This window comes from Linepithema humile, chromosome 6 (genome assembly GCF_040581485.1).
Source record: "Linepithema humile isolate Giens D197 chromosome 6, Lhum_UNIL_v1.0, whole genome shotgun sequence".
NCBI classification, from domain to species: domain Eukaryota; kingdom Metazoa; phylum Arthropoda; class Insecta; order Hymenoptera; family Formicidae; genus Linepithema; species Linepithema humile.
The window spans coordinates 10,366,779-10,423,585 of record NC_090133.1 but is presented as its reverse complement, the minus strand read 5'-3'; the positions used below and the strand labels follow the sequence as shown (position 1 = coordinate 10,423,585).

General features: G+C 37.1%; 4 protein-coding genes across 8 annotated transcripts; 2 read left to right on the top strand and 2 right to left on the bottom strand.

Moving 5' to 3' along the window:
- Positions 1 to 15,242: 15,242 nt before the first annotated feature.
- LOC105667556 (uncharacterized) lies at positions 15,243 to 25,650 on the top strand. Of its 3 annotated transcripts, XM_067357511.1 has the most exons (8): positions 15,244 to 15,455; positions 16,026 to 16,198; positions 20,923 to 20,966; positions 21,031 to 21,262; positions 22,135 to 22,304; positions 22,423 to 22,698; positions 23,487 to 23,760; positions 24,817 to 25,650. In XM_067357511.1, exons 4-8 carry the CDS (start codon positions 21,055 to 21,057, stop codon positions 25,173 to 25,175), a joined length of 1,287 nt encoding a protein of 428 aa, XP_067213612.1. In that variant the 5' UTR covers positions 15,244 to 15,455; positions 16,026 to 16,198; positions 20,923 to 20,966; positions 21,031 to 21,054; the 3' UTR covers positions 25,176 to 25,650. The 3 variants fall into 3 exon arrangements, with proteins under 3 accessions (XP_067213613.1, XP_067213612.1, XP_012214820.1); XM_067357512.1 differs by lacking the exon at positions 16,026 to 16,198 and having other exon boundaries at positions 15,243 to 15,455; XM_012359397.2 differs by having other exon boundaries at positions 15,244 to 16,198.
- Positions 25,604 to 28,682, bottom strand: thoc6 (THO complex 6). Of its 2 annotated transcripts, none has more exons than XM_012359399.2 (6): positions 28,542 to 28,682; positions 28,090 to 28,408; positions 27,709 to 27,933; positions 26,966 to 27,133; positions 26,705 to 26,867; positions 25,604 to 26,139 (listed from the first exon to the last, which is right to left on the bottom strand). In XM_012359399.2, the coding sequence occupies exons 2-6, from the start codon at positions 28,203 to 28,205 to the stop codon at positions 25,819 to 25,821; spliced, it is 993 nt and encodes a 330-aa protein (XP_012214822.1). In that variant the 5' UTR covers positions 28,206 to 28,408; positions 28,542 to 28,682; the 3' UTR covers positions 25,604 to 25,818. The 2 variants fall into 2 exon arrangements, with proteins under 2 accessions (XP_012214822.1, XP_067213619.1); XM_067357518.1 differs by having other exon boundaries at positions 28,538 to 28,669.
- Positions 28,683 to 28,689: 7 nt separating this feature from the next.
- Positions 28,690 to 35,982, top strand: Got2 (glutamate oxaloacetate transaminase 2). The gene is made up of 8 exons (XM_012359398.2): positions 28,690 to 28,830; positions 29,708 to 29,864; positions 30,007 to 30,135; positions 30,196 to 30,417; positions 30,735 to 30,891; positions 31,142 to 31,240; positions 31,432 to 31,748; positions 32,096 to 35,982. The coding sequence occupies exons 1-8, from the start codon at positions 28,739 to 28,741 to the stop codon at positions 32,216 to 32,218; spliced, it is 1,296 nt and encodes a 431-aa protein (XP_012214821.1). The 5' UTR covers positions 28,690 to 28,738; the 3' UTR covers positions 32,219 to 35,982.
- A 332-nt stretch (positions 35,983 to 36,314) lies between these two features.
- Positions 36,315 to 51,944, bottom strand: Dsp1 (Dorsal switch protein 1). Of its 2 annotated transcripts, XM_012359395.2 has the most exons (7): positions 50,498 to 51,944; positions 49,085 to 50,329; positions 44,242 to 44,289; positions 42,717 to 42,935; positions 41,832 to 41,995; positions 40,840 to 41,014; positions 36,315 to 40,630 (listed from the first exon to the last, which is right to left on the bottom strand). In XM_012359395.2, exons 2-7 carry the CDS (start codon positions 49,784 to 49,786, stop codon positions 40,511 to 40,513), a joined length of 1,428 nt encoding a protein of 475 aa, XP_012214818.1. In that variant the 5' UTR covers positions 49,787 to 50,329; positions 50,498 to 51,944; the 3' UTR covers positions 36,315 to 40,510. The 2 variants fall into 2 exon arrangements, with proteins under 2 accessions (XP_012214818.1, XP_012214819.1); XM_012359396.2 differs by lacking the exons at positions 44,242 to 44,289; positions 50,498 to 51,944 and having other exon boundaries at positions 49,085 to 50,491.
- Between the last annotated feature and the right edge of the window lie 4,863 nt (positions 51,945 to 56,807).

Genomic DNA, 56,807 nt, shown 5'->3' with positions numbered 1-56,807 from the left:
ATGTGGCCGAGTAAATATATGACACAAATAAGTGATTTCAAAGTAAAATGTAAAGAATGTAATGAAAATTTTAGTGTCTCGATAGAGAAATATTTGGATACGCATATAAAAAGTAAACATCCGGAAAAATTAAAAAATGAACAAGATGATAAAAAACAAAAAGAACGAGATATAATATGGAATCATTATAAAAAGTTGCCCGATTTTAGGGTAACTTGTAAATATTGTGAAAAAAATTACAATTACGTGACGTTAACAAACGTAAAAACGCATTTAAAATCATGCGATCCAAACATTTATAAATATGAAACAAACAAAAAAATAGATAAATTTATAAAATTATATTTTAAATATTTCGATAATACATTTGTACAATTATTTATTATTTATTATTTATTATGTAACGATGCAGCATGCATCGTCACGGCTACGGACCGAACATCGTCCGTAGCCAAAAAGGGCGCATCGCGCGCCGATAAACTTTTCACATAAACACCGACGGTCAATCGCCGGACGGCCCCCCACACCCGACCGTTTTCGAAATTTACCAGGTGGGGGTCCGCCGGCTAAACCGCCGATGCTTGCCGATCCTTCGCCAGTCGGGCGGCAGCCGGGTATAAAAGAGGCCCGGCTGTACGCTTTTCCACCAGATCCCGTTCACTGCTCGCCAGTGAACGTCCTGTTGCGAGAGCACTCGTAATCCTTCGAGAATACTCGAAGTCTATGTCCAGCAGCCTCACGAGCACGAGCATACTCGTGCACCAACCGAGCATACTCGGCCCCAGGAACCGCTTCCACGTTACGGGCACACCCGTATCCTCGCCGAGCATACTCGGCTCTAGACCACGATACGAGAATACTCGTATTCCTGCCGAGCATACTCGGCCGCCAGGAACCGTCCTCCGTTCCTTCGTGCGAGCATACTCGCACGTTACCGAGAATACTCGGTTTCGTTTCCTCGCGTACGAGCATACTCGTATATTACCGAGCACACTCGGTTTCGTTTCCTTGCATACGAGCGCACTCGTATTATAACCGAGCATACTCGGTCTCGTTACCTAAATACGAGCCCACTCGTATATTACCGAGCGCACTCGGCTTCATTCTTACATACGGGCCTACCCGTATACCACCGGGAATACTCGGCTCCACGTTAAAACACCAGCCATTTCGAGACGCGGGCAATACGCGCGTCTTCGCTCCCGTCTTCATCCTTTTAAAATCGGGTCCTCAAATCCGGCAGGCAATCGCGAACTAATCGAATCAACAGCGAACATCGAAATCACCACGCACGCGCCCGAGCATATCGATCAGTCGATCGACCGTCGACGCCGCTCGAACATATCGATCCACGCGCTCGCAGTCGCCTAGAGACAATTGCGGCACCCGCGCTTGCGCCGACACTTGCTCGTCACCGCACGACCACCGTTACACATTGTTCGACACCACCGAGATAAAATTATAACCCGCGTTCAAACAAAGATATTAAACGCTTTGTATCCACGCGGATTTGTATATAGCAGCCCCTTCATCAGTTGAGAAATAAATCTTATTTTATTTTATTCTTTCGCTTTACTCATTTCATCCGAGCATTCTTTTACGTGCCCCCAACCGACCGAACTCCTGACTCCGACGAGTTATTCCGCGTAAAACACCGTACCGTTTCATGGCGCCCGAACAGGGACCAGATAAAGGGGCACGCCAAAAGGATCCACTCGCAATGACCGCGTGGATACAGCAATTAGCGCGCTCCGAAATATCGCGACTCTTGCAAAGCCGCAACGTCGATTGCACCGGCACTTTAGATGACCTCCGACGCCGGTTACGCGAATACGTCCGCGCAAATCCGGGGGATATCGCACCCCCGAAACCCGAGGCATCCGACACCGAGGGCCCCGCGCCCGCCCGCGAAGCTTTAAATATTCCGTCGCTACGGCTCCCCGCCAATTCTTACGACGACGACGATCGAGCGAGTTTCTACTCGACCTCCAACCCCCCGGTCCCCATAGCCAGTCCATTTGATCCGGCAAAAACCATGGACCAGATCCGCAAGTGGGGATGCCATTTTGATGGCAGGGATCCGGCCGCGTTCCTCGAACGACTCGAAGAGCTAAGGGAGGGGTACCACTTCTCCGGGGCCCATCTCCTCCTCGGGTTGCCCGAGATTCTAAAAGGCGAGCCGTTACTATGGTTTCGAAACCGCCGCCACGCGTGGAAAAACGGGGGATTTCCTAGGGGAATTTCGCGGGCATTTTTTACCGCGCCGTTACCAGGCCCGCCTACGACGGGAAGCCACTAGCCGCCGCCAGCTACCGGGCGAAACTTTTAAAAAGTTTTCAACCGCACTGCTCACAATCGCGCGCCGCGCTGGGGGGTTCTCAGAAGCCGAAACGATCGATCTATTAATTGAAAATATGGACCCCGAATACCGTCTCTATATTCGACCGCACGACGCGATCGATTATTACGAGTTATCCGACCGGGCGGAAGAATACGAAGAGCTGATGGAGCAGCGCCGCCAGCGGGACCGAAAGATACCGGAGGACCGGAACGTGGCCGCCGCCGAGTATAGTCGAGAAGACTGTTGCTGGCGATGCAAGCAGCGGGGCCACACCCGGCTGGACTGCAAGCGACCGCCACGCAAATTTTGTTCCCGATGCGGGAAAGACGGCGTTTTTACCCGTGACTGCCATCCGCCGGCGGGAAACGCCACACGGGCCGGGGCAACGGCGGCCGCCGACCGGTCCAATTAGAAATCATTTACCGGCCGCGACCGCACTTAGAGATCTCGTGCTGCGGAAAGATCGTATTGGCCCTCCTCGACTCGGGCTCCGACCGATCGTTTATTAACGACACGCTCGCCGGGTATATCTCCGAGAAGGGCTATCGCTCTCGCTCAATACTCGAACACGTTACGGTAGCTGACGGCGGATCTGCCCCTATCACCAAAAGCTACGAACTGGAAATAGGCCTGGGAGGGAGAAAATTCTCCCACGAGTTCCAGGTCCTACCAGCGCTCGGGAGCGACATGTTGATAGGGGTGGATTTGTGGGCCCACCTGGGAATCGTGCTTCCGCCCCCACCACTACCGACACTCGCACCGATATCCGGCCGTACCGGCACCATTTCAAACGGCCTAACCCCGCGCACCGATTCCGAGACGCGGCAATTACGCGTTTTCCTAGAGCGGGAGCTTGCACTCTTTCAAAACGTCACCGGACCCACCAATCGCGTAGAGCATCACCTCCGACTAACGGACCCGCGGCCAATCAAACAGCGTTACCGCCCCCGCAATCCGGCCATGCAAGGAATCATCAATGAGGCCGTGGAAGAAATGGAACGAGAGGGGGTGATCGAGCCGTCGCAGAGTGCCTGGAGTTCACCGGTCGTAATTGTGAAAAAGAAGGACGGCAAGCCCCGCTTCTGCATAGATTTTCGGAAAGTCAACGCCGTAACCGAACGCGACGCGTACCCTCTCCCTCACATTACGGCCACACTCGACAAATTAAGAGGCGCGAAGTACCTGTCAACACTCGACCTCAGGAGCGGGTACTGGCAAGTGCCACTAACGGCCGTAAGCCGGCCAATCACCGCTTTCACCGTACCCGGGAAGGGGTTGATGCAGTTCCGAGTAATGCCGTTCGGACTGCATTCCGCCCCAGCGACCTTCCAGCGGTTGCTCGACACCGTATTGGGCCCCGCGTTGGAGCCCAACGTGTTCGTCTATCTCGACGACATCATTGTTGCCAGCGCTACATTTAGCGAACACCTACAACATTTAGCTGAAGTATTCCGCCGCCTTCGAGAAGCCAGACTGCGGTTAAATCCAGATAAATGCCACTTCTGCCGGACCGAACTCACATATCTCGGACATGTCATTTCGCGGGAAGGCATTCACACCGATCCCGCAAAGATAAGCGCCGTATCTCAATGGCCGGCTCCTACCACGATTAGAAAGGTACGCCAGTTCCTCGGCATGGCCTCGTGGTACCGCCGGTTCATTAAAGACTTCTCCGCCGTATCCGCACCACTTACAAAGCTAACGCGGAAAAATGCGCGCTGGCAATGGGGACCAGAGGAGGAAAGCGCCTTCAACGCACTTAAAAACGCGCTCATAACCGCGCCCGTGCTCGCTTGCCCCGACTTCCGGCTACCGTTCGTATTACAAACAGACGCAAGCGCGTACGGACTCGGGGCCGTTCTAACGCAAGATTTCGCCGAGGGCGAACGGGTAATAGCGTACGCAAGCCGCACTTTAAATCCGGCCGAGAAGAATTACAGCGCGACAGAATTGGAATGCCTCGCGGTCGTCTGGGGGATCCGCCGGATGCGGGACTACTTGGAAGGATATTCCTTCACGGTGATCACCGACCACCAATCGCTCCGCTGGCTAAAGAGCCTAGAAACCCCCACCGGCCGCCTCGGACGCTGGCTTTTCGAGCTGCAGCAATACAGCTTCGACATCCGGTACCGGCGCGGAACGTTAAATAAAGTTGCCGACGCGCTTTCCCGGGAACCGGAAACCTGCGCCGCCCAGACGGCGAGATGCGCATGGTATGACAACCTCCTGAAGAGGGTAAGAAGGGAGCCTGCGAGCTACCCCGAGTACACCATCCAAGGGGGGAAACTTTACCGCCATCTCCGACACGATTTAGAGTTTCGCGAACACACCGAGCAAGAGCAATGGAAACGCTGTCTCTCTCGCCCCGAACGGGAAGGGGTCATGCGTCGATTCCACGACGAACCGACCGCGGGACATTTAGGCGTAGCAAAAACAATTCACCGCGTGACCAGGCGATACTACTGGCCCGGAATGTTCCGCGATATCGCCCGCTACGTGCGAAATTGCGAAAACTGTCTCGCCCATAAAGCGTACCAAGGTAAGCCTGCCGGACGCGCCCACGCGCACAATGTCACCGCGCCGTGGCAGCAAGTCACGATCGACTTAGTGGGGCCGCTACCACGCTCCACGAACGGCCACTCGTGGCTTTTCGTCTTACAAGACCGGTTCACCAAGTGGGTTGAATTGCAACCCTTGCGCAAGGCCACGAGCGAGGCAATATGTAAAACAGTAGCGGAGCGAATCATATACCGGCACGGTTGCCCCGAACTTATCGTCTCGGACAACGGCCGGCAATTCATATCCCGCCAGTTTAAAGACTTATTAAAGTCATTCGGGATAGCGCACCGCACCACGCCGATCTATACATCGCAATGCAATCCAGTCGAGCGGACCAATAAAACGATAAAGACCATGATCGGACAATTCGTCGGACGCGACCACCGCCAATGGGATCGACACATCCTCGCGCTCCAATACGCATATAACAGCGCATGTCACGACGCGACCGGACTCACGCCCGCGTTCGCCAATTACGGGCGCGAACTGTCACCACCGCATCCCGAAGATCGAACACACCCGCCTGTACCGATTCCGACGACAGCCTGGCGGCGCCACCTGGACGAGGCCCGGGAGCTAATTACTGTCAATCTCGCCAGAGCTTTTCAGAGGCAAGAGCCGTATTACAATATGCGGCGACGGGATTGGCGGCCGAAGATCGGCGCGACAGTGTGGCGCAGAGAACACCCTCTGTCAAACAAGGCCGCAGGCGTGAACGCCAAACTCGCGCCAAAATACGCCGGTCCGTACGTAATAGGCCGAATCGTCACCCCCGTTATCTACGATTTAAAAGATAAGAGGGGACGATGGCTTAAGCACATACATGTGCAGGACCTGAAGCCAGGGAATGGGGAAAATGCCCCTACCAAATAGGCTGACCAGACCACCGTGACGGGGATGCTAGAATATAAGGAGCGTTTCTGAGAATCTCGGCCTAGAAATCTAGAACTCGTTCACGATGGCTAACTCGTGGAACATCCTCGATGAGATCGAGATCTTGCTGGCCGACGAGCCAGCACCGAAACCAGCGCCGAAGCCTGCTCCGAAGCCGTCACCACCGGCACGCGTGATCCCCAAGGTGGGGACCACGATCCAGCGATCCGACCGGCAGCAGCAGAGGAAGGCTGCTTTCTTGGCCTCGCCACCGCCGCCACCACCCAAGGGGCGGAAACGAGGGCCACCAGACCCCGCGTGCACCATCACGCACACGGCGCCGCAGGAACGTAGGCCGACCAGACCGGCGGCCATGCCGACCACCGCACCGCCGGGACCAGCCGTTACCAGCAGACGGCCATCTTGGGCCGTTGAAACTCGGCCGTCAACGGCCGCCGCCGCACCGCCGACATCACCAGCCGCCGCACCATCAGCAGGAAGGGCACCGGATCCGCCACCTTTCATGGTGGAATTCGCGCCAAAGGAATTCGCGGCGATTCCTTACTGGTCCGTTGTAGTCTCGCGTGGCTACAAGTTGCGAACAGCGGACGGACGGCGCTACAAGCTCCGCTTCTCGCGAGACGGGCGGCTTATCAAGAGCCGTCCACAGCCGCCGCAGGCACCCACCCCCGAAAACCGGGGGGTGATGTAACAATGCAGCATGCATCGTCACGGCTACGGACCGAACATCGTCCGTAGCCAAAAAGGGCGCATCGCGCGCCGATAAACTTTTCACATAAACACCGACGGTCAATCGCCGGACGGCCCCCCACACCCGACCGTTTTCGAAATTTACCAGGTGGGGGTCCGCCGGCTAAACCGCCGATGCTTGCCGATCCTTCGCCAGTCGGGCGGCAGCCGGGTATAAAAGAGGCCCGGCTGTACGCTTTTCCACCAGATCCCGTTCACTGCTCGCCAGTGAACGTCCTGTTGCGAGAGCACTCGTAATCCTTCGAGAATACTCGAAGTCTATGTCCAGCAGCCTCACGAGCACGAGCATACTCGTGCACCAACCGAGCATACTCGGCCCCAGGAACCGCTTCCACGTTACGGGCACACCCGTATCCTCGCCGAGCATACTCGGCTCTAGACCACGATACGAGAATACTCGTATTCCTGCCGAGCATACTCGGCCGCCAGGAACCGTCCTCCGTTCCTTCGTGCGAGCATACTCGCACGTTACCGAGAATACTCGGTTTCGTTTCCTCGCGTACGAGCATACTCGTATATTACAGAGCACACTCGGTTTCGTTTCCTTGCATACTAGCGCACTCGTATTATAACCGAGCATACTCGGTCTCGTTAGCTAAATACGAGCCCACGTATATACCGAGCGCACTCGGAACGGGCCTACCCGTATCGGGAATACTCGGCTCCCGTTAAAACACCAGCCATTTCGAGACGCGGGCAATACGCGCGTCTTCGCTCCCGTCTTCATCCTTTTAAAATCGGGTCCTCAAATCCGCAGGCAATCGCGAACTAATCGAATCAACAGCGCATCGAAATCACCACGCACGCGCCCGAGCATATCGATCAGTCGATCGACCGTCGACGCCGCTCGAACATATCGATCCACGCGCTCGCAGTCGCCTAGAGACAATTGCGGCACCCGCGCTTGCGCCGACACTTGCTCGTCACCGCACGACCACCGTTACACATTGTTCGACACCACCGAGATAAAATTATAACCCGCGTTCAAACAAAGATATTAAACGCTTTGTATCCACGCGGATTTGTATATAGCAGCCCCTTCATCAGTTGAGAAATAAATCTTATTTTATTTTATTCTTTCGCTTTACTCATTTCATCCGAGCATTCTTTTACGTGCCCCCAACCGACCGAACTCCTGACTCCGACGAGTTATTCCGCGTAAAACACCGTACCGTTTCAATTATTTGTTTATTATTTATTATTATTTATTTATTATTTATTAAAATCAAAATTATTAAAAAGGAGCGTAAAGAGCCAAAAAGCAAGATGATCGTGCAATAATTTGTTACTTAATTTACATAATCATAAACGTTTCGGTTTGTCATCAAGCCCTTATCAATATAAATAATAAAAATAACAAAAAGGCGCAACGCATTAATTATAAAGAAGTGAGAACATGTTACAGTTTATCAAAAAATGAAGAAAGACGCATCATATTGCTTGTGTAGATTCAAAATTAAAATGATATAAGGCTCATAAGATTTTCAAAATCAAAATTATTAAAAAGGAGTTTATGATTATGTAAATTAAGTAATAAATTATTGCACGATCATCTTGCTTTTTGGCTCTTTACGCTCCTTTTTAATAATTTTGATTTTGAAAATCTTATGAGCCTTATATCATTTTAATTTATTATTTATTATTTATCATTTGCGATGCTAAAATTCTCTCTATTGAAACCAAAAACCATTTGAGTTCGCATTCCACGAAACAACGGAATAATTATAAGTACAAAGAGTGGTCCCGAAAGTATTGGACACAAAAAGATGATTTTAAGGTCAAATGCGACATTTGGGATAAAAATATAAGTGTTTCACTAGAAACTCGTTTAAAAGATCATATCAATAAAAAACATGCGCCATTGGAAGATTTTTAATCTCCAAGATAAATAGATCTTAAACTATGGTAAGTTTAGACGAGTCATTAAGAAACGTTTTAAATATATCAACTCATTTTGGCGTGAAATGCATTATTTGTAATAAAAACGTTTGATTTTTATCTAAAAGTGTAGAAGGCTACTTACGCTAACATTTTAAAAAACATACATTTTAGAGTTTGACTATATAGAAACAAACCAAGAGTCATGATTTTGAAGTACAGTGTAATATTTGTCACAAAAGCATATCTGTTACTGTTTCAGAATTCATTTCAACGAACATATTGAAGATTATTTGGGCAAGTCAACTAAGCTGGATAAAAAAATAACAATAAATTTTATTGTTATTGGTATGTATAATTAATTTTTCATTTTTTTAAATCGCGTTTAATTTATTAAAAATATACAATATAATGACACCAAAAACCAGACAATTTATTTTTTGTTTTTATATGAATATTATAATTGTTTATATAGATTTATCTTCTCCCAAACACTGACAACGGGAATGATGGTAACGGTAGCAGCATCAGTATCCAGCATTATAATCAGCAATAATACCAGCCTTTATTTGGACGATTTTAATCCACTAAAAGATATATACAAAAAAAGTGATATATATAGCCCTGACGTATAATTATTTGTTATAATTAAATGTTTTATGTTTATAAAATTACAAATATGATTATACATCTATGTTTTATAGAAAACAAGTTACATTTTTTAAATTTATTAACTATAATTATAAATTTTATCATGTACTGTTTTAAATTTATAAACTATATTCTTAATTTTATTTACTGAAACAATTTAATGAAATAATCATTGACTTCTCTGTAAAAAGAAAAATATCGACAATTTATACTATAATTTTATTTCAAATATTTAATTTTTACATAATTTTTTTCTATATTTTTACATATGTTTGTATTTTTTTCTAATACAAATTCGTCCGTCACGTCCATCACGTTATCACTCATACTTAATTTGCCATCTTTATTTGCCATGCATTTTAATGAAAATTTTCGACAGATCAAAAAGTTTATACTTTACTCTAATTTTCCTTTTAGCGATCTCATTTTTGCATCTAATTCAATACATGTAACATTGTTACTTTCATTTGACAGCAATGATTTTGTCAATAGATTCACATAATGATGTACAAAATATAAATATATTTTGGATATGAAATAGATTTAAGATTACGCTTTATTTCATATTCTTTTCGACTGACAAAATCCTAAACTACTTTATAACAATCCTCTTTGCCTAATTGTTTAAAATAACTAACTATAATGATGGTTAAGGAGGACACCACTGAAACAGCCCGAAAGGTATAGATATTTTTGGGAATATTTGACAAAGAAAGTATACAATAGATCTTTTTTAAACTTTGACGATATTTTACTGAACATTTTAGAAAATAGAAAAATTTTTTTTAATTAGTAAATCTATGTTTATAAATATAAATAAAAAATTCTATATTTATTTAATTAATTTTATTACTTATTTTAACGAAAGCAAATTGTTTCGTAGAATTGATTACGTATGTGCAACACTTCACCTGCTAATTACAGTAATATTGTAAAACAACTTTATAATTAGATATATTTTATAATTTATGGAGCATAAACAGTACAGTAATTTATATTTTCCTAAAATAATAATCATGTATATTCCTAGTAATAACGTATTTGAAACGTTTTTTGCTGTATCAATGAAATACTACTTGTGGAATAAAAGATTTATTTGTTACTGTAGGGTATCCCATGGAAAGTTGCTGAAACTAATTAGCTATCATTTTTAAAAGCGCGCAGGGAGCAAGAGAAATAAAATATCTTCTAACAAAGAACATTTTGCAGCATTATTTACATATAAACTAAAACCAATATTTTTATTTAAATAAACGTTTATTAAAATATGCCAAATATCGCTAATTTTAATGATATATATTTTCAAAGTGCGCACCGTTAGAATTATAACAAAAATTAAGTCGTTTTCGGAAACTATAACTGTAACTGTAATTTTTGTTGTATAAAGTTTTTTACAGTTTTAAAAAGTGACTTAAATTTCTTTATTATAATTCTAACGGTGCGCACTTCGAAAATATATTAAAATTACGATTAAAATTAGCGATATTTGGCATATTTTAATAAATGTTTATTTAATGTTAAAAATATTGTCTTTAGTTTATATGTAAATAAAACTGCAAAATGTCCTCTGTTAGAAGATTCTTTATTTTCCTAGCTATTTATGTGCGTTTAAAAAGTCAACCAATTAGTTTCAGCAACTTCCCTTGGAACACCCTGTATATTAAGTATAAAATTAATAACGCGCACACTTAGAGTGCTAATTGCGCCTCTCATTATAAGCTGCTAATTTGTGGCACATTGTGACAGAGGAATTCTAATAGTCCAAGGCACATATCAACGTCACTCTCCTTTTTATCCAATGAGACTGTGACTTGTCAGTAGGAATTTCCATTGCTAGAACGAAGTTCGTGCAATGTCCCGTTGTGCTCAGCCATTGAGTTCTATAACATACTGGAGCGAGCCTTTCAGGAGTGGGGATGTCTCCATCGGTCGAAAAAGACAGATAGATTACGTGAGGCTAGTCTTCCTTGTCAGCGTATGTTTTCAGCATAAGCAATAGAACGTAAAAAGAGACAGAAATCCTCACATTGCTATATGTGTCCTTTTCTAAATCGCGGACGCAGTTTTCTTTGTTCGGGATAGGAAGGCTCGCTCCAGTATGTTATAGAACTCAATGTGCTCAGCGTTCTAGTGCGCTCAATAGTTTTATATAAAGGACATATGTAAATTCCATAAGGTAGAATTGCATGGTCAACTTCCGGTAATAGGAAAATCGGTGACATCTCTAAAATAAACAACATTACCTGTCTTATAAATGTAAATAAACTGCAGAACAACTGCACAAAATTGTAATTTGCTTAATGAGCTTTAAAGTGTAGTTTTTTGAAGCATATTTTAGAAATTTTATACTTTAAAATTTAATCTAAAATTAGCAATAATATAATTAGAAACTTATTAATACTTAACGGGTGAATAATTGTTTTGGAAAAGATTCAACGACATATTTTCCGTCCCACCGACAGCCCTCCAGAAAAAGATCATAAATGACACAACCATTCGATGGTTTCTGCATTGGTTTAGAAGATAAAACCTATGATATACAGCACATTTTACATGACATTCACATAGAATTATTCTTATCATTTATCAATTTTCAAACGTAAAATAATTAAAAATTGCTGCAAATCAGCGTACAATGATTTAATAATAATCTAATTAATAATTATTGATTCCACACATTTGCAGATATTTTTTATCAAAGTTATAAAATAGAATTTGCATATAAAGTTTTATTTAATTAATATATTTGATTATTATTTATGTTTAATAAAACTCAAATAGCTGAAAATGTTTTGAAAATCCATTAGTCTTCTCTAATTTAATCCTTCCTATTGTTGTGGGTCCAAAGAACCACAACCAATTATTAATAATAAAATATATATATATTAATAAAATATAAGAAAATATCTATTGCATATCAGATTAAGATATCTAATATTCAGTTTCCGGCTCATGCGAGACACCGGATAAATCGCGCAGCGAAAATTAAAACCTAATTCACTTTTTACGCGACAATGCTGACGAACGATCGAATTTCGTCAGCAAGTTAGATCGTTAAAACTGCAATCAAGTGCAGTTTCACATATATAAAATCGCCGTCGCGAGATCACGACGGCGGGTCTAAAACTATCAGTCACAAGAAACGGACGTATGTCCGTTGGGACCACAAATCTAGAAGAACGCGAATTATAACAATTCGTTAAAAGTGAATAAGAGTAACTTGGGGCTCCGTGATACTACACTAAGGCAAGGATTCCTGACGGAACCTAGATTACATAGAAGTAAGGGAATTTGTAATGAATCAAGAGATCAATAAATATGTGGAAGACTGTTTTTTATTAAAAAAACGTCAAAGGATTATTCCCGGATTCCCGGCCTAACTCCTTGGCAGATCCCGAACCCGTGCCCTATCACCAAGGGCACAACACTATAATTATCGTATGTTGCAGATCAACCACATTGAACTATTAATCGATTAATTAAAGATATAATTGACAGTATACCTTGTAGCTAAAATCGATTGTATCAATGGATACTATGTGTACTATATGTTTGCGTGCAAAGTTTTGCAACGTGCCAGTTAGGAGGGCTTGAGGAAAGTAAAAACCGGGCATCTAAAATGCTGATAGTATATCTTGATCTCACCAATCACTTATAAATTTAATTCTTTTCTTTAAATCGTAGAACCATGCGGCTAAAATAATTAAAAAATTTTAATTGTAATTGACTTTAAATAAAATCTATAAAATCGCTAAAAAAATAAGTATACTGTTAAAAATTTGTGATTTAGATTTTTCTACACATATCCAAAGATTTTAGAGAAGGATAACTCTTGCTTTGCCAATTTGCGGGTATTTTATTGTTAAAAAGACTAATAATCCAATTTTTACCCAATGGCGAATATTTTCATTTCAATAGAAATTTTGACTGTATAAAATTAAGTCACATTCACCAGGTAAACAGTGTTAAGTCGCATTAAAATCATTCCGTAATCACACAACTTTATTTTCTGAAACATATTAAAGTTTGATATTATATCTGTGAATACAAAAAAATTTGCAAAACATTATAAGTATTTTACTGACAATGAGAGAATATCAAAAGCGTAAAGTCTTTTTAGAGCCTTCTCCTGAAAAATTATGTTTATGTGACTTAACACAGTTCACCTCTGAGGCGCTCATATGTTATATATATTTAATATGTTTAATATTCACATTATACATATATATATATATATATATATATATATATATATATATATTACATAAGCATAGTTTCTATAAAATTTTATACAAGATTGTCATCAAAAGTGTATCGTAATGTATAAAAACTATTTGAATAAACTCTAATATCGTCGAATTCGTTATTATTCCTACTTACGTTTTTGGTGTAAAATATCCTTCAATTTTTGTCCTTATAAAAATTTTAAAATTTGTAAAAATAATAACAAGGGGTTGGGTAAATAAAAAAAATGTGATATTTTGTTTTATTCATAAATAGTACATAATTATAAAGTATAAAATATCGTAAAACTATTATCTGAAACATTTTTTATATATGCAACCTTAGACATGTGATTGAGCATGTATAAAAAAAATGTCTTCTACTTTTAGCTACATTATAACATATTTAAAGTCCATCAAAATCAGAGAGGGACACCTGGGTGCGTTTCCTATTAAAAAAAGAGCAGTACTCTAGTACACACACGCACGCGTGCACATAACAGGGTGATTCTAATAACGGGATTGGATTATAGTTTTTTCTTTTTTCTTTTTTTAAGCAAGATAGAAAAAATATACACATACGTACACGCACACATATGTGCATATATATGCACAAATTTTTTTCTATCTCCATTAAAATACTATTCTTTCTATTACTTTCTTATTTATTAATTAGGAGTCTACACACACACACGCACACACACACACACACACACACACACACACACACAGAGAGATTGACTCTCTCGACGTTCGATTACTTCTCACAATGAATTAATTCGCAATCGGCCAGAGTCTGTCGGATCCGTCGATGGTTATTGCACCGACAGTGGCATAATCGCCGTACGAGTATTTCGACCGGGTGGATCTCGGTCAGATTCTCGAGCCTTCTCGGCTGCACGGCCCTTGGGCTCTTCATGGTTCCCAGGAGGGTCAGAGGTCGCTGGGCCCTCCTCCGCCTCGATTCCTTGCCCCACCGCGTCTCTTGGACTCGCCACTTACGAACCGCCCAGTTTCTCCATTCCTCTCTTTCTCGCGAGAAAGTTATTCCTTCGTTCTCGGGCATGACAAGAGACGTCAGGATGAACCTTGTATAAAACTTGCGAAATTATAAATTATACTGAAATAAATCGACGAGAAGTACAAAATGTGTTGTAAATGCAAAAGAAAATATAATAAAAATATATTTATTTTACAACTAGGTAAAAAGGTCAAGTTTTTTTTGATAATCATTAAAATTACAATACCACAAGAAATATAGTATAATATTAATATGATAAAACGTAATAATAATTATAAATATAAAATTGTTTAAAGGGATAATTACAAAAGAAAAATGGAGAATATATAAAAAGCATAATATCTTTATCAATATATTTTATGTCATATTTCTGAAGAAAAATTTTAAAGAAAAATTTATGTAATAAAACTTGATTATATCAATCATATCTATATTATGTTACATTACAAATAATAACTTTTTAATTAAATTATATCATGCTTTAAATGTATATTAAGTTTAACAAAATAAGACTTTTTTTTATTTAAAATTATAATCTCTTAAACAGCTGACTGATTGTAAATATTTGTTTCATAGATTTAGATCTTTAGGTCTTCAGCATTTCTAGATCTCGTTGCAACTTATACGAGGACAATCCCTTTGTTGATCGATTTTTTAGCGACGACGATTAACGGTATATTTTTTTTCCAGGGAGAGACGTGTCGAGGGAGAACGCATGTTCGTCGGGTGAACACTGGTCAAAAGGGCGGCTTCGTGGGACTTGGAGCCCAGTCAAGATCGTTTTTGCGAAGCCTGATAGCCGACAATTACGCGGTCACGGCGATTGGTCGAGCTGTTTTCGCGGGAAACATGGACCAATCGAGACACCAGGTATTATCTTTTCTCTCTCTTTCTCTTCAACCGACTTTCTCTCTTCGGATGTCTGTTCTCCTAGAGTACGGCGCGCTGCAACGAGCACACTTTAGTCTAGTCAGAGCTGCACCTGTGAGTAAATCTGTAGCGCACCTGTAATCTCTCGCCAGCTGTGTAATCAACGAAAAAACACAAGGAAAAGTGACCTTATCTTTTATTTTTTTAATTTATTATTATTTCCTGGATTTTTACTTCTTTCCGCAAAGAAGATGATGTCTAGTCAAGTGTGAGTGAAAAATCATCATTGTTGAAAAACAGTTTGAAATAGAACCTTGAGAAGACAAAGAAGTTGAAGCGCGACGAAATCAAAAAGTTAAAGAGTAAAAAGAGCTTATTGTTTAATAATAAAATAATTGGTTGTATAAAACGACATGAAAATATCGACCGATGTGAAAATTTGCGATATTGGAGCTTGGAAATATGAAATGTATTAAATTTGACGTGAAAGCGTTTAATCAAGAATTTCAACGAGATGTTCTGAATATCTCTTTAATATCTTTCTACAAAATAATAATATAACAATAATAATGAAAACTTTGAATAGAAAAAAATTCTCGATATAATTTCTATAAACGCGATTGTGATTGATCACAATAAGTTTGATTTAAATTTTCTAATACTTTTCAAGGATTTCAGTAATAATTCGATAATAATAATTCTCTCGATAACATTCACAAAATATTAAATGACAAAAAGAAACAAACGTAAATATTTATATAAAAATGAAAAGTAATGATATCAAGGTGAACGATATAATAAGCTACGTGATGCAATACACGAGACATCTTCTTGACAGTGTAATTCCTGATCGTGCTGAGCGACGGCAGCAACATCGATAACATCGACGGCAAAGTACCGCACGATCTGGACGATAATCGCGTTTAATCTCGCGATGATTAGCGGCTAAATGTTAATGAGTTTTCGCGATCATCGACAAGTCAAAGAAGCGGAAACCGCCCTATAGCGCAGGTAATTTCTCGTTCCTCTCACTCGATAGCTTTTTTCACGGTCGATATACAGGAATCACCTGTCAAACGACGTTCGTGAGAGACGCGAAGAGTTGTGTTCGTATATCTTGTCACATCGAAAATAAAAGCTTGCTGGATATCGACCGACTTGAGGATGAAAACAGCGAATTATATGAACCGTACGTCGTATTTAAGAAAACTTATTACGAATAACGACAGCAATACCAGATAATTTTTCCATCTGCAATCTCAAGATAAAACGATTTGAAAAAATGCATTGTGCTTTAAAGTTTAACGGCGAACCTGTTTAATGTCAATTTTATTTGGCACACATACACACAAAATACAATATTGGAATCCTAGACATCTATATTGTAACTAAACTGCCAACTCGGTCAAATACATGATTCCAAAATTTTTGTACAAAATTCATACGCATACGTGATATTGGATAAAATAGTCATTTCATTGGTCGATTTTAAATTATATTCAAGGCTGGACAAAATACATCATTAAGTATTTGAAATACAAATACAAAATACTGTCAATCTTAGTTAGGGCTAGGCCAAATACATCATTAAGTATTTGAAATATAAAATATTATCAATCTTCTATCAAATACAAAATATAAAATATTATCAATCTTTTATCAAAATACTAAAATTGACAGTATTTTGTATTTTGTATTTCAAATACTTTTTGCCCAGCCCTGATTATATTGTATATATATGTACACACGCCGCGTGCGTGCGTGCGGTGTATGTGTGTGTGTGTGTGTATAGTACTATTGCATGCATTTTTCGTTTTTCATATTAGTTAATGCATTGCTATTTATGCGCAAATGCTTTCTTATTATATGTAATGCATAATTTTTGGAACCACTTTTATATACGAGAACAAAGAGGGTTAGCAATTTAGTTGTAGTATAAATGTCTGTGATTGGAATCCAATATCAAAACAAGATATTTCTGCTTATGAACTCGTTTGCAATTATGCTCGATCGCAAATTCGACCGACGTAATCGATACTCGGGTCGCGATCGCGGCATCGATAAATCTTTCCAGCATATTCGCAATCGTTGGCTCGCTTTTCATGGAAGAAAGAACCCTGTTGCATCGCCGCGGTATTCCACCGCGTATATGAGTAAATGAGCAAATTCGTAGGTTCAGGTCCCTCCTATTGGCCCTGCTACGCTACGGCTGATCGAATCCCATAAGTCACGGGACTCGAATACTGTGTTTAAGCCGCGATCTTATTCTCTCGTTCATCATCCCGGTGCGTGCAAGACTCCGAAATATTTTCGAAAATTTATACTCACGAAGAAAGTACGAAGTTCAAGCACGCAAATCGCATCACGTGTAATAATTCTCATGCATGATTGAAAATTGTAAATCGATTCAAGAAACACTTTATATAATCTTTTATGTTTTTATTAAAACATATGTTATTCGAATTATCTATTATATTTTATATAATTTCTTTTATATCATTTTATTATGCAATGTACAAATTAAAGTATACTTTTTTATATAATACTTTATAAATTTATGTGTTACACAATATTTTAATAATAATGCATTTTAATCTTTTTTATTTATTATATTTTGTAAACATAAATGTTTTCAATGTTTGTTCAGCTTTTTGAGATAGAAAGATGCGATTTGTCGCACCTTTACACTGTTAAAATAACGCGTCATGCAAGTTCGCTGAACGAACGACATTCCGCATGAGAATAAATTAGCGGGGCGATCAAGCATCGCAGAAAAAGAAAAAAATGGTCACTTTTGTAAAAAAAAATAAATAGTAGTAACAAGAGACAGGTTGATGTTAAGTGACCAATAGCAATAATTTTAATTAAATGTCGCATTCCATCGAATCGATTTCGGCATTAATGCGCACTAATTGACACGATATCTCTATCTTGACGAACAATTATATTAGAATTAGAATCGAAAAGGTGAAAGGGGCGACTGTCAAAAAGAATTGCAACAATAAATATAGATTTTGAGAGGAAGAAAACATCGCGCGAAAATGCTAAAAACACAACTACAAGCCACGATGAGAATCACGCGTATTCTGACATTTTAAATGAAATAGTGTCTTTTGGTTACCGCGGAAAATTGAGAGAATCTCTCACGAAGAAGATAAAAGTAATGGCATGCACGATAATTCGAGAGTTAAGACCTTATAATTAACGGCATGGCGGAGATGAAGGAGGGGCGGTGAGAAGATGAGGCAGAGAAGATGAGGGAAGGAAGAGCAAGTAAAGATCGATGAAGAATGGGTGGGAGGGGGACAAAAAGGGAACGAAAGGGAGATAAAGACTGAGAACTCTCGGATGTTTCGGTAAGACGATTGGCACGTAAAAGGGAGAGAGGGGGCAAGGACGCACTGGGGGTCAACGGGGTTAAATATTCTGCGGAGAGATACCTCACCGCTTCACGGAACATCGAAAGAAAAAGAGAAGGGGAGGGGGAGCAGAACGTAGAAACATATGAGTTTTATATAAAACCTAGGCATACCACGTAATATTCTTATGTTCGAACACACTACAGATAGATATTGTAAAAAAATTATCGCATCGCAGTAAATTGACTCATATTGATACTATACGATCTTGTTTATTATCAACACATTTTGTCTTTTGATTAATTTTAATCGAGTTTTAATCTTTTTATTTTGTAACACGCAAAACTTTCATTATTACTACATTTAACTGAGAATTTTTTAATTGATTGATCTAATTGCTCACATTAGAAACTAGTTCCATCGATCACCCGATTTTGTCGTGAAATGCGTTTTAATCTAAACGTTTTTCTTATCGGCAAAATGGTACCAGCTGGTCGTTAGGCACCGTTAAGTGCGTACACAGCGTAAAAGTCTCCTGCATGATTCAGGCAGCTTGATCGAAAGACAAACCGGCAAGAACCGTTCGAAAGTGCGTATGCAATCCGATCAATGATTTAATTGCACCGCCATGCTACGCTTCGAGTAACAAATATATAAATATGTATAAGGTTTATATAATTTTATTTCATTTTTTTATATACTAATTTATTTTATATACTATTTTTTATACTAAAATCTATTTACTTTGTGCACTTTACGGATTTGTTATCTACTTATTTTTATTTTTAAGTCTTTTTATTTCTTTACAAATATTTATAAGATATAACAATATCTCTGTGTTACTAATATATCCTGTTGCATCTCATTCTTACTGCGATGAAACGTATAAGACCGTACACAGTGCAAATTTTTATGACGGCGAAGCAAGCTATTCGTAAATGTCGCGCCACAGTCATTTATTTATCCAAGAAGGAGCAATGACCATAAATTTTGCGGCGCGACAAAGCGCAAGCCAAGGACTTCCGCCGAATAATTCATTACTCGCCACACGAATTAATTGAACATCCATGAGATACATTAATAATTCACTTTGTGAATTACGCAAACAGAGAGGTGGTTCTCATGGCTTCTTTAAATCCGATGAAGAGGATTGAGAAACTGGCCTTAGATCAGCAAGATCTCAATTATATTATTTTGATTAATTATCGATTGGTTTTTAAAAAAATCGGTAAGTCCAGAGTTATTGTATGCGTCTGCATAAATATCTATATGTATACATATTGCATATATTTTTCTTTTTCTATCACATGTATTTGTATAGCGGACAGTCCATGTTGTATTTATTAATAAGAATATATATGTATGTATGTCAAATAGAAAAATCGTGGAGAAGCTGTAACTCCAGATTTACTCTATGATGCAGAAAGCAATATAATTTTTAAATTTTTGATAAAATTTATAATAAGTGGACAATTTATAAATATTGTACTTATATCGTACAATAATTTTCAATTATTGACCAATAAATGGATCTAAAATCTCAATTATCAATGATTAAGTCTATTAGTCTCATATGTGGACATATCTCAAGCAATTATTGCCTAATAGCATAAAGAAATTATTATACTTCTTATGTTATAACATTTTGAAAGATAAAAAGGCAATTCTACATCAATTATAAACCCTTTTGACCTAAAAAAAACTATTTGACTATATTTTTATTCTGTAAATGCTCAATTCTATTGGATTTGTGAACTTGATTATGCAACTGTGCATCATTCATGAAACAGTGCTTGTAACTCGGACCGCATTCTTAAAATTTATTGATAAAAGTATATTTAAAAACAAGATTCCAAAATATTATCCCTTTTGTCAATTATAATACGACAAATATAAAAAAAGGAAAGTAAATTTTCCCCAAACTTGTCCCAAAATTGAGATATGTATTCATATCTTATATTACATTGATTCATTGTAGAGATATAATTGATTCAATAATTTCAAATGTAAAAATCAGTTGACACAAAACTGGACAGTTAAGAAAATTTATTTCTGAGTTCGAATTGGTCTAAAATCACTCTATTTTGCGGACATTTTTCAATTATATAAATCACTTCTGAAAGAATTCCAAAGATATTTTGCTGTCTGGATGTATTAAACGTATTAATAAACTTATTCGATGCAACTTTGCGCTGTGTTCCGGTTCAATTAATATTCATTATTCACGGGATGCACGCGTAATACGATATAACGTCGAGCAACATTTCTTTATTGATATCGCGTTGCATCCTTGTATTTGTAGAGTACAGTTAATCGCTCGGAATGAAGCTGAAGCAGGAAGCTCAGACGCATCTTTTAAATGTTTGTATTTTTTAGGATGAGACAGATGATCTTGCGGAATTGCTATTACGAAATATCTGGTATGATACTCTTATTTCTTTTTACGATTTGTGACTGTGGGACTGAAGATGAATCTTTTTTCAGAAACATGGCCATTCGGTGCAGACGATGGACCTGGTGGCGGACAGTCTGTTACAGATTGTGACAGATAGTTCAAGGTCACTGTTATTCTCCAGATTGCTGACGTCCTCGACATCTACCGCATTCACGACGAGTATGGGACAACGGCCAAGCATTTTATTGCGCCCCAAGATCTCGTTGACTTGGGTCTTACGCAGCCAACAGCAACCCGGACCTAATCATGCTTATTCGACCAGTAAAAAATTCTCTTTATTACATCTTTTTAATCTCATTTTTTGTTCTGTAAGTTTATTTTAAGCTCCCTTTCGAGACGGGAGCTGTCTAACAAAGTAACTTGTACAAGATCTTGTTTTCTAAACATTTTTAAGGTCCCTGAATTTAATTGTGGTCTTAAAATTCCAAAATTCAAACTAACAGACGTCTAATATGGCAGACGAAATTTCAAAAAGTTAGTCCAATTATCGTGAAACTCGATTTTAATTTTAAAATCGTTAAATTCAAGTGCCATCTCAAAATTTCATAATTCTAAGGTTATATTCTGTAACCTCAAAAACCCTCTAAAATAAAATTTCGAGATAATCTGATTATTTTTATTGAATTGTGACCGTATTGGATCCGTCATTTTAAATTTTGTATTTTTAACCTCAAATTTTAATAAAGCATCAACAAATACCATTGCAGATCAAGTTTCATGAAAATCGAGTAAAAAGCGATTTCAAAAACCATTTAAAATCGAGTTTTACGATAATCAGATTAATTTTTTGAAATTTGATTCTGCTATATTAAATGTCCGCTATTTTGAATTTTAGAATTTTAAAACCACAATTAAATTCAGGGACCCTAAAAATTTTTCAAAAATAAAAGATGTTCTCTAAAGGACCCTCGTTCGGAAAGAATTAAAAGATATTATCAAAATAGATGTGAAGAATGTGTTTGGCAATTGTAGATTGTTACGCATTAAAATTATTGTAATAATATAATATTGATTTTTATACTAATAAGAATGTTAGAGAATACAAAAGTTTTACTTTTCCAAAAATAAAATCCTATATAATATTGTATTATTTCGTATATGTTAAAAAATTATGAAAATTTCTCTTCGTGAAGGTGCGAATGGCGATCAAGATGCTTTATCACATAGTGGCAAGAAAAGATTGTCCAAGAGGAGCATCAAGGAAAAAGATCCTGCTCAAAAGGATATTGAGAATAAGGAGAGCATCGAGAAATGCGAGAAGAGTATCCTGCACAGGCTCGAAAAAATTGAAGGGAACGAAAAGGTAATCACATATATCATTTCAAGTAATCGGAGTAACCTTTTTTTTTAAATAAACTGCCTGTGTTCTCACAGAAAATTGCATTTTATTCTTTTTATTTCTTTTAAATGTGCTTCCGAAGATTATCGTCGAAGAAACAATCGGCCAAGAGAGGCGACTGCTAGATAGTCCACTGGAGAAGCATTCCGATAAAGAATTTGCTGGTTTAAAAGATACGAAAGAAAAAGAGAAGGTAAAAAGAGCGATTTCTGAGCCTTCCCTGATCTCCCGAGAATCAATGTTGACACCCAGTGGACGAGAAAAGCATCGGCATAGGCGGACCAAACGTCCGCACAAGCCTAGGCTACCCAACAGATTTGGCTACGAGATCGCTGATCTTGACGCGTTTTTAACCAAGGTGCCTTCTTTTATCTTTTATCTCAACTCTAATTTTTTGTCCCTTATGAAAATTCATATATTCAGCACATGGAAAAAAATAATAATTAATAATACATTCAGTATCGCAATATATTTCATATCATTAAATTTCAGCGAAAAAAATAAAGTCGAAATTTTCTTACACAAATTTGATTTATTAATTAATTTATCATTTGACATTTTTCTAATTTTCAATCTTTTATATTCTGAAAATAGATGTCAGTATAAAATTCGCATAAAATTAAAATAAAGAATAAATTTCTACAGCCTATTTCTACATTTTCAATTACCAATACATATATATATATATATATGTACTAGTATATACATATAAAATATATATTAATAAAATATAAAATAACGAGTTTCAACGCGCATGCGCGCGTTGTATGTGTATTAAGTATATACAGTGCATAAATGCTCAAGATTGGCTTGTCGATTTTTCATGCATGTTTCTATTCTGCAAATATTATTGTAAATATAATTAGATAATGTTTAACTAAACTTAACGCTAAATCGAGCATTTTGCACGCTATGTATAACAACAAAATACGATCACCAGAGGAAATATTATTAACAAAAAAATGTTTGAATGTGCTCTACATTCCCTTAAAATTTATTGAATTAATTTTCCAACACTTTTTCCATAATATCTTTTCCATTTTATTTCAATGAGACGTTGGATTAAATAGACAAAATAATTCATTATCCTTCGCGGAGGATATCTTTGGTTACTTCTATAGTTTCTTGTTACAATTATAATCTTAGGCATCTTTAGAGAAACCAGCAAACATCCCAGTGGTCTTGTCTTTCCCGTCGGTATTGTATCAAACTCAGGGCGGCACTCAGGACGAGATGGCTCTTCCTCTGGGCACAGTAGTAAATGCCGTTTTCAAGAACCAAACCTGGTTATACGTGCAAACGCCTCATGGCCAAGAAGGCTACGTCGGCTACGCCGCCTGTTTGCCTTTGGGAATTTTACCTCAACCCACGCGAGGACCTTGCTGGGAAGATTCCACTGATGTCTTTCCTCGACCTCTTGGTGAATGAAATTTTCCCTCGTAATTCTCACAGAAAAACGGCAATTTTAGAAAATAAAATGGAAAATGACTTATTTATTGCAATTATACAGAGTGTCCCACTTCAACTTTCACACTGTGATAACTCGAAAACATGGCGTTTCGGTAAAAAATGTTTCAAATAAAAGTTGTAGGGTTTGGAAGGGGAAAAAAGATGTAGCTGAAAAAAATATGTAGCTGAAATGATATCATATCATATTTTTTCTTAAAGATAACTATGTGTTTTTTTTACACCAATTGATTTCTCTCGTTATTTTGTGCATAAAAGTATTGAGGTAAGATAATTGAAAAATGATAATTTAACGAGATATTGTAACGAGTTTATGTAAAATTATGTCAAATTAAAGTATAAAACATCTCGTAAACTATTCAATTTTTGGCAATCCTAAACTTATAACTTTTTACGACGAATATTGCGAGGAATCGGTTTATATAAAAAAATTAGGGTAGTTCCATTTTTAAAAAATGAAGATGACCTTCAAATCTCCGAAGCACTTCCATCCAAGGTCAAACTAATATTTCTATCTTTTTTCCCCCTCCAAACCCTACAACTTTTATTTGAAACATTTTTTACCAAAACATTGTGTTTTTGAGTTATTACGGTGTGAAAGTTAAAGTGGGACACCCTGTATAGATATGCAGTGCCAAATTTTGCATATTTTGTTTTAAAACACTTTATATTAGTGTTTTAATAGAATTTATCTTTAAGAACAAATTTATTAAAGCCGTAAAAAAACTAATTATTTTTTTAATTATATTTATTCAAAATTTACTTATAATTATCTAATGATTATTTGTCAAATCTTTTTTCAATTAAGAAATATTGTACTGAGTATTTGTTCATCAGTAATTTTTATCATACCTTTGTCGACTATATTTGAATTAAATAAAATTGAACGTAATACACACACATATGTGCCAGTGTATTCCTGAAAAGATTAAATGTAAATTTTCGAAATTTACAATCTTTTATTCGTCAATCTGTCAACTTCCCTAATTCATTTCTCTATTCTCTTCAGGGAACATGACGGACACGGAGAAACTGCGAGACACCAGATCGGAGTGTGGAGCGAGTCGCGGTCGTGGTAGCAGGATCAGACGGGGTCCGAGAGATGCGGTGTCGGCATGCGGCGAGCGCAGCGTCGATCGGTTATACTTAAGGGCAGCGACAAACGCGCGCATCAAGGGTTTGAGGTACACGCTCCTAGTGATTCGAAACGACTACGAGGCGCACGCTGCAAATGCTCTGACTGTCTCCAAGGGTGACGTGGTCGCTCTACTAAGCGATCACGTAAACGACGACTGGTTTTGGGTACGTTCGAAGGACGGTAAAGAGGGATTTATTCCTGCAGCCATCGCTGGTCACGGTTTTCTCTGACCTCTTCTTGTCAGAAATAAGTTATTTGGCAATGGCTCTCGCTAATAAAATTTGCAAAAAAAATAATATCGCATCATTCTCGGAATATCTTTGTAATTACTAAATTATTAAATAGATCTAGATCACTCATTAACTTTATTATTATAATACACAGCTAATTTTATAATTAGTGAGAAATTATTTACAGTGTCGGATTTTCTTTTATTTTTATTTTAGCTGCATTTTTTGTATTTGTTTACACTTTATACGTTCAAAAAAGATCGAAATGAAATAATGTTCACTCAAATTGGAGAAGAACCTACTCAAGAAGCAAGCAGGAAAAAAAGGAGTAAATATAAAGAATGTAATCAAACAAGTAATACACTTATTTATCTGCGTATTTCGTTGCAAAAATTGCGTTTGTATATTTGTACAAAAGAAGAATCATATCATATAAAAAATGTACTTTAATAATAAATATATTTATTAAAAAGTTCATATCTCTTTTTTTCTCTTGTGTCAAACATATCCATTCTCTATCCACCTTTTGCTTAAAATTAAAACTTTTATTGGAAGTGAAATGTGTGTGTGTGTGTGTACATGCCGTATGTGTGTAAATGCAATAAAATATCGTGAAATGATCGTTAAATATTTCTAATAAATATTACGCAAATTTGAGCGTCATCTCGCGATAATTAAAATTTGTACTGATGTCAATACCGTTTGAAGAACCGGCCGCGCTGAGCACTTTGTGTGGTGAATTTTGGTGCACTATGCTATATACAGTAAGACTGGAAGTTGGTACTTTGGCCAGGATTTCACCCTGATAGGTCGTGTGATGAACATGAGCCGACGCACCGCCGGCAATAATACGTTCCTCATAGATTTCTGCTACATGAATCCCCTGATCGGCCAGATCAAAGATTGTCGCTGCCTCCATCGTCCGCATATGCCACAACGACAAACTAGGCCCACCGCCGCACAGCTGAAATTATGAAGTTATTAAATTTTAATATCGAAATGATTTACAGGGTATCTGGGAGAGATTAGAAAACCTCTCTTAAACGAGTAGAGCGCAATAAACTGACAATAATTAAAAAGGATAATAATTAAAAAAGATTGGCAAATGAGCGCGCGTTTCACGCGGCTAGAATGGATGTACTAGATGAGATGTACGTGATAGGTCATTTGCCAATCCTTTTCAATTAATATTGCGAAAATCGCAAAACGATAAAAGACTTTCTTATTCAGTTCATTGCGTTCTACCAGCTTACGAGAGATTTCGAAATCTCTCTAAGACACCCTGTATACGAAGTGTCAAAATAATATATTAGTGACAATTATTTATTTCAAATTTAATATGTTTCTTTTCTGAATTTAATCCTTCGTTAATTCCTTAATTTCCAGTACAAGTCTTTTTCGTAATTCAAGTTTGCTACGGGTTATAAATTTCCATAATAAAACACCAAATAAATCTTTTCGTGTTTTGCAAAAAGATACCGAAAATTACAAATATATTTATTGATATTACTATCACACCAACAACGTACCAGCCAATCCTCTGTGAAATCAACGGCACCGATCCACTTTCCAAATCGCGGTCGAGCAACTTTATCCACTAAATGTGGTGTTAATATATTAGTATTCTCCCTTTTGCGCAAATCCCATAATCTTACAGAACCATCTTCGCTACACGATGCGAGCTGATTATCCCTAAAATTAATTCACGGAGTTTCAATTTTATATAAAAGTTTTAATATAAAAAATTAATTTTTTTTTTTACATTTTACTTGACATAGATAGATAATTACATTATGGCAAGGCCATGTATATAATCGGTGTGACCTGGCATAGTTCTCAGAATCTTTCCATCCTCCAAATTTATGATGTATATGTTATTATCTCCACAGCCAGCATACAGTAAATGGTTCGTTGTTGAGTACACCATACAATTTATATCTGGCTTGTCATAATTGTCTCTGAAAAGAAATATACACATGCTAATAATTGAAAAAATAATTATTAATTTTATAAATTGTATGTAACATTCTAATTACACACACACACATAAATTATAATCCCAATTCTAACAAATTATATTCAAATATAACATAACATACATTCAAGAGAGACATATCTCAAGTATAAAAAATAATATCAATTATAGCTAGATTTTAAACAATATAAACCGATCATGTATTAAGATAGAAAATGGCTTTATAATGGTGTATCATATAAAAACAATTATATATTTATACTTAATGTAAAAAAATTACAGAAAAAAACAAAAACACACTTAACTTTAGCATAAAAAATATTGTGTTTACTTAACATAATTAACAAAAATATAATTTTGTTATTTTATGTAATTAATTATACAGTAATTTTACTATATAGCAATTTAATATATAATTTATCCTTAATCTAACAAAAAAAAAACAGTAATGTATATAATTTCATAATTTAGAATTCTCTCAAAAATGGTTATAAATTATGATTAGTTAGCAGTATATAAATGTTTTACTTTCAGTTTTATTTTCTTACTTCTACTCACTTATTAGCAGGAATTTGAATGTTCCAAGAAATCTTATTCTTGGCTTTACTGGAAGTAATTGTTTTCCAATCCCATCCTGATATTTCACCACGTGTTCCTGTCACAAGGAAGTGCTCCGTAGAAAGCATACATGCGACTTCTTGATCAGGATGCGCAGCAAAGCGATAATTAGGCCCTTGTAATTCATTTTCTTCTACTTTGCTGGGTCCCAAGACCTTGGATAAACTATTCAAAAATTCAATTGTTATAAATTTAAAAATTAAATTTTCTTTATTTAATTTGATAAAATTAACGCTACACATAATAATAATGTATTAATAACACTATTATAAAATTAATATTTTTAAATCAAATGTTATACATTGTAAAACAATTGCTTACTCAAATATTGATACATCTCCATAAATATTGCCGGCCAGAAGATAATTTCCATCAGGAGAAAATGTTTGCGACAGTATAGTATTATAGAATAACTTTTTGTCAGTGGTTTCTATCATCTTTTCGATAAAGTTATCAACTGGCTAATTACACGAAGCGAGGTTATCAAGCGCAAAATCAATCAATTTACAACTAATAAAAATCTTTTCAAGTTGCAAAAATGCAATTTACACTAAAATGCATTAAAGAATGTTTTACAATCTTTGGAAAACATAATTGTGAATGAAAAAGTAGTATATAGAAGTCAGAGGGACGATATAACCTAAAAATTAAAAACTCATTCACTCATCTAAATCTTATCATACACAATGTCGTACGATATAAACAAAGCCAACCGATTTCAATGTACTTCATACGAAAGAAAGAAAATATTCAAAAGTAAAAAAAATACCAACGTAATCACGTTGATAACGCGATTGTGATAACCTTGATGCGCTGTTCAGGCACCAATCATATGACATCTAACGGCCGAGTTGACTCGACACGTCGTTCTTTTGCGTAGACGTTCCGGTCCAGTTGGAATCTGTTGGAATTCGACATTGAGGTTAACTCACGTTCAGAGCAAAAGAATTGCAAAAAAAACACATTCTAAATGGCACACACTACGAGACTGCTCGCAACAACTGCCAATTTCCTAAAGAGTACTTCTAATTATCCCTTATTGATGGCTGTGAGACCTTCTAGGTGAGTTTCCAGCATTCAGCAGACAAATGTTTTGACCTCTTTTGACCTTTGTAAAATTATCCACTTCTTGAAATACTCTAGATTTACAATCGCTTTCGTCCATTTACTAATAGCATTTTCCTGATTGAGCTCTTGATTATTAACAATAATTTTGACAATAATATTGAAAATGAGATTTACTCATAAAATTAACATGAAGATATTCGTTTCATTTAGGGCCGGTTATTCCAACTTCTTGGTAGGTTTATCCGTCAGTTATTTATTAATAAATATCAGTAGTCCTTACTCGATAGTTGGAATATCAAATATAATTACATCTTGATAATAATGATAGAGGTAATTTTACTTTTTATTCCAACCACTGAGTAAGGATTACTAATATTTATTAATAGGTAATTGGGTAAACCTACCAAGAAGTAGGAAAAATCAGTCCTTACTTGAGTAACATCTGAGATCACTGTTTATCTGCAAATTGGAGATAGTATTTTGGATGCATATTTGCATTGTGCTTACTCTTAGAAACCAAATTAACTAAAGTTTATGCAGATACTCACTTTTTAAACTTGTATTGTGAATTACATTATAATATACTCATATAGTTATAAATATTGAAAAAATTAAATAATTATGTATAATTAACACAGTATATTGCATTGGATGGATTAAAAATATTTGATAAAGCTTAGAAATATTTAATTTAACATATGTTCAATACTAGTTTTTTATATTTGCAAGTTTTTGTCATAATTAGCTGTATCTATTATTTATTGTACTTGCTTTTTTGTAAACGTCTTATCTTTTTCTTTATATAAATGCAAAAATAATTACAGTTTATTTAAAGAGAGTAGATCATAACTTATGATTCTACATATTACAGTTCATGGTGGTCTCATGTAGAGATGGGACCACCAGATGCCATTCTTGGAGTCACTGAAGCATATAAGAGAGATCAAAATTCGAAGAAAATTAATTTAGGCGCCGGTGCTTATAGGGATGACAATGGCAAACCATACGTTCTTCCCAGTGTTCGTAAGGTTAGTTTATAAATAAAATATCAATTTCATACAAATATGTGTGTGTGGTCTCTGCGATTTATATTATATGAATAAAATTTATATTACAATATGTACAATGACATAAAAGTACAATGTTATTATAATGTATTGCTTGTGACAGGCAGAAGAAAAGATTCGAATTAAAGAAATGGACAAGGAATACTCAGCCATCTCTGGTAATGCTGAGTTTTGCCAGCACAGTATTAATCTTGCTCTTGGAGATAACAATGAAGTCGTTTCAAATGGACTGGTGAGTATTACAATAAAAAGTAACATAAAAGTATTTCTTACCAAAGATATTTCTTTTCAGAACGCAACAGTTCAAGGAATCTCTGGCACTGGTTCCCTGTTTATTGGAGCACAATTTTTGTCTCATCACTTTCCAGGCAACAAGGAAATTTATCTGCCAACTCCTTCGTGGGGAAATCATAATCCTCTGTTCAGGCTTGCTGGGCTTACAGTCAAGTCGTACCGCTATTATGATCCAAACACTTGTGGCTTGGACTTCAAAGGAGTAGTTGAAGACATATCTGTTAGTATGAAAAAAAGCTTTTAAGAGAAAAATAACTGTTGTTATAACGCTTGCATTGACAGAGAATGGTTCGAAAAATGAATATCAGATAGAAGAACTTTACGTTGTATTAAATAAGAAAGGTGGTAATAACTAACATTTATATGCTAATAAGAAAACACGTTATCTAAATTTTAAAACATGTATTTTAATAAAAGAATAACAATTTAAGATAGAAAACTTGCAAGAAATATTGCTCGTATCAAGTTCCATGTCAAATTGATTAATGTTATAATATTTGCAAGGAATTTCACCATGTATGATGTGTCTATTGACAGAATATTCCCGAGAGATCGATTATCCTTCTGCATGCATGTGCTCACAATCCCACCGGTGTTGATCCTAAGCCAGAGCAGTGGGCAGAGCTGTCTGCCTTAATCAAGAAAAAGAACCTGTTTCCGTACTTTGATATGGCGTATCAAGGTTTTGCCTCAGGTACCCTGAAATGAAAACTTACTAACTGTTCTTTTTTCATCAGCCACTTTCTAAATGTATGAATTTAAACCAGAACACTTTTCTAATTATTTTCTATATATAATACATATATAGACATATATTGCTAATTTAATGCAGATGTTTTTTATAGAATTTACTACAAAATTTATTTTTCAAGTTTTTTATATTAAAATATTTTGATACTTATTTTATTGTAATTTGTTATTCATATTTTTTATTTGTTCTACAGGAGATCTTACGAGAGACGCTTTTGCGGTCAGACTGTTCATTAAAGAAGGTCATAAGATTGCCTTAGCTCAATCCTATGCAAAAAATATGGGCCTCTATGGTGCGTACACACAAATGAAAATATATAAAATCAAGTACAAATAATGTAAGAACCAAGAATCTGATAAATTTCAATAATTGCTTATTTTTAGAATTTAATTGATATAGAAAATATTGATGAGAGACAATCATAAGTGATTCACTTTACACAGGTAAAGTAAATGTTTGCTAAATTCTCTTCAATTTTTTCAGGCGAACGTGTCGGAGCGTTCACGTTGGTGGCGTCGAGCAAGGAAGAGGCTGCACGCACCTTGTCGCAGCTGAAGATCCTGATTAGGCCGATGTACTCGAATCCACCAATCTACGGAGCTCGCATAGTTAATGAGATTCTTAATGATCCAGTGTTGCGAAAGGAATGGCTGGGTGATGTGAAGGGTATGGCTGACCGTATCATCTCGGTTCGTACAAAGCTACGCGATAATCTAAAGAAAAATGGTAGCGCCCGCAATTGGTCTCACATCACCGATCAAATCGGAATGTTCTGTTACACCGGCCTGAAGCCGAATGAGGTGATTTCTCTTTTTGCCATGAAAGTAGCTTATATTTATAACTAAATATATATTAAAATTGCAAAAAATATTCATTAAATATAAAAAATGTAAATTGAGCTTTTAATCAATTTTATCATAATTAAAGTCAAATTGAATTACGAACTAAATTAACAATTATTGCAACACAGTTAAATTTATGATGTCTCTACTATCAGGAAAAAACCAGAAAATCCTGAAATTCTCAGAAAGTTTTTTTTTTCAAAGATTTGAAATTAATATTAATATAAAAAAATATTTTATAATTATTAAGAATATTATTATTAATTATTTAACGGCTTTCCTTATTTTAACTGTTATTGATTCAGGTAGAAAAACTCACAAAGGACTTCAGCATTTATTTGACCAAAGACGGTCGTATCTCCATGGCCGGCGTGACGTCGAAGAACGTGGAATACTTGGCGCACGCGATACATGAAGTTACAAAGTAATCTCCGTCCTCCCGCCGCAAACCCAACGATTGAACATTGTTTTATCGTTCACTCAAAGCCTTGCAAAACTCGATGGTAATTGCAACAGTATATCTATTCTATAGTTCGTGCGCATAATGCAATTGGATTGAACGGTTGAGTGTAGCGTTTAATTGAGATTATTCGCAATATATCAATAAATGAAACCACGCAGCACGGATATAAAAGAAATATTTAAAGGTTTGGAACATTACTGTCTAAACTAAGAAAATAAGAAATATAGGCTTGTAGACCAAAGCTGTAATACGTGTTTATTTCTATTTATCTTTTGTCTTTTTCCGTATACGTTTACATCTCGTCGTTCAGACACACAATTTTGTAATACAAGTGTACTGAAGAGAATCAAAAGAACGACCGAAACGTATATGGAAAAAGACAACAGATAAATACAAGTGAGCACGTACAATAGCTTTGGTCTACAAGCTCATTTCTTTTATTTTCTTGATTTTCAAATAATTTAGGTCTCGTTATTCCTAACATATTAATGTTTAATACGTTGAATAGAGACCTAATTCGCTCATCTCTCCGTCTATGCCGAAGTGAAATTCCATTCTTTGACATATGCGATTCTATTTGAGTTTATTAAATTCAAAATAAAAATATTTACTCATTATTTTAAATCACTACTTCGATATTAATTATATTCGCAGAATTATGTGTTAAAAATGTTATTGTATACGAATTTTATATATTTTGGAATTTGGTAGCGCCGGTTTCCAGCGCTGCTGAAAGTTAAAGTATTGATCACGTGACTGGCACGGCACTCAACGTATTAAGTTGCTCAATATAAATAATTTGGGCCGCGTAATACTTATACGACTCATTTGTCTCTTCATGATATTGCTTCAATACATCTTCAAAGATATTGCAGACACAGTTACATACAAATATGTCAGAAATTATGAGTATTGACACAACTCAAAAAATAACGTATAAATATTCCTGGACATTACACATCTTAAATTTCTATAACAATTTTTAATTGTATGTGAATAGCAATCGTTTTATTTGCTATTATATAAAGTAATATCTTATACGACACAAATACACACTTTAATTCAGAAGATACGTCATGAAAGATGATGGCCAGGTTAATCTTAACTCATTAATATCGAATTATTGAAAAATCAACAACAATAATTTATACTAATTCACATATTGTATGTCTCCTTGAAGCATTGTTATGTGTGGTTGACTATAGTTACATTTTTCGAACATTATTTAAGTATTTCAATTCAATTCAATTAAGAGATCCAGCCATCATCAGCATTAATTATATTATGGCATAGCGAGAAGAGTCAGAAAAATGTTTTAAAATACTATTATTTTATAATATAATGTATTTTAATTGTATAATGATAGATATATTTTGATATACATATTTTCAAAAGAAAATATATTTCTCATATTATATATCTGTGCTGTATGGGGACAGAAACAATTATGTTTTATAGCTTGAATTAGCGCAAGTGAATAGCTTAAGTTGCCAGTCATCATCAAACATTTGTTATGACTACAATAGAAAACGCTTTGATTTGTAATAGAACTTTTTTGTATCTAGGATTTACTCTTATTGTACTCAATGCATAATATTCTCATTATTTGTAGGCAGCTTTATATGGAGGTATACACAGACTTCAATTACAATCAATAAAATCGAATTTATAGGGTAAAGGGAAGAGGGAAAGAATTTCAAAATATATAAATCGTCATAATAATTTTTATCCAAATAAGTAGAGACACTCAGATCGTTTCACAAACCATCATCTTTTTTAATGGAATCATAGTTTCCTAACACATTATTTTCCAAGATTAAGAACTTGAAATGATCGTCAGACGATTATTTCAATTCTTTTATATAAATACAATCATTAGAATTGTGATGTAAAAAATGGTGCTATACTCTTAATTTTTTTGAATTTGTTGTTATTAAAGGAGCTATAAATGTAGATATGTGATTCGAATTCTGTAGATACGTAAAGAAATTGTAAAATATTGAGAGGTAAAAAAATGTCGTATTTATATAATTTATTTTCGAAGAAATTTTGTTATAATCGAACAACAGATACATTTCGCACAGCCGCAAGAAAAGTGACACAAGTCGAAATTTTTCGAATTTGTTTTATACGCAGATTGTGTTCTAAATACGGCCTTCAATCAAGAAAAATGATAGAAGTTGAATTTAAATACTTTCCGCGTGTTTAATACTGTCGTAAATAATTAATTTTTAAATTATTATTTAACCAAGCGTAGACGTGTGAAATTATTTTCCGTAAAATCAAGTTTGCTTCAGACGATTTGCGACAGAATTTGGGATGAAAATCAATTTATAATATTATTCTACAATTCCTTCCTTCAAACAATTTGATATTTTTGACTTGCGTCACTTTTCTTGCGGGTGTGCGATATGTACAGTGTTCCGCAATGAAATCAACAAACTTTGCCAGCGTGTTTACCAGATTATCAAGCTAGTTGCATTTAATGTTTAAATTGTCTATCGTATCTATTTAATTGTCAATTTTATATTGCACGCGTGTCTGGTTTGAATGGTATACATGAAAGTAATATCAATGTATAATGTAAAACTTACAATTAAACAGATATTAAATGTAAATCGGATAATTTAAATATGCCTGAGCATTTGTAGCTTATATCAATCAACTTTCCATATCTTTTTTTTTTGCATAGAATAACCTCTCGAACACACGAAGTTTGTCAGTTTCATTACGGAACATCTTGTATATTCATATCATCGATTTTTCATAAAGTATTTTAAAAGAGCGCAGTGTATATGCGCGCGCACAAATGCAGACCGTGCTGTTAGGGAAGGATCACTTTAAAATCTTCAAAACAAATTTTTTAACAAAATTTGAACTTTCTAAAATATTTTCCCACAAGTCGCTTGTCGAAATTCGAAAAACAAACCGAGTTATGACATTTTGTCACACGAGATGATTCTAACCGTGTTATGTTAATATTATCATTACAACTTTAATCGCGTTTTTCTCGAAATGAAATTTATCGAAATTTATGCAGTATATCTAAGACAGTTTTACTTAGCAAGTCTAATTAATTTGAAGCTTTTACTAAATATTAGTATGCTCTACCGTCGTATGTACGATTTTTATTTTACAACAATTCGTTTTTGAGAAAAAAAGAACGAAAAATGTATTTTTCTTAAAATTAAAATCTTTTTTTAAAATATGCGTAATTTTTTTATATTTTCCAAATATTCCATATGTACGACGATATGTACGACAATTTTCTTCTTTAAGATTCTTGTTTATTTTTATGTTTTAAACAAATAATTTTTACATACCATTTTGCACACACTAGTGCTATGTTTTGAGAAATATAGATTTTTGAAGCAGCCATATTTAGGTGCAAACACTTATACTTATTTATTATTTGACAATATTAAAATATATATTTTCAAAATATGGTAAGAGAAAAATTTGTATTCAAGTTTATTTTAAAAAAGGTGCCGAAGATATCTCTCCTGTTTGCCCGGTCAAAGTGGTCTCCCCCCTTTAAATACTTTATGAGAAATCGATGTGTATGTGCGCGCGCGCAGGTCGCATACATATTTTTTGCTCATTTTCCTCTTCCTCTGTTTCCAATTAATAACGTAAGATTTAAGAAAAGGTAAAAAATATATGCTGAAACAAAGAGTTTCGAAAAAAACTGTATTGCAATAAATATAATAAATTAATTAATAACTTGTACTCTATTGATTTATTCTTGCAGCCTGTACTACGATTCTTCGAACCAAGTGCAGCAGCAGTATTTCAGTGAGACTAAAAGATTAGCCTAACTCAATATCAAGTTGTGCTACTCGTAAAGATCACAAGACTGCACATGCCGTCAGTATTTAATTGCGTAACATGACGTGTCACCGCGTGACACTGTTTGCTGTTCCTGCTGTTCTGCCAAAAAACCGTTATTCTTCCCATCTTCATTTTTTCACTGCCAGATTATAAACATTTTGCAAACAAAAAATCGTTTATGAATAATATTAATTGGTATTAGAAATAATAAGAGCCAAGGTCAAAAGATATATTTTTTGAAAAGTTTATTTATCCCTAAGAGATATACAAAACAAACATTTCTTCTCGTGTAACTATCATAATTCCCCTAGTAGTAGTATAACACAGGAAATTCATGTCATGATCTTTTTCGAATATTCCATTTCTTCCTTTTTTTTCTTTCTTTATTCAACTGTCCATCGAACGGATACCGTGTCTCACACAATATCAGTATCAGTTACAATTCGCTCTTTCTTTTTTTTTTATAATCAGCTATATGTTAAAATTATGCACATCTGCAAATCAGTAAGTATTAAAATATTACAATTTGATATTTTACAATCGTTTGTTATCCGCGTCCCTAAGTCCCTCTAGAAAACAAGTTCCTTTTCATACGTTTTGCTCATCGCGATCGATCGTTAGAATCGTTTTTTTCTTTTTCTTTCATGTCGACAATGTGAGACGATGCTCCGGAAAAGGAAAGGAAAGAGAACGGGAGGATGAGATAGACGAAGAGATTGAACGCATTAAGAGAAGCGATGGTGATTTTTAAACCGCTGAGAGCCAAATATCTCCAAATACACACGAGTGTCAGTCTGATCATAATAAAGCTTCGAAAAAATTGACATGAATATATAGAGATAAATAAATATAAACATATGACATTCCATATATTTATATATATTTATCCGTTTATTCACAGGACAGACAATGATGAAGAACGCAGTGTGATCCTATTTTTTTTTTTTTTCCTTTTCTTTTCTTTTTCTTTCTTTTATCTTGTTTCCTACCACTTCGGCACATTACTACTCATTGTCAGAGCTCCTCTCGGTTTCCCTCTCTCTAATCCGAACTGTGATTAGAATCTGCTGTACACGCTACATAGGATCTAGGAATGTTAATATTACAAGAAACCACAATAATTTATTATAATACAACCTGCTGTACACCAGATGGCTCGAGGCAGTACAAGACAGAGAGAAACGCCCTTCTTCTTGGAGAGCTTATTTCCTATTTAATTCGACTCTCAATAACATGATTCAACGAAGTCAAACGGTGATTATATTATATTATTCGCGTGGGTCTTGAGACGAGAGATTCAAACGTATTTTACTACTTTTTTTTGTCTTCTTTAGTGAATTAAAAACGAATGTGGAAGGAAGAATGGCGATGGCAAGGGGTAGGGACCATTTTAACATCGGACTTGAAAAAAAACAGGGAAAGAAAAAGAGAGAAAGAGAGAGGGAAAGAGAGAGAGAGTCGATAGAGAACAAAGTACAAAACGTCGTTCTTTGCGATGCATTAAAGCGACATTAAAGCGAAAAAAAAAAAAAAAAAAAAAAGAAAGAAACAAACGTGATTTTGCTGTCCAAGTCAAGTTCGTAAAAAAACTAATTTTGTGCACATCAATAAAATGAACAGTAAGACGCTTAGTACGTTCGCGTTATGACCGATTTGTAGAAACATTTTAACAGAAATAAAGTTACAAGATTGTTCAAAAATGATATAAGACTGTGGGGACGAACTGCCGACAGTACGAGTGTTTACGGTGAAAATGGAATCTCAATTACATGAGTATAACAATCGTCGTTTTGTAAGTAAGCACTCGGCGCGATACTTGCTGTTTCATGACGCTGGAATATCGTGCTACTAATTTTGATTCAATATTTTAGGCCCTTGCATATGAAATGTCGATTTTGCATAAATAATTTCCAAACAGTTTCCGGAGAAACGAAATATATATCGTATAATTTCTCTCCACCGGGTTGTGTAATAAAGTGTATTGTTTTTTACGCCCAATGAAAAAAAATCATAATACGGGCGAAATGCGATAACTTCGATAAGCGAATATTTAATCTTCATTTTTAATAAAATTGCGTTTTGCTTAACAAAAAGAAGTAGACAAATTGATTTAAAAAAGTGTAAAATTACTTATTACACAACCCAGTACGTATCGTCAAAATAAAATTGCGACTAATCTTCTCAAAATAAAAAGCTATGATCGTTTCAATGAACTATAAAAACTTCAAAAAATATTAAATCCTTTGTATTATATCAACCTCTCGCTCCAATTGTCAGTATTGCTGGCGTAATGCTTAAAGACGTTCTGCTCCGGCGGCAAGCAACCGATAACATTGTTTTCAAATCACTGATAAAAATGAATTAATGAGATAATACCGTATTATAATTTACCTAACATCATCTAGAAGTTTCCGACGTTATTTCTAACAGGCGCAAAAAGTACGCGAACTGCAAAGGATTAATTCCCCTCCGTGTTACTACGCGACTCTTTCAAAGTGTAGAATTTCTACCGCAAATTGATTTGTACAACTAATTTTATATTTAACTTCTCTTCGCAAAATTTGGGCCGACAGTTGTGCAAATTGATGGTCAATTGACATACTGATTAGACATATCGTAATTGGAATCGTATCCCATTGTCCTACGAGGAGCTGTGGAGATGTTGGAAAGGATGCATACTAATGATAATTTCATTACGATAATTTCAAAGATGAGTGACAAATATTATTGTATTATATAATAGAATTAAATAATTAATCGTAATAATTAATATTAATATAATATCCAAGTTTAAAACCAAAAAAATAAACGTATTAAATTTTTTTTTGCCCTAAAAAATTTTCTTTTATAAATTGAGGAAAGCGCAAACGCTCCGCAAAAACTAAAGCATACTTTCGTAAAAGGATCAACACGATACATGATACTTGATTATTAAAATATGATTACTTTTCAAAAGAGCGACATCTCATATGCAACGATCTAATAGAAGTTGCGAGCTACATGCACACGCACACACATTCTTTCTCTCCTCCTTTTTCCTCTCTGGCACGCAGTTTCTCTCTCGATTCAATTCATTGCATCGAGCGATGGCTCATCGGCTATATAATTAAGGCTCAATCACTGGTGGTGGCTCGTAGCTCATAACAGCGCTGTAGTGTGTCGGAAAAAAGTACATCGCACGCTAAAAAAACATAGAGTCGCAGAGAATTCAAAATTCTGCATTACAAGATACACGTACACTTAATTCTAAACGTACTTATAACTACTACGAGAAACATGATCAAATCAATTATATATTCGCAAATATGCGTAAAGCGGCCCCATGCCCCCGGCACACGTTCTCAATATGATCGATTCGCTAAAAATATACGAAAGAAGAAACGAAGCTCTCTGTACAAGGATATACAATGATAGCCTGTGTGTTTTTGTGTGTGTGGTTGTGTGTGTGTGTGTGTGTGTTCATGTGTTGTCAAGTATGAGCGTATGCGTTGTGTCACAACGCCGGCGATGATTGAATTGAATTAAACTGAACTGAACCGAACTGAACTGAACTGAACTGAACTGAATAAAACTCAACCCAACTGAAACTGAACTCAAAAAAAATCCCCGAAATACAATACAATATTAATTTTGTAACAACGCAACGCGACCAGTCCCTCTCGAGAACGAGGATCCGAGAGAGCGATGAGATATCGCCGAGAATTCGATTTCCGAGACGGTGAGACGAACGACAGAGAAAAAGAAAAGAATAACTTTTGCGTGCGGAAGAAATTTCAAAAACTCAGCGAGATGACAATCGTCTCTACGATCCTCGCTACGGAACAATCAATTATCGCGGTGTTTCGTCACTAGTAAACTAAACTACGTAGCTCGCAACATAGCGTCGACAGAGCAAAGTCAACAATGATTGAGCCCCTGCGCCTTCCGTTTGAATAGAGAAAGTGTGGGCAACCCTGCCTGCTTCTTATCTATCTCTTCCCGCTTTATGCTTTTTTGTCATAATTCTGTTTTCTTTTTTTTTTTTTTTCTTTCTTCCGCTATCCTACTAGCCACTTTACATCATCCTTACTATCAATATGTTAAAGTACAAATGTTCACGCACACAATAATCCTCTCTCGCTCTGTCGTTCACGCTCGCGCAGCACTCACACATACCAGTTTTTCCTTTTAAAATAATTATCGTAATTAGCGCGGATAACTTTATCATTATCGTAAATAATCGGGAAAAAAAAAAAATTAGGAGATTGGTGGGAATTGTTGGAGAGCTTGGTTTGTTGGTTGGTTGCTTGGTGGTTAGTTACTTTGTTCTAGTAAATGGTGGTGTAAGTACGCTCACGCTAAGGTCAATGGTACGTACAGTAGGTGAGGTATGCTTTCAGGATGAAGGACACGGGGTGATAGATGAAGAAATTTCGACGTGCATCCGCTATTCGTCGTCTTCCCTATATTCCTCTTCACTGTCGCTTTTTACAGTTTGATTCGCCGGCGCTCCCCCGACCACCGGTGCACCGTCATTTTGCATTTTCTTTTTGTACGCCGTCATTTCCTGCGGGAGAAAATTATTTCATCTTATTGCGCTCGCGCACTGAAAAAAATCGTCTTCGGCAAGTTTCATTTATTTTATCGAGAATGAGTCGCGACATATCGAGAAATTTATTCCGATATATAGCGCGCAAGAAAATTTCTTATTTCTGACGTAAGAATCTCGATGAAAGATTAAAAAAGGTAAAGTTTCGCTAAATTTGGATATGTTACCCTTTCATATCGAGCTTTGTCCTTCTCCGCCATAGCCTCGTATTTCGATTTGGTTTCGGGATCTGCGTCCGACCATTTCTTGCCTAATTCCTTAGCTATATCGCCTACGCCATATTCGGGATTCAACATTTTCACCTTGCCGCGTTCATCGTTGCAGAACCAGAAGAAAGCGGACCTGATTGAATTAATTATTATGAAATTCTATAAATATTCGAACAGTTTAAACTATAGCGGCCTACAAAATCACCTTCCTATACAAAAATATAAAAATAATTTTATTGCGAAATTACTCGAAACTCAATTTAAAAAAATTAAAATTTTATTTTAAAAAGTAGCTATGATTATAAAGCAAACTTTTTATTTCATTATTTTCTCAAAAATAATATCTCGTCAATCTTTAGAAAAATATAAGTTGGACAAGTTAAATAATTTTTACTAGAATAATAAATATTTTATTTAGAGGAATCAATATAGAAAAATCCAAGATATATCAATTATGAGTAAAACAAATTCAAGTCACATAAATCTCTCAAAGTACGATTAAAGTTTCAAAAAAAAAATATTTCATTTAAATTTTCAAACCAATTCTCTCTTTTCGTTACGTTTTTCATTACGTATTTAATCGTTTGAGTGCCGAACGCGAAAATGCGTCCGAAAAACAGTGCATTCGCGCTTCTCTTATTCATGCCGAAAAATGTTAACAAGCACTATGACGCTTCCTTCTTTTGTCTCAATCTAACATTTGAAAATAGCTCTTGTGAGACAGTTGTGCAGTTTGGCGTAGTCTCCATTTCCCATGTAACTGAAAGATTAATTTAATTTCCTGAGAATATTAGTCGACCTACTGCAACGTTCACCGACACTTTTCGACATGAAACACAGATTAGCGCGCGATTGCACTTCTCTTGATACTGAAACGACTAAATATTAATCAGCAAATTTTTTTTCTTCAACAAGATACAATGTGGAGATGTATAAATGCGAGAACTTACAGCGATCTCTTGGGAGCATTGTGATCCTTGATGTGTTTGCGTTTCTTGCCTCTGCCCTTATTTTCCCCCTTAGGCGGCGTGTAGTTCTGCATCTCCGCGTCGTATCTCTTCTTATCTTTTTCTGCCATTTCGTGGAAACGCTTCTTTTCTATGTCTGACATAGTCTACGACACAAAATATTCAATGTTAAGTATATGCAACGTTAATATCTCTATACTGTCGATCTCTCAATATTCTCAGATTTAAATTAATAAAAATACAATTTTTCCAACTACAAATGTATTGTTTCATTAATAATGGAATGTATTTTGAGAATAGCATAAGATATAATTTTTAACTATTTAAAAATAAATGTTTCTTTTTAATTGCAGTTTACAAAATATTAAATGTATTATGCGCGCACGCTGTAGATGTGCTTCTAATCAACGATATTACAATATTAAAGGCTTTTGCATTACTGACTATTGTTCTTGGCGATAATTTTGATTCCACTGCAAGAAATGAAGATTGACAGTTTAACGAGACGCAACGTGCCAGTCGCGCATTATTTATTCGAAGATCACGCGAAAAAATTTGAGAAACTTTCGACAAAACATTACGTTTTTCAATCTCGCTTGCATTTCAAGCCGCGAAAAAAATTGTCTATTATTCATATAAGAAATTTTATCATTATATATTGCATAAAAAATTTGTAAGTTCAATTATTTAAAAGAATTAAAATTATAAACAAAAAAATATAACAAATTACCTCAAATTTTTTGTGTTAAAATCATCTATACAAAAATTACTTACATATTTATATATTATTTATATCTATAAAAAATTTCCTTTATATATTAAATACTATTTATTGCACGGCGCACAGTAAATCTAAAGATATCTCACCTTCCACCTCAATGCGCATTTTTTGGAGAACTCCCGGAAGACGATCTTCTCTTCGGGATGCTTCTTTTTGTGTTCCTGACGACATGTCTGGACGAAGAACGCATACGCTGTCATCCGTCCTCTTGGCTTCGAATCTTTTCCTCTCGGCATATTGTCTCGCTGCAAGCTCTGAGCGTTATTTTGTTGAAGATTGTTTTGCGGTAGTTGCTGTATTTGGTGCTGAAATCCAAGCAAACGACGTACAATGCAAAATGCTGCCACAAAAAGTAACAAAATTATTAACGCTTTTGAACAACAAGTCATAACAACAGCGATAGCTTCTACTTTTGTATCAAAGGAGACTTCTAAAAATAGAAATCTTCTATTTTTACATAAAAAAAGAAGTAAAATTATAAAATCAGAGCTAGAGAAGCTGTCTTCTATTTGATATTCAACAAAATTCAAATTTCTGACATAAAAATTTTCAAGTTGAAAAAAAAAATTGGTGTATTATTATACCAAGTAAAATGTACCATCGTATAACTTCGTGAGAAATTTGCATGAGAAGTAAAATTAGAACTCATCGCATATTACTAGCTCGCAGAGAGCGAATGCAATCGTGAAAAAAAAAAGTGAACATTTGCAGAGAGATGGCAAATTGCAAAAGCTTAGTCGTTTAGACTTGGTACGAACGAATTTAATAAATTATTCGTGACAACTGAGATATGTAATTACGCACTTTATGTAATACGACTTGCGTGTTAAATTAATGAACGGCTGCGGCCCGCGATCTCACATTGACAATGAGACACACGTAACAATGCTCGCCGTACAAACGCGCGTTTTTGATTTTGCCAAGTAACAATGGTCAATTATATTGTACGTACGTGCAATATCATATGGCATTATCATTATGTGTATAATTACTTCGCTATTATTACATATAATGTAACGTACAACAGTGAAGTACCGCGAGTGAAGTTGGATATTGTATTATTATCATATTTGTAATAAATATAGATATTTCACGTAAAGCTTATTTGTCTTCTCAGCACCAAGCCGGGGAAAGGGCCAGCCACCCCCGGCTAAATCGCATTTTATTACAGAAAACTATGATAGACTTGACAAGCACATTTTATCGATTTGAATGAGAAACATACATACTAAACACACATACATTCATCGTTACAAAAAAAAAAGAAACAAGATATTCGTTTACATTTTCATTTTTACGGCCATCGACATAACAGCCTTTGCAAAGTTGAAAGCAAAACACATGTACACATTTGTGAAATAACCATTTTTAGGTTAGGTTAGGTTAGGTTAGGTTGTACACGACTTTATATACTCTTGTGAAATACATCATCTCGCAAACTGTAATTTATATATTTATGCTGTATACATTAGTACGTGTAAAAGCTAGTGTATACGCTCACTCTCAGGCCTTCGAATATAATATGATATACCACATCTCTACTCTGTATTATGCGTACAATATACCGACCCTTATTACTCCAGATTGCGGATAATAATAGTTACCACGTACCTGTAGAAATAATCGGAAATCTAGTTGACCTACGTGCGGATGTGAGATCTGCCGGCAAAATAACTACTATGTAGAATCGACTTTGTTATTGAGTTGCTCCATAAGTAATGCGGGTGTGCTCTGTATATATATATTTTTAGAACGGAACGGAAACCACTTGTACTCCAAGCGCGCACAGATTTGCTTCCGCATTTCGTTTACAGAATAAAGCTTGACGAATAGGAAATCATGGAAAAAACTCGCATTATTTATGGGGCTGCCCCAATATATCGCATTACACAAAATATACATCATATGTACTGACTTAATTGATTATGTTTGACTTTAATCAATTAAAATCCAATTCTTAGAACTATTTTATCCATTTTCTTTTTTTTCAAAATTTTTTTTTCTTCGAACAAGACAACAAAGACAAAATGCAAGAAACTTTTTTTCAGTCGAGCGATCAGTGTTATTCTTCCTCTCGTTTTCCCGCGTACTTTTCCATGCAACAACATTCTATGCGCTCGTTGCGATATGCAAGGGATTAAAAATTGATGCTTCTCGGGCCGCAGGCGTTGCATTACGGTGTACGGTTTCCTATGTTCACGACGGTGGAAATAAAATTAACGTCCAGCATGTAACCAGGCCAGATGTTTACGTCAAGTCATCTCTTACGAACGACGAAAAAAGGGGAAAGAAAAGCTCCGAGTTTGCGGGCAGTATTGCGGTTCCGTTTGTTCGGCAGGTGTTCTTTCGCGCCCGAAAATACTTTCGCCGTAAACACTCTGCGACACGAATTTTCTTAATCCGCGAAAGTAATATAATGAAATTTCGAATAAAAAGAAATCTCTCTATTTGGGAGTAATTCGCAGAAGTAAAAAGAGGTAAGAATGAGAGAATAACTCTCTACTTTTCTGTATCCACTTGTAAGTACGATTCTTGATTGTCGAGTGAAACTCGATAGTGTTCCTCTCAAATAAACACTAACGATTATTCCCTTTCGAGACTTACTCTCAAATGTATACTTTAGAGCTTTAGAACACTTTCATTGTCGAGAAGCATTATCACGTGTCTGTTAATAAAAGCGTAAATTGTACTCCGGTTAAAACTTTGACATCAACTCGATACACATCCTCTGTGCTAAGATCAATTTTTAAAAAGTTTCAATAAAACTACATCGTTTCTCATTTGTCAGCGTAGCGTTCACGCTAATTGTAAGTCAAAAAACCGATTTCCTAAATCTTGTATACTATATTTTTAACTAAAAATCGAAAATTTTCCGTCTTCCGTAACAATGTAAAATTTTATTAATAATTTTAAATATTTTATAATTTTTATATATTCAATAATATTTTATAACATTGTAAATAGAACTTGGGATAAATTATCTATTCATTAACGTATATAACATCTTTCAGTGAAAAATTCGTTGAAAAAAAATTCCAAACACAAATAGCGAATTGCATATCAAAAATTATAACCTCAAAAATGCATAATCTGACGAATCATTCATCAACTTTCATACGAGAATCTTCGTGTAAAGCCTAACACATTCCGAACAAGATTCCGCTTTCATTACACTATTATGAACTCCGATCATCTGCTTGCGATCTCATGCTAAGAGAAAATCGTGAGTGATTTCGATATCCATTGTCAATATCAATGCTTAAGATAGAGCATTTTAGATAGAAGATGGCACAACCTCAAATTTATTTCAATCTTGCATCGAGGGAAAAATTCAATTTCTGCTTTTACAAACGCGTATAAACTGATAAAACGGAGGAGATTGCGTTTCCTAGACATTTCAGAAAAATTAAAATTAATTTCCAAGAATTCTAATTCACGTCTATCAAAAAATTAATACATCTAATGTAGTTAATATCATAAAGTAATTTTAATTAACGCCCTAGAGTTACTATTAAAGATGTATATCTCTTTAATCTAACTAAATAAAATGTAAAACAATGCAGAATATGTGTATAATCAAGTGGGAAATATTTCATGTTCCTTACGTCGTTTCCTTATTTTAGTCAAATTTTTTAGTCTACTCTGCTTAGCAGTTGTTTTGGAATTCTCTTTCAATCTTTGTCTACTTATTTTACAGTTTTGCATTATTTCCGTATCGTATTAATAATGCACTTCCATCGATTCGTGTCGGCCTCTCGAGTAATTAAATTTCGGATTTTACAATTGTCGTGGCTTTTTTTTATATTAAGAATAGACTATTCACACGCCGCAAAATCAAATCGCGAAATGAAAAAGAACGAGAACGAGATACCAACCAACTCGCTGAACGCGAACGCACTTACGAAGAAGGCCGCACGAAACCCAGAATCAATAGCGGACGGCGGATGTACAGACGGGCGAACGGACGGACGCGGACACGACGGGGTGAGAGTCGCGCGTGCGAGTCAGGATGGAAACGTGAACGGCGAGACGCGCGAAAACCCGGGTCCCGCTCTACCGGACTCCATTGATATGATAATTGAAAAACGCCTGGCCTCTCACTGCATACATCGATATTGGATTATGACAAAAAGGCGAAAAATCTATGTATCCCAATAAATTTGTTCTTTCCGCAATTTGTAACTGGAACTTGATAAGAATAGCTCTGTAGAGTGGACTGAAGAATTTTTGGGCGAGACAACAACCAAACGAGTTTGATCTCATCGAGTTGAAGCAGATCGAAGAGTCGATTGGTCAATCGTTTGCGCTTCCCAAGAAACGCAAATAAATTATTTCTTGAAACGCTTCGGTGTTCTTAAATTTTTAGCATTTCTCTTGCATAAGTCATATTGACCTTGCGTCGAAAATTGACCGTAATAAATATACAAAATTTATATATGAAGAAAGTGCGATTGATCCATGTGTATATAAGCAACATTTCACATTCGATGTAGTTTACATTAAAACCTGTTCCACGTTCAAGGTATCGACATACGACGAACTTGCCTATTTAATCTAATCATTATATATTGTTGATGTTTTTTCTGTTTTCCTTTAATATAGAATAGAAAATTTAGTTAACAAAATTATCGTCATCTACAAATTTCAACACATTACCAGAACGAATATCTTTCTACCCAATTACACTCCTTTTTCCATATCGTGAAAACGCAAAAAAAATTTAGCAAAACTTCCATGGACTATATTTCCTCGTCTCTTATACGCATCATAAATATTAGATATGTCAGGATTTTTTTGGTTGTACTTCATTAGGTTTTGTTGATCAAGGAAAATGTTATATGCTGCCTTGATTAAAGTACGAAAAATGTATGTATAGCATATAATATTTTCTTTGTTCAAAAAAACCTAATAAAGTACAACCAAAAAAATCCCGATATATTTATGATACAAATTTCTGAACTATCGCCGATAAAAATCTTAATTTTTAACTTCGTAAAGCGATGTAATTTAAAAACCAGTCAAATGCAATAAGCATGAAAACCATCCTTTTTACTTAAAAAACAATTTCTTGAACTATTTTAATGCTTGAAAAGTAAAACAATATATTTTCTTTTTAAATTGGACAAATAAAACAATTTTATCTATATATTATATTGAAAAAAGCAAAATACGAGTAATAAAAATAATATAAAATAATTGGTCCATGTATTAAAGCTGTCACAAATATATTTCACTGGAGTCACTATCTCACCAATTAAGGATTAATCATGTCAAGACTCGTATACTAAACACATTCGATTCGGATTTCGGATCGATTTCGGAAAAAAACCGCCAACTGTCGGGTATATGTGTGGCGACATGAGGTGAAAAGAACGACGAACAAAGCCAGATCGGCTCTCCAGAGCATTAGCCAAGAAAGAAAGAACACATTTGTGCTTTTTTCTCTCTTTTCCTAAAGTAGCTACCGAATAAAAGAACAACAGAGTTAACACAAAATCAAATTGATTCAAAACATTACTCAATGTACCTCTCACCCTGTTAACACAAAACGAATCGTAATTGTTTTTCAAAAACTTCAAAATTAATTATAAAATTAACCCATCTAACCAGAGTCCAATCATCTAAGGCGCCTAAAGATCAAGCAAAGACTGTAAGAAATCACAATTAAAATGAACAGGCTCTTTCCCGCGCGTCCCGTAGGAGTCGTTCAGAAAAGTTGTCAAAAACGCCGCGTAGCCATCTGGTCGTAACGGATATATTTCTTCGCATTATAGCCAGCCAGCCAGCCAACCAACCAGCCACCCGCTCGCTCGCTCGCTCACTCGCTCGCTCGTTCGTTCACTTGCTGCGCGCGCGAAAGCAGTTGAAAGGACGGCGAACAGAGAGAACGACGGGAGAGGGGAGGGACAGGGTGCAAAGCGAGGTCGTCATGTTTGGGCCTACGTGTGCCGATTACTACGATATAGTACAAAGACGTCGTGTAAACATCATCCCATTACCGGTCGGTTTTTTAAATGAAAATTGTGCGGCGCTAATTTGATCGCGAGATTTGACGACGAGACACAAATTCGATATTACTCGATTTTTATACATTTGTACATTTTATTCGATACGGAGTGATCCCCTGCTCTCTTCTTTATTTATTCCTCAATCTGACGTTTAAGGCACAGTCCGATTGAACGGTTAACGTATTAGTTTTCGCCGCCTTTTCTCACTTGTCTATCTATTCACAGAGAATCGTTGATGTTTCAGGCACAGGGCGGTCGCGATCGAAAAGTGGGCATTCCGGTTACGAGGAAGCATTTACAAAGATTATCAAAATTTCTAAAGGTGTGAAAGAGGGGAGGCGGACGCACCGTTTACCGAGAGAACGAGAAAGAAGCCGCTCGAAAAAAGGGAATCCTTCTTTTTTTCTCGAGAAGGGTTGTAACTGTACTCGTACTTCGCAACATACCGGGGACATAACGGGAGGCGTGGACGTTTGCGTGGTAATTGGAGAAAGATGTTGTTGCTGCTGCTGCTGTTGCTGTTGTTGACCCTGCAATTGCTGATGCAGGTTGTTCTGAGCGGCGGCGTCCATGACTGCCCCTGAATACCACCACTGTACACCGGGCGGTGCGGAAGGTGTGCCGGCGGCGCCGCCGCCGCCACCGCCGGTACCCGCACCACCACCGCCAGCGGTGGCGGCGCCTTGTCCAGGTCCTGGCGCTGTACCGAGCCTGTAATCGTAGCCACCTCTCATGCATGCGGCGCCGCCGCCGACCGGCGAGGACGTCGAGATTGGACTCGACGCTGTGCCGGTGGTCGCCGGATTCTGGAAGCTGGAGGCCATTTTGTAGGAAAAGAGCTGTTGATTCACGGCGGCAGCGGTACTACGGACGATGTCCGGATGGTGCTGCGGCTGTTGTTGCTGCTGCTGCTGAGCAAGTTGTTGTTGTTGTTGCTGTTGTTGCTGTTGCTGCTGATTCATTAGATGTTGATGTATATTTTGTTGCTGTTGCTGCTGTTGCTGCTGCTGCTGCTGCTGCTGCTGCTGCTGTTCGGTCGAAACGGCGTTCAAACCCGAAGGCCACCAGGCGGCACCGCCGGAGGCATCCTCTCGATTACCCGGGCTTGCGGTGCCCCAGCCACCCGCCACGCGGTGATGTTCCGACATATCCGTACACGCGAGTACGTCCGTTCGTACGTCACCTCAACCTCTCGTTTTACCCGCCAGTGATACAACACCAGCGAGGGAAAGAAGGATGCACGGGAGGAATTGCTCGCACGCACACGGACGCACACATCCACGCGTTAGCGTTCCTTTTCTCTCTCTCTCTCTTTCAATCTCTCTCGGTCTTTCTCTCTCTCCCTCTCTTTCTTTCTCTCTCTCTCTCTCTCTCTCTGTCTTTCTTTCTTTCTCCCTCCCTTTCTCTTTTTAGCACTCACACGCAACGCGCGCGCTCACTCGCACGCTCATACTCGGGAACATCTCGCGTGCATGCACAGTGCACACAGAGCGAGCGGACTCTCTATCTCTCCCTCACTTTCGCGGGCACGCGTATACAAAGTCTGCCTCACATTCGCACACTCGGGACTCCCTGGGACGAACGCTTCGGCGTCGGATAGGAGAGACACGCGCCACACGCACGCGTTCAAACGCGTTCTCACTGTCACACGGCACTGTCGGCGTTCAACCGCCGGCCGCTGGTGGTTACACCTAAAAGAAAGATCACAAACACCGATCACTGTGCTGCTTTTTCTCGTCGTCTGTGCTTGCCTCGTATGTGAGCGCGAACGGAACAACGGCTCCCCGTCTTTTTCTCGCGTAATAGACACACAAAACACGTCACAGTGCGCTTATTTCAGTTCCCGTGGATATACGTACGTTATACTTGGGATGCGGTCTACTCGACGCTACGCTCGACCGTTCGTTAGCTTCGTGAGTAGGTACGGCGGTGGGCAGAGGAGACGAGCGGGCGGATGGGTAGGGGAGGGCACGCTCTCTCTCTCCGACCCTCTAGCTCTTTCTTTTTCTCTCTGTCTCCCCACCATCGACGACGAGGAGCAACGACGTCGACGCTCACGCCGCTTCGTCTTCTTTCTCTCTCGGCTTCTTCTCTTTTCCTCTTTTTCTCCGTTTCTCGGTCTCTGTCTAACTCGCTTGTTTGTCTCGCTCTTTTCTCCTATAGTGTCCCGCGGCAAGACTCGTTTGTTCGACGGGTACGGTGGTTCCGTCTTCTAGCAGAGGCGCTGACGAAGGATACGGATGTACACGCCGTGTCCTTGATATAAATGCCGGAGAGGGTCTCGATATCGACGACGACGGACTTTACGGCGCTTGGACGCAACGCGAGGACATTGCGCGGCGTCCACGGGACGCCGAGTTCCTGTCGCGCGTTACACGCACACAAGATTCACAGCGCTTCAACTTGCTTTGGTTTGACGCGATGCCGGTACGTCCGACGAGCACGCCGCTGATGATGACGATGGTGGCGATGGTGGTGGTGTTAGTAGCAGCAGCAATCCGTAGCAGTGTGTAGTAGTAGTAGTAATAGTAGTAGTAGTAGTATAGTAATAGCTTTTTCACATTGGAGAAGCATACGCGCGCGCGACTCGCTTCTCTCTTGCCTCTACCGACTCACTACACGCGACGTCGCACACACAGAGGGCGAACCTGGCGAGAACGAACCGCCTGGACGCGTTCGTACGATCTCTCTCTCTCTTTCTCTCTCTCCTTTCGGTTTTCCCTACCGCTCTCCCCACTCTCCCCTCTACCGGTGTCTCGTTCGCCGCTTAACCGTCTCTGTCCTTCTTCTTCCCTCTCACTCCGACTCTCACACTTGTATCAGTTTAGCCTTCCTTCCAGCGGACGCCGGCAAACTCTCGCGACGTTGCCAAGCACGCTTTCACCCGCCCGCTCACAAAGGAGAACCTAAGCGCGCTGGCCAATCGAACGGCGTCATGTCGCCGGTGGGGATGGCGGGAGTCTACCATCGTCACGCTACAGGCAACGTCGCTTTCTCCTCTTCCGTTCGTTCTCTCTCCGTTCGTAGAGAATTCGAGAGTCACACGCGGTTCTCCGTATAGTCCCACCGGTAAGATATAAAGAGAGGAGTGGGGTGTAGAGAGGTAGAAACGACTGCGAACCCTTCTCTACCCTTGAAACTCGAGGTCAACTTTTAGGCAGGGAAAGAGAAGGGAAAGAGGGAGAGAAAGAGAGAGGGACGCATCTATCGCGACCGACTGGCTGACTCCTTGTCGTCATTGCGCGCTATTTCTTCCGTTGCCTCTTTCTTCTCTTTTTTTTTACCCTTCTTAGTTTCGCTACACCGCTACGCTCTCGCTAGCTCGCTGGAATTTGCCCCACATCGGGCAAGCAACGCTTCCTGCTTTTCGTTCTTCGCCGCACGTCCTTTTTCCCGTATATACGCACGAGGACGAGGACGAGGACGAGGACGAGGACGAGGACGGCGATGCATACCGCTGTCTTTACCGACCGGTGACGGGCCGCTCTTTGTCGGTCGATACGGAAGAGCCTTCAAAAGCGCCGAAATTTTTCGTTCAGCAAACCGAATTTGCCCTGAGGATCGTGCCCTCGCGAAACCTAATCTAAGCCTAATCCAAGGAACAAGTCGGAACCGTATTTATATACGAGTCAAACTAGCCGTACGAAGTGTTGTATGCGTTACCTTGAAAGAAATATTTTTAATAAACATAATTTCTGACGTAACTCTGATTGTATATCGTTAATTGCCGATCAACTGTAACTTTCCATAAATCGATTTCGCGGATGATTGCGTTACTACTAGCAGAATATAATTTGTTTTCCGTTTAAATATCTGCGATTAGTCACTCGGTGGAAGACCAAATACTTCATTACAAGTTAAGAGCGCAACGAGTTCCAATCCGCCACTACGACGGTCCACCCCACCGCGCTATTCGTTCTTCCTTCATACCTCCCTCATTATCTCTTTACCGACGTACAAACAATTGCAAGAATGTAACGCGCACGCCGCTCCTACGACATATCCTCGCCGGCAAGGTGAAGTCGCGAATATCGCGAATTCCGACTCGCGCACGATTCGCTCACGAAACCGGATAGAGAAACCGGCCGATCACCACTCTCGGGGGAACGGCCGAAATTTTTCTTAATCCCTCCCCAAGAACTGTTCCTTCTTTTTTTCCCCCCTTCTACTTTCTCATTCTGTCTCTGATAGCGCGCCAGGAAGATGAAATGAAAATGTATATCGCGGGACCTGTGCGTCGGACCTGTCCTTCCCGTACCCCGCTATCCTGTGTTTCCTCATCTACCCTCCCACTTCCCCGGGCCACCCTTGCCGTCGTGAGGCGGCGAGTGAGTCGGTGCGGACAACCTGGCGCGAATCGAAGAGAGAGGAGAAGAGAACCTGGTCCGGGTCAATAAGACGCGCGAGCAAGAGAGACGGGGAAAGCGAGGGAGACAGAGGTAGTGGAAGCAATGACGTTGTCGAGGCTAGAGGGGAAGAGAGAGAGAAAGAGAGAGAGAGAAAGAGAGAGAGAGAGAGAGAGAGAGAGAGAGAGAGAGAGAGAGAGAGAAAGAGAAAGAGCGGGAGAGAGGGTACACAGAGAGGTGAGAGGTAGGATATGAGAAAGACGAAGAGAGACAAAGCCATCGCGCATTCCCAGGGCCCAGCATTGGCAACCTAACGATGTACATACAAAACTTGTGTGCGTGCGTGCGTGTGTATGTGTGTGTGTGCGTGTGTAAAGTAAACCTAGCAAATTTCGAACGAAATGGAACGAAAAGAAAAGCGAAAGATGCGGAATACGGAAAAGATTGAATATTTAAAAAAAAAAGGAAAAGAAGAATCCGATTAAACACAAATTCCTCGATCACGTTAATGTGGCCCAACACTGACCAAACTGGATTGGCCGACTCCATTCGGAATATATTTGTATATTGCTTCCAAAAAAAATACTAATGCGTAGCTTCGGAAATTCGAAACATCCGACTTGTACCATAAAAATCGAAATAACTTTAATGTGTAGTAAAAACGTTCAATAAAGTTTGATCAATATCCCGAGATGAATTGAAAACCGTTTTTTTTTACAACCTTCTTTGTGAGTCTCAATTGTTGTTGGCATTCCGAAAAAGTCGATCCTAATTCATTACACTGACAATGAGAGAAAAATGTGTGATACTTGGATCCATAATAAAACAGTAAAATAATTCTAGTCAATATATTCACTTTTAATAAAAACTGTTATTATGTTAGCAATATAACTTTATATGCGTGGTTGCCAACCATGTATATTTTTTATATAATATAAAAATTTTACTGTAATATATAACAAATTTAAATATAAATATAAACAAATAGATTTTGCTATACAAAATCTCATTTTGAAGTATAACAATCGTACGATATGATTATATAAATTAATATTATAATTATAACGACTATGACGCAATGTTAAATTAGCCATAATTTGCATAGTTAGAACATTTATAAAAATATGATTGGCACTAAAAAATACTATAAATTATAACAAGACGATTGTTTCTGCAATCATTTTTTCTCTCAATGTAGATAAATGAAGAAGAAGAATGCGTTCTTTCCTTATTTAATCCCCACATTCGATTCTCATGTTTTGGCACCTATGCGCGCATACTTGTCATACGCGCGTATACGTTGCGCGTGAAAATTCAAAATGTGTATCGTAACTCTTTATCTAATATAATGCATTCGTGAGCGGTCACACGGGATAGAAACAATGGTGTCACAATGGCGGGAACCCTTCTGCAGAAATCGTACCATCTGCTTTTCGAAGGCTTCGAATCGTGCCATGTGGCGATACAATTGTCGCATTCTACCGGAAAAAATACATAATAAAAAAACCAACTTTTAAAACGCGAAAGTTCTTCATACATATTTTATATACAATAAATTAACTTTTTCAAAATTTGTCTATTAAGATATATCATATCTTTAAGTCAGTTCTCACATTTTTCCTCAGTAAAAATATACCTTTACAAAAGGAAGATTAGGTTTTATGCCAGACATTTTATACAGGGTGTTCCGTAATTCACGAATCAAAATATTACAACAGGAAAGTTTTTAAAAAACTGAATAGAAAAATCTTTGCAACTCTTTAATCTAAACAATAGTTTAGATTAAAATTGGCCAATTAGATTCTATGGTTAAACAGTCACTTATTCATGATCACTAATACTATTATATGCGCAGCTCACAAATAAGTTACTCAATCATAGAATCTGATTAAACAATTTTGAATTCTTGTATCTCAAAAACTATTGCTTGGATTGAAAAATTGCAGATTTTTTTATTTAGTCTTTTAAAACCTTTCTTGCTATAATATTTTGATTTACAAATTACGAGACAAAAACTGTATAATAAAAGTCATACAAAACTACAATTCGTGATTATTCAACTTTCTTCATTCATTTAATTTTTGCGTGTCGAATGAATAGAATGTAAGAAATATTAAAACAAAAATCCAACATTCGATTGTTGAATTGTATTGTTATATTTTATGTGCGCGCGCGTGTGTGTACATATATCAACACTCTTTTAACATTCTTTACATTCAATCAAGTTCTTTAACGGAAAGACAGTTCTGGATAAATACGAGACAAAAACTGCTTCGTACAACAAAATGCCACTCTGATTTTCATTAACTTTTAAGAAAATTGATTCTGCGCGAAATCGTAATAATTGTTTCTCCTACATTTTTTACGACTCATTAAAAAGGATTTCCAAACAAAAGTTTCACACGTTCGCTTGCAATGCAGCGGTGATGCAATTCCTTCTTCTTTCTTAGATAATTCACTTTAACTCATAATTCTTAGCGCGTACAACAGAAAGCCGATTATTATCCAAAACGAACGAGGGGGTTTGAGAAGCGCGGGGAGAGATGCGATTTGTTCCGACCGAGTGCTTTTGCGGATAATCGATCGGAGAGATGTTGTATCGAGTTTAAAAAAAAATGTTTGCAGCTGTGTGTTTTTCTTTACGTAGACTATATCATAGTCAGTGTGGATGAGTTTAAGCTTCGTTAAAGCTTGTGAGTGCTTGCGAGGCTTGAAAAACGACGGAGCACAATGTTGTAACACACATGAGCGTTCATTTAAGTACAGGGTGTCCCGGACACACAGCATAGAGCAAACAAGGTTCCTATTGGAAATCGGCAGGTACACACGTCGAGGATAATGGAATATATAAGCTATAAATAAAGTATGAAAATTTAATTCTTTTTTAAGCTTATTAAAGACCGAATTAAATTAAAATATTTAACGTTTTTCACGTCAAGAGAACAAATTCTTCAGATGTAGTGATAACTGATCACAGCAGATTTTTAAAAGTTAAAGAAAATCAGAGGTTTTGTTTCACAAGTATGTTTCATTAACATTTCTAAAATAATTTAAAAATTAATAAAATTATCCTTCATAATAATAAACTAATAAGACAGTCTCAGAATGTAACAAGATATTTCTCTTTTTTTCACCATTAATGAAACTATTAGTAATGTTGTCACTAAAATCTTTTCTACTATTCTTTTGCGCACTAACCTGTTTTTATTATGTAGACAAGGAATAATAAACTTTGCATTCAATTGAATCATCACGAGATATACGAATACATCAAGAGATCAAATGTTCTCTTTTGAAAGCTAAACTTGTCACAAAATTGTATAGCCTTCAATTCCCATCACGTGTTCATCTGGATAAACATTATACATTTACTAATATTTTTCAAAGTCTGTCCTTTTCAGCTGCACTACACTTTCTGCATTCAAACTGAAAGCATATGTAAGAAACTTGCAAGATAATTTATTAGCATTTTATTTGCAATTCACACTTGAACGATTAAATTTAATTTAGTTTTAACGATTTTTAAGATGGTTTGAGCGTGACAGTATTGGCAAAAAGTAATACTTTTGTAAGAAGATAATAGGTTGAAAAATTCTCATTTATACACATAAAATTTTTAGCTGTGATTGTCGAAAATGCTATATTGATATACACTTTGCATTGTCGTAAATATTACAAGAATGTGTTGATTTATTTATGAATTTCTAACCTATAAGGTAAAGTATTTTGATCATACATTCTATTCGTAATTGTAATTTTTTTATATTATTAGTTTGGAAAATGGATTAAAAAAGCGCGCATTTGCATTAATCTCACATGTTAC

Excerpts from the sequence above, each read along its gene's own strand:
- LOC105667556 (XM_067357512.1), top strand. The coding sequence starts at position 21,055 with ATGGACCTGGTGGCGGACAGTCTGTTACAGATTGTGACAGATAGTTCA. Across the intron at positions 22,699-23,486 it reads TTGACGCGTTTTTAACCAAG|GCATCTTTAGAGAAACCAGC; the intron begins GTGCCTTCTTTT and ends TTATAATCTTAG. Across the intron at positions 23,761-24,816 it reads TGTCTTTCCTCGACCTCTTG|GGAACATGACGGACACGGAG; the intron begins GTGAATGAAATT and ends TATTCTCTTCAG.
- thoc6 (XM_012359399.2), bottom strand. The coding sequence starts at position 28,205 with ATGATAGAAACCACTGACAAAAAGTTATTCTATAATACTATACTGTCG. Across the intron at positions 27,934-28,089 it reads GGAGATGTATCAATATTTGA|TTTATCCAAGGTCTTGGGAC; the intron begins GTAAGCAATTGT and ends ATTTTTGAATAG. Across the intron at positions 27,134-27,708 it reads ATTCAAATTCCTGCTAATAA|AGACAATTATGACAAGCCAG; the intron begins GTGAGTAGAAGT and ends ATTTCTTTTCAG.
- Got2 (XM_012359398.2), top strand. The coding sequence starts at position 28,739 with ATGGCACACACTACGAGACTGCTCGCAACAACTGCCAATTTCCTAAAG. Across the intron at positions 29,865-30,006 it reads TTCTTCCCAGTGTTCGTAAG|GCAGAAGAAAAGATTCGAAT; the intron begins GTTAGTTTATAA and ends TGCTTGTGACAG. Across the intron at positions 31,241-31,431 it reads AAAAAATATGGGCCTCTATG|GCGAACGTGTCGGAGCGTTC; the intron begins GTGCGTACACAC and ends CAATTTTTTCAG.
- Dsp1 (XM_012359395.2), bottom strand. The coding sequence starts at position 49,786 with ATGTCGGAACATCACCGCGTGGCGGGTGGCTGGGGCACCGCAAGCCCG. Across the intron at positions 44,290-49,084 it reads CGCCTCCCGTTATGTCCCCG|ATCTCACATCCGCACGTAGG; the intron begins GTATGTTGCGAA and ends TTTTGCCGGCAG. Across the intron at positions 42,936-44,241 it reads ATTTCCGATTATTTCTACAG|CACCAAATACAGCAACTACC; the intron begins GTACGTGGTAAC and ends CTTGGATTTCAG.